At 39.8% G+C, this 72,089-nt stretch overlaps 1 protein-coding gene across 3 annotated transcripts; it reads left to right on the plus strand.

Moving 5' to 3' along the window:
- The first annotated feature begins 36,007 nt into the window (after positions 1–36,007).
- LOC131280900 (SLAM family member 9-like) lies at positions 36,008–59,740 on the plus strand. 3 transcript variants are annotated; one of them, XM_058309928.2, is made up of 7 exons: positions 36,008–36,103; positions 45,815–46,168; positions 50,681–50,980; positions 52,696–52,809; positions 53,099–53,244; positions 55,784–55,864; positions 55,965–59,740. In XM_058309928.2, the coding sequence occupies exons 1-7, from the start codon at positions 36,040–36,042 to the stop codon at positions 56,067–56,069; spliced, it is 1,164 nt and encodes a 387-aa protein (XP_058165911.1). In that variant the 5' UTR covers positions 36,008–36,039; the 3' UTR covers positions 56,070–59,740. The 3 variants fall into 3 exon arrangements, with proteins under 3 accessions (XP_058165911.1, XP_058165912.1, XP_071063592.1); XM_058309929.2 differs by having other exon boundaries at positions 36,023–36,103; positions 45,830–46,168; XM_071207491.1 differs by having other exon boundaries at positions 36,030–36,103; positions 45,830–46,173; positions 50,725–50,980.
- The last annotated feature ends 12,349 nt before the right edge of the window (positions 59,741–72,089 follow it).

Here is a 72,089-nt window from a genome sequence, read left to right on the forward strand (position 1 = left end):
AAATGGCAAAAAAAAACCAAAAACAACCCACACCACATGAAAAATGTTCAACATCACTAATGATTAGGGAAATGCAAATCAAAACTAAATGAGATATCATTTCATACCTACCAGAATGGCCACTATTAAAAAGACAGAGAAATACAAATGTTGGAGAGGATTTGGAGAGATAGGAACACTTATTCACTGTTGGTGGGAATGCAGAATGGTATGACTACTGTGGAGGACTGCTTGGCAATTCCTAAAGAAGTTGACTATAGATTTGCCATGTGACCCTACAATACCTCTACTGGGTACCCAGGAGAACTGAGAGTAGTGACATGAATAGACATCTGCACACCAATTTTCACTGTGGCATTATTCACAATTGCACCAAAAGTTGGAAACAACCCTAGTGTCCATCAACCAATGAATGGATAAACAAACTGTGGTGTATTCACACAATGAACTACTATGCAGGTGTAAGAAGAAATGAAGTAATAAAGCATAAGAACATGGGTGAGCCTGGAAGACATTATGCTGAGTGAAGCAAGCCAGACACAAAAGGACTAATATTGTATGACTGCATTACTGTGAATTAAATATATTGTGTAACATATTGTATGATTCCATTTATATAAAATGTAAATATAAATCAATTTATAAAGATGAAATATCAGTAGTGGATATGTAGGGCAAGGGAAGGCATACAAGGGGGTGTGGAGTTTTTCTTTTCTGCAGTAATGAAATAATTCCAAAATTTGTTATGATGAGTGTGCAACATTGTGATTTGGGTCCCCTGCCCTCCCACATAAATTTGATGATTGGCTTTTCCATTTCTGCAAAGTAGGCTGTTGGAATTTTGATTGGGATTACATTGAATCTGTAAATTGCTTTGGGTAGAATTGATATCTTAACACTATTTAGTCTTCGAATCCATGAACATGGAGTGTCCTTCCATTTATTTAAGTTTTATTTGTTTCTTTCAGCAATGTTTTTTTGTTTTCTATTTATAAGTCCTTTTCTTCCTTGGTTAGATATTTGATCATTGTTGTTATTGTAAATGGAAGTATTTTCTTAATTTCCTCTTCAAATGGTCCATTACTGGTGTTTTGGTGTTCATTTATTTTGTAACCTGTCACTTTGTTGAATTCACTTATCAGCTTTAGTAGGTTTGTTGTGGATTTTTCAGGATTTTCTCCATATAGGATCATATCATCTGAAAATTGGGAAAGTTTTACTTCCTATTTTCCAATTTGAATGCCTTTTATTTCTTTTTCTTGCTTAATTGCACTAGCTAGAACTTCTAGCACAATGCTGAATAACAGTGGTGACAGTGGGTATACTTGTCTTGTTCCTGATCTTAGAGGGAAAGCTTTCAATCTCTCCCAATTGAGTATGATGTTGGCAGTGGGATTTTCTTATATGCCCTTTATTATGTTGAGGAACTTCCCTTTTATATCTATCTTTTGAAGTGTTTTCATCAAGAAAGGATGCTGGATTTTGTCAAATGCCTTTTCTACATCAATTCAGATGATCTTGTGTTTTTCCCATTGGATTTGTTAATGTGGTTTAGGTTAACTAATTTTCTTATGGTGAACCACCATGGCATACCAGGAATGATATCCACTAGATTGTGATGTATAATTCCTTTAATATGCTTTTGGATTCAATTTGCAACTAAGTCTCTCCTTCTCAGACTTCCATAATGTGTGTATTGGATGTTTGATGGTATCCCAAAGATCTCTCAGGCTATTGTCACTTTTTCTAATTCTTTTTTCTTTCTGGTCTTCAGGGTAACTCATTTTAATTGCCTTATCTTTGAGTCCACTGAGTCTTTCTTGAGCTAGCTACAATTTGCTGTTGAAACCCTCCTGGGATTTAAAAAAAAAATTATTTCAGTTATTGTAGGCTTCAACTCCAGTAGTTCTGTTTGGTTCCCTTAAAATTTTTAATCTCTTTATTTAGATTCCCATATTGCTCATTCGTTTTTTCCTTTTGTTCTTTCTCTGTATTTTTCTTCATCTCCTTGAGCATATTGAAGATCATTTTTTAAAGCCCTTGTCCTGTAGGTCATCAGTCTTGTCTTCTTCATTGGTGCTTTCTGGATTTTTATCCTCTTCATTTGGCTGGGCCATCATTTTCTGTTTCTTTGTCTTCTATTTTTTTCAAAATGTTTTAAAATGTTAACTCTGGAATTTAATCTTTGAGCTACCTGTTGCATGTCATGTAATGATATGACAAGAGATTTTCTTGTGTACCAGGAGCTAACAAAACCAATGCAAAAAGCATCCTTCTCAGTCTCTACAAATTGGCTTTTCATTGACTGGTGCTATCATTCAGAGTCCTTCCTTCCTATCCAGGAGATCAGCCCAAGACAAATACAAAGTGCAGGGTCCTCCCTGACTTTTCCAGGCCTGTGCCTTGTCCTGAGGTTGTGCTTGTAAGTGGCCTAAGGATTTCCTCTGTGTGTGTACGTTTCAGTCTGCTATGTGGACCCCAGAAATTATGTTTTTAAGATGGCCCATTCCTGTGGGTATGGGACCCTTTGACTGGATTGAATTCAGTTGGATGTCTTTGATTGGAATGCTTCAGTGAGGGGTCACCCAGGGTGGGTCTCAGCCTCCTTGTTAGAGTCCTTTATACATGGGAGAAACATGCAGAGACACAGAGAAAAAGATCTACCCCTTTACTGTTCTATGTGGGAGAGACTCCAGGATCCTCTGCAGCCACAGAAAGAAAGGAAACCCTGAGAGGCTGAAAGATGAGTCCTGGAGGAGAGAGGAGAGAGCAGCCATATACCTGATCACACACAGCTGAGCCTGGAGAGAAAGTGAGCCTGGAGGAGAAGACAGAGATTGGCGGCCATTTTCCCTTTTCACATGGCAGGAGTCCAGGATCATCAGCAGCTGACCTTTGGTGAGATAACATCTCTGATGATGCCTTGATTTGGACATTTTCACAGCCTCAGAACTGTAAGGTTTAACATAATAAATTCCCATTATAAAAGCCAACACATTTCTGGTATTTTGTATCGGCAGCCTTTTGCAAACTAAAATACTCTGTTTTCAGGAATTTGAATGCCACTTCTTCTCCCCAGAAAACAAACCATCACCCTCTCCCAGGTGTTCCACCACAGCATTTAAAGCAGGTAAGCCTGTGCCCCAGTTACCATCTGATGCAGTTGTTTCTTACACTGCTTTGCTGTCTGGGGCAGCTGTTGCCTGGAGGGCAAATTCTTGTTGGGGTGGGTGAACAGGAGAGGAGTTTCCTAGGTCACTCTTTCCTAGTTAAAGAAGGCCAGCGACCCACAAAGGGAGCTCTAGCCAGCCCCACACTGCCCCGGGGAGGGACAGGGTGGAAGCTGTCAGGAAGGGTGGCACTAGCTTCTCCTATAGTGCTTTGAAGCTGTGTTTTCTTGATTTGACACTCATTCAGTAAGCGCAGACTTTTAACTGTTTGCAGTTGTTTTGAAGAAGCATATTGTCCTTACATCTTCTGCCACTTTTGTTTGCAGGGGGTTGGAACAATGGTCACTCTCAGAGCCCCACTCCCAGTGATATGCAGTAGCTAATCAAAAGCAGTGATGAGTGATTGGGTCACACACTACCACATCTTGAGGAAGTAGGTCTTTATATCCCACCCTGGAACGAGCAAGTTGTGCCAGGGGCCAGGGTTAAGTGCCTGCCTGGAGTGGGGGATTGGCAATATAGCCACTGTGCAGAAGGTGCAAGTCATGTGTATTTACTGCAGTGTATCAGCTTCTTCCTCCCACTTTTCCCTGGATGCTGCACAGGACTCTACTAGACCTTGGAGTTTCAAAATAGATCATTCAGACAGTTCCTTCCTGTTTAATATTTGTTCTGGTAGAAGGACTGATTTGTGGAATTTCCTATTCTGCTATTTTCCCACAGTCCTCTTGCTAAATACTTTTTAAAAATTAATTAATTAATTATATTTTAGGAGGTACTGGGGATTGAACCCAGAACTTTGCTCATGCAAAGGAGGTGCTCATCCACTGAACCACATCAGCTTCCCTAAATACTTTTTAACAGTTAAAAATGAAAACCAATAGTAAAGTGGAGTGTAAAATCTGCAATCAATTTTAAGATAAACCTGAGACTTTCAAGCAACCTCTTGTTTGTGACGATCTGTTTGGGACTGAGCGTCAAACCCTGGAAGGGAGTGTGCGTTCCCTCCACTTTTCAATGGAGAAGCTCAAGGAGCCTAGAGGAGCTTTGTTTAGCTGTGCCACCAGCATTCTAGGTCAGCTTCCTATTCCACATGACAGGAGCAGAGGCTGTCAGGTCTGCTCTGAGTTCCAGGCCAGGCACACAAGTCCCTACCACCCTTTGTCCCCACAAACCAGCTTTTTTGTCTATCTCCACCCCTCTTCCCAGTCAGCTCCAGGTTCTCTCCGATTCTCTGCAAACGTGGCAGAAGCAGCTTCACCTCCCTGGTAGCAGCTTCCCTTAATGCAACCAAGACAACCCAAGGCTGGGTTTCCAGCCCTGTTGTCCACAGACTATCCTTTTGTTCTCTGTGGTCTCCCACAGAGACCAAATGTACTCCATAGGCTAATTATAGCAGTTATTTTCTCTTTTTGTTCACCAAGGACATCAGTCTGTCCCCAGCATTTTACTAAGTACTGCTGGCCCAAAACACAGACACTGGACAGTTTCACCATCTTGAGCAGTCTAATTGCAGGTTTCTCTTCTGGGATAGGGAGGGCTCATTGCTCTCCTAAATCTTAGATTCCAAGGAAGTCCAGAATCCTGAATATAGACCCACTGTAGTTGTTTTGGAACAAAATTATCAGAAGTAATTAGTAACATACAGTTGATCCAGAGCTTTGTGTATAGAAAAATCTTTGTTCCCCAAAGGCAGAAAGAAAATGGAGTTGCTCTTCCATCTGCTCAGGCCCTGGCTGCTTAAACACCCCTCGGGAGTCAGGGGGTGCTGCTATCCAGGCGCCATCTGATTGCCATCCTATCTCGGGGAGCCCGGGACACTTACCCAGGAGGAGGCTAATGTAGCCCACAAACCAGGAGACCCAGCAGAAGCTCGATCCTCTGAGCAGGGACCCCATGCCACGCTGGCTGCTCAGCTGTGGATGACACAGAGAATAGGAACAACGCTGTAAAACAAGTAACACCCACCCCTGGGTCCCAGCTCAGACTGAAGATGAAGAGACCATGACCACATTTGCTGACCACCGGCTAGCAGTTTAGTTCTGAGGATACAGCCCCACCAGACAGCCAGGGGCTAAGATGAAGCCTAAACCCTCCCTCAGGAAAGCCAAGGCCCTTCGTGATTTCTGGCAACAAGGCTTCCTAGGCATCCTCCGTGTCTTTCTCTACACATGCTGTTTCCTACCAGGAACACTTCCAAAACAGGTTCTCCGAAGCAAACTTCTAGTATCTGACAACTGCTCTTACATTCTTTGTCTCTGAAATTTTCTCTAACTTGGCCCAGTGGTTAGGGTGTCTGCCTACTACATGGGAGGTCCGCAGTTCAAACCCCGGGCCTCCTTGACCCATGTGGAGCTGGCCCACACGCAGTGCTGATTGCGCGCAAGGAGTGCCATGCCATGCAGGGGTGTCCCCTGCGCAGGGGAGCCCCATGCACAAGGAGTGCGCCCCATAAGGAGAACCGCCTAGTGCAAAAGAAAGTGCAACCTGCCCAGGAATGGTGCTGCACACAAGGAGAGCTGACACAGCAAGATGATGCAACAAGAAGAGACACAGATTCCTGTGCCGCTGACAACAACAGAAGCGGACAAAGAAGAACACACAGCAAATAGACACAGAGAACAGACAACTGGGGTGGGGAGGGAAAGGGGAGAGAAAGAAATAAATAAATCTTTTTTAAAAAAGCTTCTCTGAGTTTTCAGGTCAAGGGGCAATTCTTCTAAGGTCACAACTGCATTTTGTATAGACACCATTACAGCATTTTTCTTTTTCTGTTATGGTTTGTGGGTGTCTCCCTGCACGTTGAAAGCCTTTGAGGGGAGGAATTGAACTTTTTCATTTCTCTGTCCCCATATATCTTTTGTGCTGCGACAGATAAGCACTGAATCCCCAGCACCCACCATAGGCACTCGATAAAAAATCTTAGGATGAATGTGTAGGTGACCTCGGTTTAGGACATGCCTGACAGGGTTGGACTGCAGCATTCTGTGTGGTCCCCGCCAGCTTGGTTTTCATACACACCCTCCTGCCCTTTCCCTTAGCTGCTTTCTTGACTTAACATCTTGGCACCAGGTGCCATGCTCATTAATACCAGCTTACGGCCAGGCACGGAAGTCATGCTTTTAGAGCAAACTGAGCGAGGCCTCTCCTGGGTTTGGTGGCTGTCTCCTGTCCCTAACTCACGTAATGAGTCAAATTTCCTTTCTCATTTTCTATAAACATCAACTGTCAGTTGCCTGAGTAAGACACTTGGAGCAAAAGAACAAAGCTCTTTGTGGGAAGTGTTAACTTCCTACATCCACAATGCAAATATTGGCATTTATCTTTTGGGGAGATCTGGTATTCAAGGCCCTCAGAATCTGCAGTTGGCCCCACTCTCACACAACCAACTCAGTCATATCACTGCTTATTAAACCCACTTTATGGATGTGAAATCTGAGACCTAGATGGGTTGTTTAACCTGTAAAAGGTCACAGCTAATCAAGGGGCAGGGTCTGAATGTTGATAAGGTCAGAAGTTATCCTCTGACATCATAGTCACCTCTCCCAGTATGAGCAAGTCACCTGGAGTCTAGTCTGTCCTCCCACCCAAAACTCCTCTGCAGCATCCCAGGTCAGAGATAATTCTAATTGGCTTGATTTCCCACCCCCACCTAGTAATGTGGAAATTACCTTTAAAGGTAGTCCATGCATCCTACAAATCCAGGCAGTTCATCCACTGGTCACACCCTGGCCACAAAGAATGAGTCCCCCAGCTCTTCCCTGCAATGACTCTATACTTCTCGTGGAGGACGCCTTATATGGGAACTGTTTGATTATGAAACCATTTGGGTGAAGGGGGCAGGGAGGAGGACTCTATAGGGAGGGAACCAGCAGTAGGGTTAGAGTCAGAGACGGTGGGAGAGTCAGCCAGTTCACACTCCATGCTGGCAGGAAAAACAGGGACTTTTTAAAAAAGTCTAATCTTAGTCTAACCTCAGTTTCAACTTGCCTTCCATCCTGAGTAAGTCATAGTTTAGGCACACACAAACCAACCACAGAACCTGAGCTAAGACTTTACTGCTCATAACTGTCTGGTGCCAGGAATGTTTCGGGGAATTAAAGGAGGGCAGACCTTGATCTGCAGCAGCTCAGCAGCAGCAGTGTGTGTGTGTGTGTGTGTGTGTACAGGCACAGGATAGCAGTGAAATGGAGAGTCCAGTAAATGGATAGTCCTGGAAAACGAGATCTGGGAAGTGACCATGGGAATTTTGGCCTCTAGGAATTCACAGAATTGAAGGGAATGTTCTGGATCTCTCTGGACATGGGGTGTGTGGGTATACTTTATTTGAATCCCAAAGACGGTGCACTTCAGCTGAGAATTGGGTAAAATGAAGAATATATTTATTGGATATTTACCAAATCCAGTGGTTTTACATGCATTATTTCAATTAATCCACATTATATATTGATTTGAATTGAATCCTCAGATTAACCCTATTACCTAAGCATTACAATTGCCTTGTAGACGAGCACCCTGGGTGTCCAGAGATATTAAGTAACTCATCCAAGATCACACTGATAGTAAGTGGCAAGGTGCTCATAAGCTCTCAATATTAATCCAGCCACGGGCATGTCACAGAAGGGAAAAGAGAGTGAAGTAACTGAGAAACTCAAGCCAGGGCTGAAAGAAACAATAGGGAAAGAGAGGATGGATGTTTTCTGGTGTGCGGAATAGACAGGTTAGGTACATGGGTGGAGGAAAGGTTGGGGTAGAAGCTCTGAGTTGTGCTCTTCTCTAGATCACTCTGCCTGGAGACAGAGATGAGTCACCAGCGCAGCCTTGAGGGTTTGCTGCAGAGCAGGAGGGCAGGCCCAGAGCTGGGCTGAGGAGAGGAGAGAGCCGCAGGTGCAGGCTGATGGTCAGTTAGCCTTTGAGGGCCCTTTCTTCCTTCCCTCCTCTATACTCCAACTAAGCATTTGTTGGTTTTTGTAAAACTTAACGATTAATCTTTTAATTTAAAAATATAGAACTAAAACTTTAGGAAATAACAGGAGAATGGTTAACTTCAGTAGATCATTATGGGAGGAGTGAACAAACACTGAACAACTTTAGCCATTATTTAGAAAAATTTTATAGTTCAACATGTTTTTGAAAATGATGTTAAGAATAGAAAATGGTAGAGTAAGGGCCTTCAAATAATTTTCTCCTCCATAAAAGCAATGTGAAATCTGGCTAACTTTTTAGAGAACTTTCTCAGAATTCTGGAAAGTAACTGAAGGCTTGCAACAAACTGAGGGACATTGATTCAAGAAAAATGGCCAAATCTCAAAAAAAAATAGTGTGCTTTTTTTTTTTTGCGATATTTTAAGTTGCCATCATCCGATTCCCTGCTTTCAGATCCATTGTAGCTGTGAATAATAGCATGAAATCATGTGAAAATTCCTCCAACAGCCACTAGAGGGAGCTGAACAGGGCTGGCACTCTTTTGAAAGGCTTTTATCCAATGAACTGTTATTGTTTGACCTGTTTGGAAGTTCACTGTCTGTATTTGATCTGGCTAACTGTGAAAAGCCATTTGGGATTGGGGTAGAGACCATTACAGGAAATTAACTTCCTTGCTGCCAAAGCCAGTGGATAACAGTTGATGCAAACAATAGATTCACCAAAAATGCTGAAAAGGATAGGTTGGGGAGTGAAATGGTCATAGGGGCTTTGAAAAGCTCTGATAAAGGGCTGAGTGAGCATACCTGATAATATCTCCTGCAAAGAAGCAGCTGGGCAGCATTGGAGATTCTTCGGGACCAGGCTGTTTCCGGATTTTTGCAGGGCAGGAGGTGTCTGGACATCGATTTGGTGGGAAGGTAACAGAGAAAACTCGTCTATAAAATATAATTGAGACTCTATTACACGGAGGTCGGGGCTGCGTGAGGGGCACTCCCTCCTGGGGTGGGCGGAGCCACGGAACCAGCGCTGCGGTGGCAATATCTGGAGGCTCTGCAGTACTGGGGAATTCATAAGCCCTGAGTGGCCTATTGGGGGGTTAAAAGGACAGGAGGCCTTTGCAGACCGATTTGGGGAGACAAACGGGAGTTTTATTGCAAAGCGGTGGAATTTTTGATTGCAGACACAAATAATAGTTCTTCCACCTAAAGCCCCGCCACCCCCCCAAGCCCGGCTGCCGATCTGCAGTGGACTTAAATTGATAGCAATAAAGAGACGCCACCAGGGTCTAGCAGGGTGGGAGACGTCTGGAAGCCGATTAGGGGAATATTTTGCGAAGCGTGGGAATTTCGGTTTTGGACTTCGTTATCAGAGTTTCAGGCTGGAGCCCCACCCCCGGGCCTGGCTATTGATCTGCATCATTAAATTGGCTGCAGTGTAGAGGCGCCCCCAGGTGGCCGTTCCGGGGGCTTACAGGGTGGAAGGGGTCCTGAAGTCGAACTGGTGATACATCCATAGAATAGACCCCAGTGAGCGAGTGAATTGTGGGGTTCAGACACACAGGATTGAGTGTGCGGATGTGACCTCACCCATAGGGCTGGCACCCAGCTGCGGGGATCCCTGAAGGCTGTGTTGCACTGCGGTGCTCCCAGGCTCCCTGTTAACCGGACTTGAGGTTGCCAGGTCTGAGTCCCCTTAACCCTGGTGGCCCACACCCCAGAGACTCACACCTCTTGAGTCTTCAGTATCTCAGACTTTCCATCCCTGAATCCATCATGCCCTGAGGTCCATCTGAGGTCCTTGAATGTCCTAGCCCTCAACGTTTGCATTTTTTCTTTTTGTTTTGTTTTGTTTTGTTTTTATTTTTATTTATCTTACTTTTTATTTTTTTAATGTCCTGATTGCTAACATTGCATTATCCCCTAGTCTTTTCTCCCAGCGTATCCCCCAAAGTCTTTTTTTTTTTCAGTTATTTAGGGATTTTTTTGTTGTTGTTGTTGCTGTTGTGGTTGGTGTATATCTTGTTTTTCTTTTCCCTACCTATTCCCCGCCCTTTACCCACCCCCTTTTTCTTTCTTCTTTTCTTCTCTTTTTTCTTTCTCTCTCTCTTGTCCCTCATTTGCTTCTTATTTTATTTTATCTTAATTATACAATAGGTCCTGCAGGGAACGCCTCACATTTGCTGGGTTTCCTCATCCTCCACTACCTCATTTCTGTGTGAATTGATTTTGGCTACCTATACTATCCCCCTTCCCCTACATCTTGATATCCTCCATCATCTACTGTCTCTCCTATATTCCACCTCCCTTTCTTTGATCCCCAAAGTGTCTAACTCTTAATTTCTAATACCTCTGATTTGTTTTCTGTCTGTTATCCACTCTTGAAACTATTGCCTTTCTTTTCTCTTTACCTCTCTCATGAAAACAATAGCTTTTTAATTCATACCATATTCCTCCCATATTCAGTCGACTACCTCATTACAGGTATTATACCTACCGCTATAACTCTACACAACTTACATGAATCTAATATCTATCCTCCCAGATCTCATATTGTTGCTCTGTTAACATTTATCACCAATACTACTTTACCCTTTTTCCTTGCTTACACAATTGCCTTTCCCTGGCCCTAATACTTTCCTTTAAAATGAACTCAACCAGCAATAAGAAATTAGAATAAGAAAAAGTGAAAAAGAGAAGATATAACACTTACCCAAAAACAACAGCTAATTAATCCCCAAGACTAGACAAAGAAGCTAAGGAACTGATTAAACCAGTCAAGAAAAAATGATGACCAGACAGCAACAAAAATCTACAAAGCAAACCAGTAATCAGGAAAACATGGCTGAATCCAATGAACAAACAAAAAATCAGGAAGGGGAGCAGAACTTTGCACAAGTAATGAAAGATCTCAGAACATTTATCACCTACAAATTTAAAGAAGTAAAGGAAGAGGTTAACAACATGAAGACAGCACTTGGAGGGGAAATTGCAGACATACGCAAAAAGATAACAGATATGATGGGAATGAACACCACAGTTCAAGAAATCAAAAATACACTTGCAGCAAATATCAGCAGACTAGAAGAGGCAGAGCAGAGAATTAGTGATGTGGAAGACAGTACATCTTAAATCAAACAGATAGTAGAATTGGTCAATAAAAAGATAGAAAAAATCCAGCTAGGACTTAGGGACCTGAATGATAATGCAAAACACTCAAACATATGTATTATGGGCATTCCAGAAGAAGAAGAGAAGGGAAAGGGATCAGAAGGAGTGTTGCAGGAAATAATGGCTGAAAACTTCCAAATCTACTGAAAGAGACAGATGTACATATCCAAGAAGCACAGTGCACCCCAATCATCATAAACCCCAACAGGCCCACCCCAAGACATATACTTGTCAAATTATCCAACACTCAAGACAAAGAGAAAACTCTAAAAGCAGCAAGAGAAAAGAAAACCATCACATACAAGGGAAGCTCCATAAGATTAAGTGCTGATTTCTCATCTGAAACCATGGAGGCAAGAAGGCAGTGGTATGATATAATCAAGTTACTAAGGGAAAAAAATTTCCAACCAAGAATACTCTATCCAGCTAAACTAGCATTCAAAAATGATGGAGAGTTCAAAATATTCACAGATAAACAGAAACTGAAAGAGTATGCCAACAAGAAACCTCCCCTTCCAGAAATTCTAAAGGGAGTTCTGCAGGAAGAAAGGAAAAAACAGGACAGGCAGAGTTGGAGGAGAGTGTAAGAGCAACAAAAAAGAAAAAAAGAGAAGGGGGGGAAGCAAACAAAATATGACAAACACAAGTCCAATCAAAATATGACTAACAGAAATAATTCCTTGAAAGTAATAACACTGAATGTCAATGGATTAAACTCACCTATCAAAAGATTCAGACTGGGACATTGGATAAGGAAATATGACCCATCTATATGCTGTCTACATGAGACACATCTTACATCCAGAGACTCATGGAGATTGAAAGTGAATGGTTGGAAAACAATCATACAAGCAAACAATAACCAAAAAAAGGCAGGAGTAGCTATATTAATATCAGACAAAATAGACTTTAAATGCGAAACAGTTGTGAGAGACAAAGAAGGATACTACATTTTAGTGAAAGGGACAATCTATCAAGAAGATTGAACAATCATAAATATTTATGCTCCTAACAAGGGCGCCTCTAAATTCGTGAGGCAAACACTGGAAAAACTAAGTGAAAGAATAGATGCATCTACAATTATAATGGGGGATTTTAATACACCACTATCAACTCTGGACAGAACATCTCAAAAGAGAATCACTAAAGAAACAAAACATCTGAACAGTATATTAGAGGAGCTGGATCTAATAGATATATAGATCATTACACCTAAACACAGTAGGATATACATTTTTCTCAAGTACACATGGATCATTCTCCAAGATAGACCATATGCTAGGCCACAAAGAAAGGCTTAATGAATTCAGAAAGATCAAAATTATACAAAATAATATCTCTGACCACAGTGGAGTGAAGCTGGAAATTTGCAAGGGTCAGAGGCCCAGATTTCACACCATGATTTGGAAATTAAACAGCACACTCTTAGAAAAACAGTAGGCCAAAGAGGAAATCTCAAAAGAAATCAACTACCTTGAAACAAATGATAATGATAACACAATATACCAAAATTTATGGGATGCAGCAAAAGCAGTACTGAGAGGGAAATTTATAGCCATAAATTCATATATCAAAAAAGAAGAAAGAGCAAAAATTGAAGAACTAACTGCACATTTGGAGGAATTAGGAAAAAAACAACAAAGTAATCCAACAGGAAGAAGGAAGGAAATAACAAAGATAAGAGCAGAACTAAATGAAATAGAAAATAAGAAAGCACTTGAAAAGATAAACAAGACCAAGAGCTGGTTTTTTGAGAAGATCAACAAAATTGACAAACCTTTAGCAAGACTAACAAAGAAAAAAAGGGAGAAGATGCCAATACACAAAATAAGAAATGAGAAAGGAGTTATCACCACTGACCCCACAGAAATAAAGACTATTATAAGATGATACTTTGAAAAACTATATTCCAACAAAAATGACAATTCAGAGGAAATGGACAAATTCCTAGAAACACATAAGCAGCCCATGTTGATGAAAGAAGAAATTGATGATCTCAACAAACCAATCACAAGTAAAGAGATAGAATCAGTCATTAAAAACCTCCCAACTAAGAAGAGCCCAGGGCCAGACGGCTTCACAGGTGAATTCTACAAAACATTCCGGAAAGAACTAACACCAATCCTGCTGAAACTCTTCCAAAAAATCAAAACAGAAGGAACATTGCCGAACTCCTTCTATGAGGCCAACATTACCCTAGTACCAAAGCCAAACAAAGACACCACAAGAAAGGATAATTACAGACCAATTTCTCTAATGAACCTAGATGCAAAAATACTTAACAAAATACTTGCTAATTGTATTCAACAACACATTAAACGAATTATACACCACAACCAAGTGGGATTCATTTCAGGTATGCAAGGATGTTTCAACGTAAGAAAATCAATCAATATAATACACCATAAAATCAGATAGAAGGAAAAAAATCACATGATTGTATCTATAGATGCAGAAAACGCATTTGACAAAATACAGCACACTTTCTTGATAAAAACACTCCAAAAGATCAGAATACAAGGAAATTTTTTGAGCATGATAAAAAGTATATATGAAAAACCTACAGCCAACATTGTTTACAATGGTGAAATCCTAAAATCCTTCCCTCTAAAGTCAGGAACAAGACAAGGATGCCCATTGTCTCCTCTTCTATTTAACATTGTCTTAGAAGTACTTGCTTGAGCACTGAGGCAAGAACCAGATATAAAAGGCATTCAGATTGGAAAGGAAGAAGTCAAAATTTCATTATTTGCAGATGACATGATCCTATACATAGAAAACCCTGAGAGATCTACAACAAAGCTTCTAGAACTCATAAATGAGTTTAGTAAAGTCGCAGGTTATAAGATCAATGCGCAAAAATCAGTAGCATTTCTGTACACCAATGATGAGCAAGATCAGGAGAAAATCAAGAAACAAAAAACATTTACAATAGTAAATAAAAAAATCAAATACTTAGAAATAAATTTAACTAAAGATGTAAAAAACTTATACACTGAAAACTATACAAGACTGTTCAAGGAAATCAAAGAAGACCTAAATAAATGGAAGAATATTCCCTGTTCATGGATAGGAAGACTAAATATTATTAAGATGCCTATCCTACCAAAACTGATCTACACATTCAATGCAATCCCAATAAAAATCAACACAGCCTTCTTTAAGGAACTAGAAAAACTAACTATGAAATTTATTTGGAAAGGAAAGAGGCCCCGAATAGCCAAAGACATATTGAAAAAGACAAACAAAATTGGAGGAATCACACTACCTGACTTCAAAACATACTTCAAACGACAGTTGTGAAAACAGCATGGTATTGGCACAAGGAGAGACACACAGAGCAATGGAACTGAATTGAGAGTTCTGATATAGATCCTCATATATATAGTTGTATAATATTTGATAAAGCCATCAAACCCTCTCAACTGGGAGAGAGTGGCCTATTCAACAAATGGTGCCTGGAGAACTGTATATCCATATGTAAAAGAATGAAAGAGGATTACCATCTCACACCTTATACAAAAATCAACTCAAGATGGATCAAAGACCTAAATATAAGAGCCAAGACCATAAGGACTTTGGAAGCAGTGTAAGGAAGCATATGCAAGACCTTGTAATAGGAAATGGCTTCATGAACTTCACACCAAAAGCACGAACAGCAAAAGAACAAATAGATAAATGGGACTTCCTCAAAATTAAAGCCTTCTGTACCTCAAAGGAGTTTGTCAAGAAAGTAAAAAGGGAACCCACACAATGGGAGAAAATATTTGGCAACCATATATCTGATAAGAGACTTATAACTTGCATATATAAAGAACTCCTTTATCTTGAAAATAAAAAGATAAACAACCCATTTAAGAAATGGGAAAAAGATTTAAACAGACACTTCTCCAAAGAACAAATACAAATGACTAAAAAGCACATGAAAAAATGCTCCAAATCTCTAGCTATCAGGGAAATGAAATCAAAACTACAATGAGATACCATCTTACGCCCATAAGATTGGCAGCTATGGAAAAACAGAAGAAAACAAATGCTGGAGAGGATGTGAAGAAAGGGGAACACTCATCCACTGCTGGTGGGAATGCAGAAGGATCCAACCATTCTGGAGGACAGTTTGGCGGTTTCTCAAAAAACTAACCATAGATTTGCCATATGACCCAGCAATACCACTGCTGGGTATATACCCAGCAGAGCTGAAAACAAGGACACAAACTGATATATGTACACCAATGTTCATAGCAGCATTGTTTACTATCGCCAAAAGCTGAAATCGACCCAAATACCCATCAATAGATGAGTGGATCAATAAAATGTGGTATATACATACAATGGAATACTACTCAGCTGTAAGAACGAATACACTACAAACATGCGTGATAACATGGATGAATCTTGAGAACCTTATGTTGAGTGAAGCAACCCAGGCATTGAAGGACAAATACTACATGACCTCAATGATATGAAATAAGCAACCTGCCTCAGAGAGCTAGAGACTGGAAGACAGGCTTACAGGAAATCGGGGGGTGGAGGAAGGATGTGAGCCCACGTCTGCAGGGGTGGAATCTGTGATGAGCTGGCAGTAAGTATGAGAACAAAGAAGAGATAAAACGGGGGCAAGGGGTTGCCTTTGGGTGGGGCTTTGCAGGTTTGAGGGGGGCTGGGGCTGGGCGGATGGGTAATATTGCCCAAAAAATTGGGGGGAGGGAGAGGCAACATACGAACATAGGAGAGTGTCAGGTGTTGGTTGAGAGTAAAATGCTGAGAAAACCATATCCAAATATAATTAGGAGGGTTACCTGTTTAGGATGCTCAGAGGGGATGGTCTGACACCGGACGGACTCCTGGGGAATGTATGAAAGCTCATTTTGCCAGGGTGGGTTGTACCATTGGGTAGAGACCCAAGTATGAGAGTGGGGGTGGACCCACATCCTGGGGAGGACTAATGCCATCAAAAAAGAGGGAACTGTATCTCTCAATAGAAAGGGTGGCTCCCAGGGCATTAGGGCAGTTGAGCAAGTCAGGCCCTGAACACTGTTGCAAGTATCTCTGGACGTGGCTCCTCGGGAAATGGAGATTGGCTGTCACTGTGGGCCCCAAGGGGAGGGGAAAATGGATGTTGAATGGATGGAACCAAGGTAAATGTGGGGGTATGAGAGGAGTTTCGTGAGAGTATGCAAGGATGGATATAAAACATGTAATATTACACCAAAAACATATAGGGAACGACAGACTAATAATGTAAACCATAATGTAAAACATAGGATAACTAAAAATTTAGAAAACTGTATATCCTAAAGTATGGACCACAATGTAAGCACAGATGTCGCCTTGTTTGAAAGCTATTGTCTCAGAGTCTGTACATCAGTTTAAGTAAATATGATATGAATAAGTTATAAGAATATTGCTGTGGAAGGGAAAATGTTTTATGGTGGATGTGTGGGAGTACTGTATATTGTATATATGAATTACTCTGATCTAAGGCTCTGGTGAAGAGAAGCTGAATAATTAGGAAAAAAGAAAAGAAAAAGATAGGATGTAGAATTTTTCCAAATCAATATGTATTCTATATCTAACCTTTAAACCCATCGCTATATTCCATTTTACTAGTAAGGGATTCTGACATTATATTGGGCTTCACTTTTCAGGAAGTTTTGGATCACAGAGTGGTTCAACAATGGCAGCAGAGGAATACTGGTATGGGATGTTATTGACAGGTGATATATGGTTGACAGGGAGTTATACAGGGCATATGTCCAGGGTGCATGGTAATGTTTGGATATACTCATAGTGGCAACAATAAAAAACAACAACTGGGGGGGTACTGGGTTCCTGGCCGGGGGTGCTCTGTCATGGTCCCTAGGGGAGCAGCGGCAGTCCCCCAGGTGCAATGGTAAGGACCAGAAAGGAATGAGGGTCCAACAGTGAGCCCCTGATACTAATGACTATGCTTGTGAGCCTATACACCTAAAATAAGAACAAGGCCTAGAGCAGCACTGTGCCTGGGAGTTTCCTCCTGACAGCCTTCATGTTACTCAAATGTGGCCAGTCTCAAAGCCAAACTCAGCATGTAAATGCAATGCATTCCCCCCAGCATGGGACATGACACCCAGGTATGAGCCTCCCTGGCACCGAGGGATCACTACCAAGTACCAGCTGATGATGCAACTAGAAAATGACCTTGAATTAAAGGTTTAACACGGACCAGCAGAATATCCCTGTCTACATATAATAAGAGGCATTTAAAATGCTGTTTGACCTAATGTAAAGCGGAAATGGAAAGGAGAAATGAGTTTATATGGCTACGAGTCTCTAAAAAAGAGTCTGGAGGGTTGTCAGAGGGATTGCCCTTATGCATACCTGAGCAGAGTCTCAGAGACAGATAAAGTAGATACAACCCCAGGTATTGGTTCTTTTGAGGGATAAAGAGACCCACAGGTTCTATGGTCATGGCAGATGGGGTTCACTGCCATGTTAGTTGGCCCTTATTTGGAGCTGGTGTTTCCGCGTGATGGGGCTGGACACAGATGGGATCTCTTTTCACAAGCCTTTCATGCTACTTTACTGGAATTGTAGTTGGTGCTGGGGTTTAAGATATATCTAGGAGATTTGAATCTCTGGACTGACAATATGATAGCCAGGCCCTGAGCCTCAACAGACTTCAACTCCTACACTCTGATTTATTGGACTTACCCCACTCAGCTAACATGGAGTTGAAGAATGTCAACCACCACACCATGGAGCCTAGAGTGCCTACAACTGAAAGCAGGAGGATTGCATCCAGTATCCATGTGGAATCTAAGCCTCCTCTTGATATAGATGTGCAATGGACACAACCAATCCAAGGTCCACAGAGAAAATGTGGCATTGGTGTGGGAAAGTGGCCATGGTAGCTGCTGGGTGCGGGGAATGGAAAGAAGAGATGAGATGGGGAGGCGTTTTCGGGACTTGGAGTTGTCCTGGGTGGTGCTTCAGGGACAATTACCAGACATTGTAGATCCTCCCAGGGCCCACTGGATGGAACGTGGGAGAGTATGGGCTATGATGTGGGCCATTGACCATTAGGTGCAGCGATGCTCAGAGATGTACTTACGAAATGCAATGGATGTGTCATGATGATGGGAGAGAGTGTTGCTGTGGGGGAAGTGGTGGGGTGGGGGCGGTGGGTTTGAATGGGACCTCATATTTTTTGAATGTAATATTTTTTAAAAATGAATAAAAAAAAAAAAAAAAAAAGAAAAGCTCTGATATATCCCTGAGAATCTAGAAGGCCATGTGCATGCATGGGTCTGTGAACATACTCAGGAAAGGCCTGAGTAGACCGTACACTTTCATCTCCAGCTGACCTAGAGGTTCTATACAAGTAGGAAGTGAAGGCATAGGCAGAGTTAAAAACAGCCAGACTGAACGCTGAAGACATGTCCCAACATGCGCACAGAGACACTCAGCAAGGACTGAGAGACCTATTAGTTCCAGGCGTGTGCAAAAAATAATCTAACCCCGCCCAAAGAAAGGTATTGCCTTTGCTTTTGGCTTCTGAGAGAGAATCTCTAAGCCCCTGAAATATCCTGTTAATAGGAGTGTCAAACACTCCCATCAAGCTCACAGTTTGTTTACCTGGGGTCCTTGGGTCATTGGATAGTCTAATAATATGATTTAGGGTGAAGACTAGAACTAGCCAGAAAGACCAACAATTTGATTTAGGGAGGGGGCTTTAGGTCATGTTGTGTTACTTGACCTCCAAAGGGGCTAGAGACTTATCAGCCACATGGGCAACCAGTCATGCCTGCTTGATGGAACCTCAGTAAAAACTGTAAACACAAGGCTCAGTGAGCTTCCCTTGTTGGCAATAAATTCATGTGTACTGCCTTACAATGATGTTAGGAAAGTAGAGCTATTCTGACTCCAGGGAGATAGGACAACTGGGAGATCTGTGTTTGGAAATTTTCCTGGACTCTGCCCTGTGCTTCTTTTTCTTTGGATGATTTTAAACTGTATCCTTTCCCTGTAATAAACTGTAATCATGAGTATAAGCATTTTCCATGAGTCCTTTGAGACTTTCTAGCACATTATCAAAACTGAAGATGATTTTGGGAACCCCTTGAACTTGCAGTTGGGGTTAGAAGTGAGGGTGGTCTTATGTACTCTATTCCTTTTAATTCATTGTTGGCTAAACTAGTGCTGTCAGTGTCAGAAGTGAGAGTGATCTTGGGGGACTGTGTTCCCTCTTCGTAGTTGACTAAACCATGTTTAAGGAAATCTCTGTCCAATTATTAAATGAATACTAAGCCAACTTAGCAGACACTTTAGTGGCTACATGCAAGAAAGAATACAAACTTACAGAATTAGTCACTGAATAAGCAAACAAAAAAAACTACAATAAACAGCAACAACAATAAATCCTGGGGAGGAGAGAATGTCCAGTTTTCAACAAAAAAGTAGAGGACATGCAAAGAAACAAGAATGTATGATCCATACACAAGCAAAAAACAAAACAAAACAATAAATAACAAATTTCCCTCAGGAAGTGAAGATGCTGGATTTATTAGACAAAGCCTTTGTATCAGCTATTTTAAATATATTCATATATTTAAGATAAACCATGTCTGAAGAACTAAAAAAAATATGAGGGCAATGTCTCATTAAATTCAAGACTATCAACAGAGATAAAGAATTATAACAAAAAAACAAGGAAACTCTGGAGTTGAAAAATACAATAACTGAAGTGAAAAATGCACTAGAGGGCTCAACAGCAGATTTGAGCAGGCAGAAAATAGAGTCAGTGAACTTCAAGATAGGTCATTTGAGACTATCCAGTCTGAGAAATAGAAAGAAAATAGAATTATAAAAAAACAAATAATAAACTAATTGAAAATATGGGCAAAGAATTCAAATAGACATTTCTGCAAAGAAGATATGTAAATGGCCAATAAACACATGAAAAGATGATCAACATTATTAGTTATTATGAAAATGCAAATCAAAACCACAATGAAATACCACTTCAAACCCACGAGGATGGTTATATTAAAAAAGGCAGGCAATAAGTGTTGGCAAGGATGTGGAGAAATCAGAACCCCCATACATATTTAAAACATATGTGCACACAAAATTTGGCATTATTCATAATAGCCCCCAAATGGAAACAATCCCATAGAAAACTTTATCAACTCAGCAGAAGACAGAAACAAAAGAAGCAAAAATAAGTATAGGAGACAGAAAATACAAAATAAGATGGTAGAAAAAAGTCCAAGTTTACCAGCAATCCCAATAAACATAAAGATATTAAACTCATCAATTAAAGGAAAGGGATTATCAAATTATACTTAAATGACAATAAAACTATATAAACAATAAAAAATACAGATATATAAAATGAAATCATGGTATAAAGATATATGGATAAATAAAAAGTAGAGATTATAGTAGTAATATTAATACCTAAAAATAGAATTTAAGAAATGGATCATTATAGGGTTTAAAATATTTAACAATAAAATAAACAATCTCATCCAATAAATAGGGCAAACATGAACTTTTCTGTAACTAACATTGGTATTTTGAACTATATAAAGCAATTTGATAGAATTTAAAAGAAAATGTGACAAGTTATTAATATTATAACATTAGAAGAGTTCAACAAATGTTTGTAGTAAACTAATAGATGAAGGAAAATAATTTAGAAAATTTAATAAAAACATCAAGAGAACTGAACTAATAGATATAAAGACACTCATTTACAACGAATAGGGAATATAATAAACCTGAAATATAAAGAAAAATTAACTGTATTCTAGATTTTAGAGGAAGTCTAACTTTTTTCCCAAAGGATAGAAAATTATGCTGACCATGTCTTTTGACTGACACTAATAAATTAGAATTTGGCAAAAAAAGTCAAAACAATTAAAAAACAAACAAACAAAAAACCCTGTATATTTGGAAACTTTGAATGCATTTCAAAAAATTCCTGGGTTAAACAAAAATCAGAATGGAAAAGTATATTTACAACTGAATGACAGCTACAGGTATGACAGAGTAGACATTGCTTAAAAAATTTGTAGCTTTTGTTAAAAGCATTTAACAAAATGCTTTTGTTAAAAAAACAAGATGGTAAGCAGATGTGGCTCAACCAGTTGGGCACCTGCTTACCACACGGGAGGTCCCAGCTTTAGGTCCCAGTACCTCCTAAAAGAAGATAAGATATTTCCCCCACTGCATACTAGCTAGACACCACCAACAAGCAGATGCCAAAGCCAGCTGATGCCGCAGCCAGACAGGAGGGGATGTAGCATGGGCCATTGGTCACTCCCCTCTCATGTGGGAGGTCCCGGTTCAGTTTTCAGTTCCTCCTGGATAAGGCTAACAAACAATGAGCATACAGACAAGAGAACTACCTGGGGCAGGGGAAGTATAAGTTTAAGAAAAATAAAGTAAATAAATAAATCTTTAAAAATAAACAAAAACAAGAAATTTTTAAAATAAATCAGTTAAACATTCCACTCATGAAGCTAGGTAAAATACTGAGTAAATCTAAAGAAAGGCAAAGAATAGGGGAAGAGAGGACAGAAATGAGTGAAAAAGAAAATTTAAAAAAAAATTGAGGAAATTAACAAAACCAAAACTGATTCTTTGGGAAAAGAAAACAACAACATAGACAACCGCATACTTTATATGATGAAGAAGGTAAACGGAGAAAGGCGCAAGAACAACATTAGAAAAGAAAAGAGAGGCAACTGCACATACAGTAGAGGTATTAAAAAATAAAGATGTATACCACTGCTAAACCTCATGTAAATTCAGTTGCGATATATCAGGCCATAAGCAATTTACTGAGTTCAAATAATCATTTGGCAGTTGAACTGCCAGTCACTTAATAATTTTACTCTGATGTTTGAACTAAAAAAACCCCACAAAAACTAAAGAGATTGCTATGAATGACTTCATGCCAAAATGCAAAATGTATAACACAGATAAATTTCTAGAAAAACACTATTTATGAGTATCAAGTTGAGAAATAAATTAATAGCCATAAAGAAACTGAATCATCATTAGTAAAAAATCAGCACTCTCCTTTCTCACTCCTTAAAAAAGAAGACATTTGGCTTGATGATTGACAGCTGAGTTTGGCCAAAATTATAAATAAACAACCTAAACCTACAAACTGTTTAAGAGAAAGAAAAAAGAGGATAATCTACTTCAGTTATAGAGAGAAGTATAAAGTTGATACTAAAATCAAAAAAGGGTAGACTAGAAAAGAAAATCACAGATGAATCACATTTAGGAACATAGATGCAAAAGTACAAATGACATTTTGAACATATTTATTATGAGAGCAGTTGTAGGTTTACAGAAAAGTCATGCAGGAAATGCAGAGTTCCCATAACCCCCTCATTCACACACAGTTTTCTCTATTATTAACACTTTTCACTAGTGTGATGCCTTTGTTACAATTGATTAAATAATATTATTGTAATTGTACAATTAATTAGAGTACATATTTTATATTGGGGATAACTGTTGCACATTATTATGTTTTTAAAAAAATTATTCTAGTAACATATATACAACCTTAAATTTCCTCTTTTAATCACATTCAAATATATAATCCAGTGGTGCTAATTACATTCAAAATGTTTTGCTACTATCAGCACAATCCACCATCAAAACTTTTCTGTCACCCAAAGAGAAACTCTATACCAATTAAGCATTGAATCTCCATTCCCAACCTCCACCCTGGCCCTTGGTAAACTGTGTTCTAGTTCATGACTCTCTGAATTTCCTTACTTGAATTATTTCATATCAGTGAGTTCATACAATATTTGTCCTTACATGTTTTTTTTATTAGAGAAGTTGTGGGTTTACAGAACAATCATGCATAAAATACAGGATTCCCACACATCACTCCACCAATAACTTGCACTGGTATGGAACATTTGTTATAATTGATGATAGCACTTTACAAAATAATTGCACTATTTTTTAATAGTAGTTACCTTTGCTAAAATTGATAAAAGATTATTAAAATAGTACTATTAACTATTGTCCATAATTTACCTTACATGTATTTTTTCCCATATACCACCCTATTATTAATACTTTATATTAGTGTCACTTATTTGCTATAATTCATGAAAGAACATTCTTATATTGTACTATCAACTATAGTCCATCATTTACAATAAGGTTTACTGTATTGTATAGTCCTATGTTTTATCTTTTAATTTTTATTCTAGCAATATTTACAACCTAAAGTTTCCCCTTTAAACCATATTAACCTATATAATTTAGGGTTTAATTACACTCATAAGAATTTGCTACCATCACCATCATCCATTTTCAAAACTTTTAAAATTATTTTTTCTTAATTTTTTAATAAAAACTTTATTTCAAATGTACAAAAATAAAAGAACAGAAAAAGGCAGCTCAACAAGTTATGGAAACATTACTGATAAAAAGTTCTTTTTTAGACATTTTATCTCATCTAATTCCAACTGCTAATTCAGTTGTTCTGCTAGTGTTCAGAAAGCTACACAGTTGAACACAGATTAGTTAAATGACATAGTCAAGGTCTCCTTATAATGAAAAAAATAAAGGGAAAAATTGCTTAATGGTATTTATATCTCACAAAACCAAACCCCATATTCTTTTTTTTTTTTTTACCTTTAGAATTAATATAGTACCAAAACTTTACAATCCACCTAAATAGAAATTCTGTACAGATTAAGTATCAACTCTCCATTCTCTAATAACTCTCTATCACTGGTAACCTCTACTCTAGATTTAAATCTATCAGTTTATTTGATGTAATTAGTTAATAACAGTGAGATAATACAATAGTTGTCCTTTTGTGTCTGGCTTATTTCACTCAACATAATGTCCTCAAGTTTCACCCATGTTGTCTCAGGTATCAGATCTTCATTCCTTTTTAATGATGCATAATATTCCATTGCATGTCTATAACACATTTGTTTTTCCATTCATCAGCTGATGGACACTTGGGTTGCTCCCACCTTTTGACAAGTTTGAGCAATGTCACTATGAACATTGGTGTGCAAATATGCTTGATTCCTTGCTTTTAATTCTTTTGGGTATATATCTATGAGCTGGATTGCCAGGTTGTATGGTAATGCTATACATAATTTTTTGAGGGACTGCCAAAGTGTTTTCCACAGCAACTACATTACTTTACATTACCCCTCAAAATGTGTGAGCATTCCTGTTTCTCCACATTCTCTTCAACAATTGTTAATTTCTCTTTTTAAAATAGTAGCTATTCTAATGGTTGTGGAATGGTATCTTGTTGTGGTTTCCATTTGCATTGCCCTAATGGGTAATGATTTTGAGAATCTTTATACATGCTTTTTTGGCTATTTATATATAATTTTTGGAGAAATGTCTATTCAAGTCTTTTGCCCATATTTTAGTTGGGTTGTTTGTCTTTTTGTTGTTGAATATATTCTTGATATTAAACCCTTCTTGCAGACGTTATTCCCAAATGTTTTCTCCTATTCAGTAGATTATCTTTTTAAAAAAAGATTTATTTATTTGTTTATTTATTTATCAGGTGATACCAGGGATTAAACCTGGGACCTCGTACATGGGAAGCAGATGCTCAACCACTGAGCTACACCTGCTTTCCTCCAGGGATTTTCTTTTAAAATTTACTCTGTTATCCTATATGCAACCTAACATTTCCCCTTTTAGACACACACACACACACACACACACACATATATATATATATCAATGTTATTAAACATTCAAAGTGTTGGACTACCATTAACATCACCCATTACCAAAACATTTCCATTGTTCCAAATAGGACATGGAATGTCCTTCCATTTAGTTTAGCAATGTTTTTTAGTTTTCTGTATACATACTTGTCCTTTACATACTTGATTGTATTTATTCTTAGATATTTGATTTTTTAGTTGTTATTTTAAATGGAATTTTTTTCTTCATTTCTTCTTCTGATAGTTCATTGTTTGTGTAGTGTTTCTACAAATACACCACCACTTTGCAGAATTCATTTATTAGCTGTAGTAGGTTTATTGGAGATTTTTCAGGATTTTCTATATATAGAATCATGTTATGTGCAAATAGGGAAAATTTTACTTCTTCCTTCCTAATTTGAGTGTCCTTTATTTCTTTTCCTTCCCTAATTGCTAAGGCTAGAACTTCTAGTACATTGCAGAACAACAGTAGTGACAGTGGATTCCTTGTCTTATTACTGACCTTAGAGGGAAAGCTTTCAGTCTTTGACATTGAGTTTGCTAGCTGTTAATTTTTCATATATGCCTTTTATCTTGTTGAGGAATTTTCCTTCTATTACTAGTTGTATTAGTCAGCCAAAGGGGTGCTGATGCAAAATATCAGAAATTGGTTGGTTTTTATAAAGGTTATTTATTTGGGGTAGGAGCTTACAGAAACCTGGCTGTATGCATAAGTTACTTCCCTCGCCAAAGTCTATTTCCTCATGTTAGAGAAAGATGGCTGCTGACTTCTGTGTGGGTTCAGGCTTCCTGGGTTCCTCTGGGTTCAGTGCCTCTGTTTTCTTCACAAGGTCAGCTGTAGACTATCAGGTGAACAGCTAACTCTGTCTCTCTGCCTGGGGTTTCTGCTGTGTCTAAGGAAACATCTCTATTCCTCTGTGTTTTCCTGGCTCAGTTTCTCTCTTCCTGGAGCTTGCTTTCTTTTTTCCCTCTGTGTACTTACTTCCTGGGACTCCAGCTTGAGACTTCAGCATCAGACTCCAGCATCAAAACTCCAACATCAAAGAACCCTGAGACTCTGTCCTTTGCTATGCCTTTTATCAATGCCCTAATGATGTGGCCCAATCAAAGCCCTAATCATAACTTAATCATGCCCAGGTTCAGACCGGTTTACAAACATAATCCAATATCTATTTTTGGAATTCATAACTATGTAAAATTGCTATGCTATTGTTCCAAAATTTTTTCTTTATTAAGAAGTGGTGCTGGATTTTGTCAAATGCCTTTTCTACATCAATTGTGATGATCATGTGATTTTTCTACCTTCATTCTGCTAATGTGATATATTAAATTAATTGACCCACTTATGTTGAATCCCCCTTGCATAATTGGTATAAATCCCACTTGATCATGGTGTATAATTCTTTTAATATGCTGTTGGATCCAATTTACTAGTATTTTGCTGAGGATTTTTACATCTATGTTGATGAGATATTGGTCTGTAATTTTCTTTTCTTTTGGTATCATTTTCTAGCTTTGGTATTAGGGTGACGCTGACCTCCTAGAATGAATTAGGGGGTGTTTGCTTCTCTTTAATGTTTTGGAAGTATTTGAGCAAGATTGGTATTAATTCTTCTTGGAATGTTTGGTAGAATTCAACTGTGAATTCATCTGGTCCTGGGCTTTTCTTTGCTGGGAGGTTTTTGATTACTGATTCAATCTCTTTACTAGTAATTGGTTTGTTGGGATTTTCTAGGTCTTCTTGAGTCAGTGTAGGTATTTCGTGTGTTTCTAATAATTTTTTTCATTTCAGCAAGGTTATCTAATTTATTGTTGTATAGCACTCATAGTATCCTCTTACAGTCCTTTTAATTTCAGTGGGTCAGTGCTAATATCTCCCTTTTCATTTCTAATTTTTATAATTTGTATGTCTTCTATTTTTTCTTTTTTAGGTTGACATTTTATTGATGTTTTCAAAGAACCAAATTTGTGGGGGTTTTTGTCTCTATTGTTTGTTTTTGTTCTATATTTCATTTATGTCTTCTCTATTCTTTTTAATTTTCTTCCTTATTCTCATCTTGGGTTTGTTTGCTCTTCTTTTTCTAGTTCTTCCAGCTTTGACATTGAGTCTCTGGTTTGAAGTCTTTCTTCTTTTTTAATGTAAGCATTTGATGCTATAAGTTTGCCTCTCAGCACAGCCTTTGCTGCTTCCCCTGTTTTGGTATGTTGTATTTTCATTTTCATTCACCTTAAGATATTTCCTAATTTCCCTTGTGATTTCCTCTTTAATCTATAGGTTCTCTAAGAATATGTTCAATTTCCACACATAGTGTGAATTTTCCATTTCTCTCTCTTATTAATTTCTAGCTTCATTCTGTTGTGGCCAGAGAAGATACACTGTATTATTACAATATTTTTTAATTTATTGAGACTTGTTTTGTGACCTAAGATATAGTCTATCTTGGAGAATTATCCATGTGCCCTTGAGAAGAATGCTTATTCTGTTGTTGAGTGAAGTGTTCTATAAATGTCTGTTAGGTTTGGTTGGTTTAGAGTATCAATCAAGCCTTATAGTTCCTTTTTGATCTTCTGACTAGATGTTCTATCTGTTTTTGGAACTGGTGCATTAAAGTCTCCTACTATTAATGTAGAATTGTCAATTTGTCCCTTCAAATATTCAGTGTTTGGCTCGTCTATTTTGGGGATCTGCTGTTAGGTGCATATATATTTATAATTGTTACATCTTCCTATTTAATTGATCCTTTAATAGTTTATAATGACTGTCTTTGTCCCTCATAACTTTTTTAAATTTAAACTCTATTTTATCTGATGTTACTATAGTTACCCCAGATCTCTTTTGGTTTCTTGTTGCCTGGTATATTTTCCCCATCATTTTACTTTCAACCTACTTGAATCTTTGAATGAATTTAAGGTGAATCTCTTGCAGATAGCATGTAATTGGGTAATGCTTTTTTTCCATTCTGCCAATCACTAACTTAAAATTTTCTTTTTATTCTAGTAACTTACACACAACATAAAATTTTCCCTTTAACCCAAATTCACATATATAATTCAGTGCTATTAGTAACATTCACAATGTTTTGCTACTATCACCACCATCCATTATGAAAACTTTGCAATCATGGAGAAAATCTTTGGAAACCACATATCAGAAAAGGGCTTGATTTCCACGTTATATAAAGAGATCTCACAACTCAATGACAAAATGACAAGCAATCCAATTTAAAAAATGGATAAAAGACTTAGACATTTTTCCAAAGAGGAAGTACAAATGGCCAAAAAGCACATTAAAAGATGCTAAACATTACTAGCTAGTAGGGAAATGCAGATCAAAACTACAATGAGTTATCATTTCATTTATTACAGAATGGCCATTATTAAAAAAACAGAAAACTAGAAATGTTGGAGAGGATGTGGAAAAATAGGAGCACTCCTTTACTGTTGGTGAGAGTGTAAAATGGTGCAGCTTCTGTGGAAAATGGTTCAGCAGTGTCTCAAGACACTAAATATAGAACTGCCATTGTGGTTGAAAGGGATAGTCTAGAGAGGTTAATGTTAATTGAAAGTCAGCTAGAGGATAATTAGGGACTGTATAATATAGTGATTTTGGTGGTAGATGAGGATTGTTGTTAATAATATAAATACAAGAATGTTCTACTACAAGGTGTTAACATGGTGCTACATGGGAAAAGTACAACTAATGTAATTTATAGAATATTGTAATATTTTTGTAGCAAAGGCAAAGAAGGTAATTTATCAGTGCTTAAGGTAAAAAAGAATATGTGGTTTAGTTTTATGAGATATGAATATATTTAAGAATTTTTTTCTTCATTAGCAAGGAGACCCTGGTCATTTAACCAGCCTATGCTCATTTATGTGTCTTTCTGAACACTGGAGAAACAATTGAGTTCGGTTTTGGGGTTAAATGATATAAATGTGTCTGGACCAAATTTTTAAAGCTGCTTCCATACTTTGTTAAGCTGCCTTTTGTGTGTTATTTTATTTTTGAAGTTGAAATACAGTTTACTTTTACAAAAATAAAAATAATTCCACTTTCTTTACATACACAGACACACATGTTTTACAGTCATCCCAAACAGAAATTCTCTGCAATTTAAGCATTAACTCCCAATTCTCTACCCCCAACTCAGCCCCTGGTAACCTATATTCTAGATTCTGACTCTATAAGTTTGCTTATTCTAATTATTTTTTATCAATGAGATCATACAATATTTGTTCTTTTGTGTCTGGCTTATTTCACTTAACATGGTTCATCCATGTTGTTTCATGAATTAGGGCTTCATTCCTTTTTAATTCTGAACAATATTCCATTGTATGTATAATTGTACATTTGTTTATCCATTCATTGGTTGATGGAACTTGGGTTGCTTCCATTTTTTGGCAATTGTGAATAATGCTGCTATGAAGATCAGTTTGCAAATATCTTTTTGAGTTCTGGCTTTTAATTCTTTGAGGTATATACCTAGGAACGGCATTGCCAGGTCATGAGGTGTTCCTATTCCTCCACACTCTCTCTAGCACCTGTAATTTTGTCTTTTTAAAAAAATAGTAGCCATTCTATTGAGTGTGAAATGGTACCTCATTGTGGTTTTGATATGCATCTTCCTAATAATAAATCATGTGGTTTTTAAACATTTGTTTATCCTCTTTGGAGAAATGTTTATTCAACAGTTTTGCCTGTTTTTAAAAATTGGATTGTCTTTTTATGGTTAAGTTCGAAGATTTCTCTGTGTATTCTAGATATTAATCCCTTATCAGATATGAGGTTTCCAAGTATTTTCTCCCATTGAGTAGGTTGTCTTTTCAGTTTCATGATGAAGTCCTTTGATGTAGAAAAGTTTTAAATTTTGATGAGGTCCCATTTCCTATTTATTTAGATCTTCTTTGATTTCGTTTAGTCAAGTTCGTAGTTGTATAAGCCCTTTATATCTTTGTTTAAATGTATTCTTAGATATTTGATTCTTTTAGTTGTGATTGTAAATGGAATTTTTTTCTTGATTTCCTCCTCAGATTGCTCATTACTAGTGAATATAAACTCTACTTTTTTTTAATCCTCCACCCCCTTGTGGCTTTTTTTTTTTTGCTTGCTGTCTGCTCTCTGTATCCATTTGCTGTGTATTCTTCTTGTTCTGTATTTATTTATTTATCCCCCACCCCCCACAGCTTGCTTGTTGCCTGCTTTCTGTGTCCATTCGCTGCACACTCTTCTGTGTTTTTTTTTGTTTGTCTCCCTTTTTTTGTTGTTGTTTTTGTGTCACCTTTCTGAGTTGGCTTTCCATGGTGCTGGCAGGCCGCTGGCACTCCAGGCACCCCGGCCGGTGGCTCTCCGCAATGTGCATGTGAGCCTGCCTTCACAAAGAGGCCCTGGGTCATGAACCCAGGACCTCCCATATGGTAGATGGGAACCCAACTAATTGAGCCACAGCTGCTTCCCTGAAACTCTACTGAATTTTGCATGTTGATCTTGTACCTTGTCAATTTGTTGAATTTATTAGCTCTTGTAGCTTTATTGTAGATTTTTCAGAACTTTCTACGTACAGTATTTTGTCATGTGCAAATAGTGAAAGTTTGACTTCTTCCTTTCCAATTTGGATGCCTTTTATTTCTTTTTGTGCCCTAATTGATCTAAAGCTTCCAGTACAATGTTAAACAGTGGTAGCATAGGCAACCTTGTCAATTTTACTGATCATTTTAAGGAACCAACTTTGGTTTTGTCAATGCTCTCAATTTTTTAGTCTTTATTTCATCTTAGAGGGAAAGCTTTTAGTCTTTTACCATTAAGTAGAATTTGGCTGTGGGGTTTTCATATATGCCCTTTATCATGTTGAGGGATTTTCCTTCTATTTCTACTTTTCTAAGTGTTTTTTTAATCATGAAAGGATGCTGGATTTTGTCAAATGCCTTTTCTACATCTTGAGATGATTATGTGATTTTTCCCTGTTTTGTTAATGTGGTGTATTACATTAGTTGATTTTCTTATGTTGAACTACAATTGAATACCTGGGATAAATCCCACTTGATCATAGTGTATAATTCTTTTAATGTGCTGTTGGATTTGAATTGCTGGTGCTTTGTTGAGGAGCCCGCTTTGAATCTCAGTTCTGGCCAGACTAAAACAAAGAAAAACGGAGAGAGATACACATTGGTGGAAAGGTGTGTCAATGTGTGCCATCTGCTGGTCTGGTAATTGCACGGACAAAACTGCACTTGGGTCCTGTTCTCTAACTTCTGGGGGAAAATCTGTGCCCCATCAGTGAGTCCCTGGAATGATTTTGATAACTTAAGCGGGGCAATTTTAAAGACTTAGGATAAGTTGAAACAAATATCAAAGAAGAGTTGTTAAAAAAGAGTAACAATAGGCAAAAGAGAGAAACTGACCATCAGAGTAAGTTCACAACATAGTCAGATACCTAGACATCAGCAAAATTTTACAAACCATATTTGGAAACAGGGAGAGATGGCCCAGCCAAAGGAACAAACCAAACATCCTGAAGAGATAAAGGATTTAAGACGATTAATTAATGATACTCATACAACTCTCCTAAATCAATTTCAAAAATTGAAAGAAAATATGACTAAAGAGATAAAGGACATTAAGAAGACACTGGGTGAGCAAAACGAACAATTTGAAAGTCTGCAAAGAAAGTAAAGACCTTATGGAAATGAAAGACACGATGGATGAGATTAAAATTACAATAGACACACATAAGAGCAGATTTGAATTGATGCAAATCAAAACTACAATAAGATATCTTTTCACAATTATTAGACTGGCTGCTATTAAAAAGTCAGAAAACTAAATGCTGGAGAGAATATGCAGAGACAGGAACACTTATTCACTGTTGGTGGGAATGCTGAATCATGTATCCACTGTGGAGGACTGTTTGGCACTTACTAAGGAAGTTGAATATAGACTTGACATGGGACCTGGCAATACCACTGGTAGGTATATACCCAGGAAAAGTGAGAGCAGTGACACACAGAGATATCTGTGCACTGATGTTCATAGCTGCATTATTTGTGATAGCCAAAAGTTGGAAACAAACCAGGTGTCCATCAACTGATGAATGGATTAAAAAATGTGGTGTATACTCTCAATGGAAAATTATGCAGCAGTAAGAAGAAATGAAGTTGTGAAACATATGACAACATGGGTGAACCTGGAGGACATTATGTTGACTGAAGCAAGCCAGACATGAAAGGACAAATACTGTATAATTTCCCTATTATGAACTAAATATATTATGTGAAATATGAATATGGGTAAAATTGCATACAAAAGACCATTTTTCTTTGAAGTTGAACAAATGTAGATTAATACTACAAAATGTTAATATCACACTAAAAGGAAACATTATATTGAGTGGAGATCAGACACAGAGTGCTACATATTGTATGATTCCATTTGTGTAGAGTGTAAGTATAGATCAATTTATAGAGATGAAATTAGATTGGTGGTTGTTTAGGGCTGGGGAATGAAGGGGGTGTGGAGCCTTTCTTTTCAGAGTAATGAAATTGTTCTGAAATTTTTGAGGTGATCAATGTACAACATTGTGATTATGCTAAAGGTCAATGATTGTACACTTTGGATAGATCATCTGGTATATGAATATATCTCAATAAAACTGCTTAGTAAACAAATAAATAAATAATTTGGCAAGGATAGCCAGAAATAGCAGCTATGTACAATGAGGAACATAAAGAGATTGAAAGGTAAGAGATTTTCTGGTATGTTTATTTGTCTTTTTTTTGTTTATTATTACTATTGAAATAATGAAAATGCTCTAACAATGATTCAAATGATGAATACACAACTATGTGATTATACCAAATACCACTGATTGTATACTTTTGATGAATTGTATACTTTATTAATGTATCAATAAAATTGATTTGTTTAAAAATATTATTTGTAGCTGGAAATCATCTCTACAACCTAATGCTTTGAGATTTAATCCAATAAAAGTTGTATATTTCCCATTTTGAATCCCCTAGCACCTTCTGGTAATGCAGGGATTTGCCTGCCTGGCAGCGTTTGGTGGGTAAAGACAGATTTGATGAGTTGCTGCCCTCTAGGAGAGGTTCAGAGACAAGGGTCCCATAAAGTAAGGAGACTTAAAAAGTACCCCCAAAGAACAGTTCTGCCCTTACCATTAGAAAATGGAGGGAGAGTGATGTTGCATAGGACAGAGAAGGCCAAGGGCCACAAGTACATATTGTGGTTTGTCTTCTCCTTTCCCATGTGTTAGAGATATATTTGTAAGGGGGTATGAATATTTTTCTGATAGGATATAATGAGATGGAGAAAATTTTATTCACCCAATTTTCAGGACTGAGGAAGAAAGACTAGCCTGGCTGGGCTTCTTTTCATTAGACAAGCAGTTGCAATGAAAACCCTGTGCTTTGAGAGGAGACAAAGGGCAAGATGTGTTACAACAAGATGCAGAGGCAATACAATGTAATTCCTCCTGTGACAATCTCCAGATGTTTAGGAAAGTTACTAAACTGACGAGATGATTAGCTCAAGTGGCTCATTTTAACTGAACCTACACAGGGCTGACCTGAACATCAGGAGGGATTTGGTAATGGAGAAAAGTACAGCCAGAGAATATAGGGCTGAATAATTACTGAGGACAGAGAGTGGCTTTTGACCATCCTAGGCTATGAAAGTAAGGCTCAGACCAAGTTTAATCAAGGTGATATCTGAGTTACACCCAAGAGATGCTGGACCAGATTATCTCCCTGTCATTGGGGATGTCTAGTGAAAAGGGCACCACTAGTGAGTGGTGCACAGGGCTATCTGTGCTGGGTAGCACAGACGGTCCCTCCCTTTTGAGGAACTCTTAGGATTACTCTCTGTGAGTCCATAATGCCGAATCAGTCAAGCCTTAGCGGAGACTGAGAAGATATTTCTCCTCTTCTCAGTCATTGCTGCCCTGGCCTCCCAGGGCAGCCATCCCAAACAAAACCCCTCATTATGTTCCATGCATGGAAATAGAATCAACAATTTCCCAGAACATCCTAAACAACCACTTCTCTGTTTCTCTCGTCACGCAGCCCCCATGACTCTGATTAGCAAACATCTTCCTTGTCCTTTTCCACCTAGTTTGAATTTCCAGAAGAAAACTCCATTTCTTCCTCAAATTTGTTGCCACAGACCCTATCTGTATCAGCTCAATCACCTTTTTATACCCTCTCCAGATCTGAACACTCTCCATAACCAAGTCTGGTCTTGAAGCTGTTGAGAAGTGCAGCAGGATGTGGATAAAAGAGAAGAGTCTTTTCCTTTGAGAAATCCCTGTTTGGCCTTAAAGTCAAATCCAACAGATTAACTTGTAAGAAGATGCTAGAATACACTAGTCATCAGGAGAATAAAAAATGAAACAACTTGAAAAACAGGTTTATAATAGCTGGTATTGACAAGGCTGTGGAAGAAAGGGCACTTTCTTAAAGCATTATGGCTGAGAACACCAGCTGCTTACGCACTATCTATCCCCCACTTCCTATGTATTTGGGGATATTGGTGTGGTTAACTAAAAACTGACATTTCCTAGGCTCTCTTGGATGCAGTAGGGTCAAGGAAATGTTAGCAGATGATGTTGGGTGGGACTTGAGGGAAATCCTCTTTTTTCCTTCCTGGTGTCTGGAATATGTACATGATTGCTAGAATTATTTTGTGACTTCGAAGATGGGAAACACACACTAAGGAAGAGAACAGTATAGGAACCTGGGACCCTGATGCTTCATAGAGGCATCATTCCTCCACTCTGGATTTTTTTTTTCTTTTTGACACAAGAAAAAACCAGCTTATATTTGTTTAGTTCACCATGATTAGGTCTTTGTCACTAGAAGCCAAAGGTAATTTCTAACTGACATAAATGTTTGTTGTACCATTGCTCCAAAACAGAGGAAACATGTTAGCAGTCTACATATTCCTAGCTTCCACCTTTCTGAGATTTTTCCAGATCCAGTTCCAGTTCCAGGACATATGAATCCTTTCTTTGAGGCTCTTTTTATTTATTTTTTCTTAAGGAAACTAGAGCTTGGCTGTAGTTCAGCTCATTCCTCACTCCTCTTAAGCTTCTGGAGAGTCAAACTTGTAACGCAAATATTTTTAAACTTCTGAAAGAGAAGACATAAAGTAAACAAGATTCAGCAATCATAAACTGTTTATTAAGCTCCAAAGTATATCAACAAAACCCAAGAAATGGTAGAGAGAGAGAAAACATGTGCAATCTCATCTAACATGGGGACAAAATAGATCTCATTCTATTTATAGTATTGATAATTAGAGGGACAATAGACTCAAGCTCTTTTTTCATTTGAAGGAAATTTTATTAGTGAAGAAATTGAAAAAAGGGAATTTACATTCAAAATCATTGCATTACCTTCAATCTTTAAATGTTGGGAGGAAAACTTTTTAAATAATTCAATCCCATTTACATGTTAGTCCAGTGATATCTATATCCCTTACAGAGCAGGCATCGGGAAGTGATCTCTTGGGGGTAGTTCCCACATGCGCTACTGCCTGACAAACTGACCAGGTCAGGGTGCCAGAAAAAATCCAAATATTAAATATTAGGAAGGGTTTCTTTCTACTTGTAAATAAAAATATAGACATTCTTCTATTTCTTCTTTCCTACCACAATGGATCTTCTCACTTAGCCCACTTTGGAGACTACTACTTGATAGAGAAAAACTATTTTATTTTAAAATGCACAGAGAAACAAATATATCCAAGAGAACTATATGAGAAGATATATCGTGGTTACCTTTCTGTGGAGCAATTACAAGTGATTTTATTTTTCTGTACAATTTTGAGCTTTCCAAATTTTTTATGTATATATATATAATGGGTTATTTTTATCATCAGAAAAAAATCAATTTCTTTTTTATTTGTGTTTCATTTGGGTAAAGGCAGGAAATTGCTTCTAGCGTAGGAGGAGACTTCAGGGGAGGAGATTGGAGCTGAAGGGTGGGTTGAGGGATGGGTGGAGCCAGTTTTCATACTCACAGGCAGTAATGGAGTCTTTTAGCAGCTGGTTGTTCCCCCAGCTTTTGATGCTTCAAATCAGCCTTCTTCTTGGTGAGTAGTGGGGCAGATGGGGCTGCTCCAGGGAGGGCCCGGCCGGAGGCTGAGGAGTCAGGTGAGAGGGAGACAGGCGGCAGCTGGAGCTTCCGTGGTATCAGCATCCTGATACTTCAAGTGCCTCTAAGCGTTGAGGGAGAGGAAAAAGGGACTAAGGCTTTTCAGAGATGGCTGCAAGTTACCAGTCCCCAGCAGAGGAAAATGACCATCAAACCTCTCTTGGAAAGGAAAGTGTACTTGTTCTGCGTGGCTACTACAGCTGTGAACTCACAGGGTTGAACTCTGCCCCCAAGTTCCCTGTTGCTTTGGCAGAGAGAATCTCAGGAGGATCTTCTCTCCATCCCCTACCCAACCCTCCCGCCTTCTTTCTTCCTTCACTGCCAGGCTGAGGGAGGGGTCAGGACAGCTTTCCCTCCCGTGCTTCACTCAGCCCAGGTGAACTGTGTGCCAGCAGTAGTGTGGGTGAGGGGATGAGGGTTGAGTTGGCTGGGGTGGGGGTGGGGGTTATCGGACTGTCCCTCTCCTATCTGAGGGTGCCCTTCCTGTGTGGTTAGAAGCTGCTTCCAAGGACACTAGGTGGGGGATATATATTGAGAACACTGCCTCCTGTGAACCAGGCTGCTACTCTGCCCTTGTCCACAGCTCCCTGCCCTTGTCCACAAAATCCCATGTCAGGAAGGAAAGGTTGAGCTGTGCAGTCTGACCCACTGGGTCTCAAATTCCAGTTCTGCCACTTTCTGCCCTTAAACTCTTGTTTGGGCAAGTCACCCTGGGGCATATACTTTTCTGATCCTCAGTTTCCTCAACTGTAAAATGGATACAATTTTTAGGTCTCAGTGTTATTCGGAGGATTAAATGAAATAGTGCATACTCCTAGCAGTGTTTGACACTGGGACATTGTAGGGATGTAATGTATTACTTTTCTACCTTGAAAAATTTGCATGTTAAATACTGTAAAAGAAAAGAGCAGCATGGCTCCTTGTGTCATAATTCAGTTTCATATGGTCCAACAATTTAAAAAGAAAAATAAACAAAAGGTTTCTCTTCAAGGGGGTTGTGGAAACACAGGGATGGAGTATTTTCCCATGCTCCCTACCCCACCCCCTACACAACAGCAGCCAGTGTAGGCACTCTTGAAAAAGTTAGGTCCCTCTTACAAATCAATAAGAGAACTACCACTGTTGATGAATGTGCAAATGACATGATCAGCATAAAGAAAAAAATACATAAGATAAGCCTGAAAGATAGTCACCCTCACAGGTAAGCAAATAGATGCAAATTAAGAAACCTGGATATCATGTTTTGCCTATCAAATTAACTTTTTTTCCTTTTTAGTGAAAACTCTGTATTGGCAATGGGGTAATGAGACAGGCACTTTCTTATGTAATAGGCAGTTTTTAAGTGAGTAAAAAACTCCTTGGCAATCCATTTGATGTGACAAAACATGTAAAATCCTCATACCTTTTTCCTTGATAATTCCACTTTTGGGATCCTACCCTAAGGAAAGCATTCACCATGCAAATAGGCTTATGCACAAAGACATTCATTTTGGTCTAGTTATAATAATGAATAAATTAGAGGTTAAATTAAATGTGAACTAGTTGCAACATTATGGGGGTGACAATGACTGCTCTAGGTAAACAATGTTAGTTGGGTGGCTGAGAAAGTTTTCTTGAGCTGAGAAGATGGAAAAGACTTGGTTGGAAAGAACATCAGGAACAAATGTGTTTGAGCGTCTGCCATATGCAGGAGCTGTACTAATATGTTACATATATTATCTCATATATTACATGTGGAGTTGGGAAGGGTAATGAGGTGGGAAGTGCCAAGAAAATGAAGACGCTGCCCCTCCCCAAGTACTCATGCACTGTAATGTATGTTGTGAATTTCACTTTACACATAAGCCTTGCTAAGTAGATGGGACTACTCTTTGTTTTGCATTTGAGGAAACCCAGGCTCAGAGAGGCCAGTTAACTTGTCTGAGATACCAGGGCTAATACGAAAACAGCTGAGATTCCATCAGTCTCCAAGAAAAAGTTCTGCCTCAGATTTCAGAGAGATGGAGACTCAGGCTGTGAGGACAGATCTTTCTGAGCACTACATTGTCCTCGCCCTCCTAATCCTCTCCTGCTCCCACACTGACCGCTGAGCCTCCTAATCAAGGAGGGGAGGGGGGTGTGGAGCAAGCTTCCCCAATGCAGCTATTTAAAAGAAACTAGTCTTCTCTCGTAACTTCTGTCAGTCCCTTTCTATTCTATCCTCGAGGAAAATTATTCCCCTGACTTTTCTTAATAGGGAAACAGTTGTGCCTTAGCGCTTCCCCTGTCTTTCCTTTCCTTTCCCTATTCAAAATGCTGTCATGTCGTGGTCTGAGTCCTGGAGTTTTAGGGGTCAGTGATTAGTTCAGGAAGCACAGCTGTTTTTCCCTTAAGACGTGGCTGGCTCCTCCAGGATCCCAGACCCACTCTTCTGCCATTATAGCATTCGTGATCAACCTCTGATAAGAAAAAGCCTTCCCTGTGGCTGGGGAAGGGGTAAACAGGAAGCGACTCAGCCTCTAGCTTTAGGTTGCCCAACAACCACTGAGAGCCGGAAGCCCTTCAGAAGGGGAGATGCAGCTGTCTCTGCCTTAGCAAAGCTGGCATCAGCCTTCCTCTATTTCAGGGCCTCTTGACCTTTATTTGTTCCATGGACTGGTTTCCCAGTCAGGTGAAAACCATAAATCCCTAACTAAGTCCACACTATACTGTGTATTATTTGATAAATATATCGCACCTGCACCAACACGTTCCCACAAGAATAATGTTTTTTAAAAATTACAATTCAAGCTCACAGACCCCTTCTTAAGAACCTCTGCAATCCTTAGCAGATTTACAACAGCCAGACCCTGGCTGCCTGGAGTTCCACGTGATGGGGCCTGTGGGGAGGCGGGAGGTGGCTGGGTGCTCCTACCCACAGGGTCCTTTTTATCCCTAAAACATTGACATAACAAATCCTGAAAAAAAATTTTTTTTTTTTAATCTAAAGCAGTTGGCATCTGTATTAGTCAGCCAAAGGGGTGCTAATGCAAAATACCAGAAATAGGTTGGTTTTTAAAGGGGTATTTATTTGGGGTAGGAGCTTACAGGTACCAAGCCATAAAGCATAAGTTACTGCCCTCACCAGAGTCTATTTCCACGTGTTGGAGTAAGACGGCTGGGAACATCTGCCTGCTCTTCCCAGGCCTTGCTTCTCTCTGGGTTCAGCTCCTCTGTTTTCTCCACAGGGTCAGCTGTAGACTATCAGGCGAATGGCTCTGTCTCCCTGGGGTTTCTGCCTTGTCTAAGGACCCATCTCTAATCCTCTGTGCTCTTTTCCTGACTCAGGTCCTCTCTTCCCCAGGCTTCAGCTCAAGATTCCAGCATCAAACTCTAAAGCAAAACTCCAACATCAAAAATCCTTTACTCTGTCCTTTTTCATGCCTTTTACTGGTGAATTCCCACCCACCAAAGGGTAGGGACTCAATGCCCTACTGGCACAAGAGGTTTACATAATTATTTAATCAAGTAAACCTATAAATCCAACATAATCGAATATGCTCAGAGGAAAAGATCAGTTTACAAAATAATTCAATATTTCTTTTTGGAATTCATCAGTAATATCAAACTGCTACAGCATCCTATCATCATATTTAATCTTAAAAGTTTGCAAGGGAAAATTTCATAGATGTGTATTTGCATGTGTCCTCAAGGCAGGGCACACAGGATGTGTTAGTGTATGATGGGCTGCATAAGGCAGCACGGCTATAATTCCACAACTTTAGTCTAGTGTTTGAGTCATTACTGGATTTGTTCCTTTTCTTTTATGATTTACAGGCACCAGAAGTACAGGTGGAACAGAACTGGAAACCAGAATTCTGGATCTTATAAGGATTGTGGTGCCAACTTCATTCTATTGACTTTTCTAAATTTTGCTGTAAATTGGGAACTCTATCTCCCTGTTCATGGGAATCTTTTCTGTAGCCTGTGAGAAATATCTTAATACATTTCTTTAAATATCAAAGACAGTGAGAGAGATGAGAGAGAGAACAGGAGGGAGCCAGTGCTTAGATATATTCCAGACCATGTAGAGTTTCACTGATGTGTAAAGCTCTTGCCTTCCTCTTAATAGCAGTTTTCAGTTTCTGGAAATTTCTTTATTCCCTCCTTTTTGTGAACCCTGGTCACTTGCTTTCTCTTTCATTAGTTTCCCATTCAAAAGACCAAACATTATTTTGAGAGGAACAACTGCCCCCTTCTTTAAGTGTTTTGTCAGAAAGAAATAAAACCCTTAAATCATTCCCACCTACAAACAAGCATGATTTAGTGTCTCTAATCGTTCAAAAATCCTTCCTTGAAAGCATAAATACCCAAAAGAAGAAATTAAAAAGTGGAAACAAAACCACAGATACAATAGAAGTTAAACAAATATAAAGACTATTTTGTTCAACGTTGTACAAATATATTTGAAAAACTGTATGAAATGGCTAATTTTCTAGGAAAATATAATTTACCACAAGAGACTCCACAGGAAAGAAAATCTGAACAGATCGATTTCCTTATTAAAAAAACAAAACAAAACAGATTAAATGGTCAAAGAGCTGTTCTTAAAAAAGTACCTGGTCCAGGAAATTTCACAGATTAATTCTAACCAATGTTTATAATACAGATAATTCCACCTTCACAACTATAATTTAACATTATTAAGAGATACTAGTTTACAAAGTAAGACCCAAGAAAGAGATGAAGCATAAAAATTTGAATGGAGAAGTTTATGTTATCATAAAGATAATTTCTTTACTTGGAAACCCCGACAGAGTATATGAAAATATTTACAGGAAGCAGATGTGACTCAAGCAGTAGAGTGCCCACCTCCCACTTGGTTCCTGGTGCCTTCCGAAAAAACAAAAACAAACAACAAGCAAAACAAATGAAAAAAACAACCCAGGGAAGCCGATGTGGCTCAGTGGTTGAGGGCCAGCTTCCCACGCATGAGGTCCTTGGTTTAATCCCTGGCCCCCAGAGGATTCCCTAAAAATAAACAAAACAGGAAATGTATGAAAGATACATTAAAAATGCTACTGAAGAACAAAGAGTAATTCATGAAACAAAAGAAAACATAGCATGTTCTCCAATAGGAAAACTAAATCATAAAGAAATCAAATCTCCTGATGTTAATCTATAGATTTAATGTGATCTCTGTAAATACTACCAACAGGATTTTTTGTTGCTGTTGTTTTGTTTTGTTCTAGACAAGCTGATTCTTTCCATGGAAAAATAAGAAACAAGAACATCCAAAACATTCTGAAAAGATAAGCATAATACAGGGGAGTAACTATACCGAAATTAAAATACATCATGAAACTGTAATTATGAAAGTAGCATAGAATGAGTTTCTGTGAATTGACATAGAAAGTCCAGAAATAGATACAGTAAGTGGCTTTGAGACAACTGGTTAACCATCAGGAAAAAATAAAGTTAGATTTACACCACATATAATACCAAAATAAATTACACATGTACTAAAGATTTAAATGTGAAAAAGGAAAAAAATCATGAGATAATTTTTCAATAACCAAGAGTAGGAGCAGCTTAAGTTTTACAAAAACAAACAATAAAAAAACCCTCTGAAACCAGAAAAGATTGATAGATTTGACAACATAAAAATAAAAATTTTCTACGTGGCAAAAATGACTATACACAGTCATTGTATTTTCCTATACAAATTAGCAAAAATATTTGCAACTTGTATATTTAAAGGGGAAAAAAAGTTGGAAAGTACTTACAAGTTCATCAATTGGAAACTGTTCCAGACTTTTTTAAACCAAAAGGCATGATTTTAAGATTTTTAAAAGTCTGCAGACATACTTAAAAAAAAAATAGTGATACTGTCAATAGTATAGTGGCCTGGGATATCAAGAGAAAAAAATATCTCAAAAACAGACTCAGAACTCAAAGAAATGGAAAAAGAAGGGGGCTATTAGAAACTTAGAAGACAAAGCCAGGACATCTGATATGGGAATAATGGAAATTCCAAAAGGATAACAAAGAACAGAAGGAGGACTGATGTTACAGAACTAGCAGGAGATTTCCCTGAGTTCTGAGAGAATGCTAAAAGGACTCCTCAAGTTCCAAGTAGATATTTTTTTAAATTGAGAAAACACATACTTAAGCATATCCAGCTATAATTACAACAAAAAGAAAAACAAAACTTAAAAAGCTTCCAAAGGAAACATATTTTGAAAGGAAAAATGATCAGATCATGCTTCTAAACTGTAATACTGGAGCCTGAAGACAATGAAATGGCATCTATATATTATCAGGTATGTTGGTTTGAAACTAAATGTACCCCAGGAAAGCAATTTTTAAAAAAGTAAACTTTATTTCAATTTAAAAAAAAGCAAAGCATTTTCTTAAAGTTAATCCATTTCTGTGGGTGTGAGCCTATTTAAATAGGATCTTAAGATGAGGCAACTTTTGTTAAGATACGACTGACCTCTTCAGGATGGGTCTTAATCCTCTTACTGGAGAGAAGGGGGAGGCCAGGAGATGCCACTGTGTGCCTTTGGGAAGGAAAGTATAGCCTTGATGAGGCCTAGATTTGGACATTTTTATCAGCCTCAAAAGTCTAAGTTAGTAAATTATCATTGTTAAGAGCTAACCCATTTTGTAGTATCCACTTTCAGCAGTCTAGCAAACTAAACATTGTTTTAGTTTGCTAGGACAGCAACCCACAAATCCTTGCAAATCAGCCAAATATCACTGTCAGGGTAAGAGGAAGATATTAGCAGCTAAGTAAGGAATCAGAGAATAGATGACCCATGGAGCCCATTAGAGAAAATCCTCTAGAAATTGCTCCATCAAACAACAATTTAACCATATCAGAGATCTCAAGAGAAGTGAAAAACAAAGAGCAAATGGCGGTAAGCAGTGAACCACACAATGAATGTCATTAAACCACAATGGATGATGGTAATGGGACTAGAAGCTTCTAATTTAAGTGATAAATTTGAAATAAGGGGTCATATTTTTAGGGAAAGTGTAACAAAGGTCTGGAATCACAAGTCTTAACTACCTCAGCAAAACCTCCTAGTTGGAAGGACGTTGCAGGACAAGGGGTGAGAGTTCATAAGAGACTCTGGGATGGGCAGAGAAAGTGGGCTAGTATGCTTTATCCTACCTGGGTGGTGGTGAGTGGTGGAAAATTGAAGATGGGGGACTGTGGGGTATCATTTGAATCTTTTAATGTGACAGTAGAAAAATATGTGTTAGAAAGGTCAGTATTATTGGAATGGAGAAGCACAAAAGAATTTTCAAACTGCCAAAGAGTAAAATGAAAATGGAAGGTAGCCTGCCCTCACCACTCAGCAGTACTGCCACAGTTGACCACCCTTCCTTCTGGAAACACTCTCCTTGGTGTCTGCAATATCATACTTGCCTGGTTTCCCTCTCTATTAGTCAGCCAAAGGGGTGCTGATGCAAAATACCAGAAATGGGTTGGTTTTTATAAAGGGTATTTATTTGGGGTAGGAGCTTACAGATACCAGGCCATAAAGCATAAGTTACTTCCCTCACCAGTCTATTTGGAGCAAGATGGCTGCCGACGTCTGTGAGGGTTCAGGCTTCCTGGGTTCCTACGTTCCTGGGGCTTGCTTTTCTCTGGGTTCAATGTTCCTTCCTTCCTGGTGCTGGCTTCTCTTTCCTCTGGATGCTGACTTCCCAGGTCTTCAGCATCAAACTCTATCATCAGAAATCCCCAACTCTGTTCTTCACCATGTCTTTTATCTGTGTGCCCCACCCACCAAGGGGTGGGGATGCAACGTTCTTAATCATAACTCAATCATGCCCAGGTGCAGATCAGATTACAAGCATAATCCAATATTTCTTTTTGGAATTCATCAATTATATCAAACTGCTACACCCTCCTATGCCTTTGGCTGCTCCTTCTCATTTCATCTTTAGAGAACCCTACTCTTCTAATGGTTTGTGCCAGCCGGCTTCTTTTCTCAAACTGAAATCTCCCCCCGAGATGATTTTTAGCTGATCCCATGGCTTTGAATAGCATGTCTGTGCTGATGGTCACTTCTCTAGCCCAGACCTTTCCTCTGAGCTTCAGACCCCTACTTTATTGCCTATTTCACTTTTGCTTTGGGAAGGCAGAGTTTAATACATCTAAAATTGAATTCTTGATTTACACATATGCTCACCTCAAACCTGATCCTTCCCCAGGCTTTACCAATTCAATAAATGTTGCCAGCTTCCACCCTAGAAGTTATCCTTGGTTCCCTTTTCTTCTCTCTGACGTCTCCTTACCAGACATCCCTGTCAGCTCTACCTCTAAAATTTATCCTGAATCTCTCCACTTGTCCTCATCCCCTGCCACCATCCTTCTCTTACTTACCATAGTGCAAGGGACTCCTAACTGGAATCCTTTTCCACCCTTGCCCTCTATAAACCATTCTCTACAAGGTATCTAAAGTGATCATTACAAATGTAAATCCTCTGATATTACTCCACTGCTTACAGCCATACAGTGGCTTCCTGATGCATGCAGAGTAAACCCAAACTCCCTACACATCCTACAAACCTTCCCTGTCTTTCCGTCTTCTGTTGACAAATCTCTTCTCTTATTCTGCTCCAACTGCAGAACTCCAGAAATGAGAAAGCTTATTTCTGCATCAGAACCTTTGTTCTGTCACAATTCGGACTCAACCTAATTGTTACAACTCTTAGGATCCTTTCTTAATGACCCTTCTCCATCCCGCATGTCCACCAAACCACCACTGTTCCATCTCATTGGCCTAGGTGTCAGTCAGGGCTCTTGGTTAGAAGGTATAGTGTGAGATTGGCTCTGACTTATAAAGGAGAAAATTCCACAAATATGAGAAGGAAGTTCAGATGCCAGTCAACAGAAATGAAATTTGTGACATTCTTTTTCATTTTCTTCATAGCAGTTAAATTATCTGAAACCATTTGTTTTGACTTGTTTCTTTTTAAGACTCTCACTTACTGGGATAGAAGCTCCAGGAGAGCAGAGACCTTGTCTGCTTGTTCACTACTGTATTCCCAGCAACCTCAACAGTGCCTAGCTCATGAAATAGTTATTGAAAGAAGGTGGGCTGAGGGCCTAGAGCAGTAAAATTTGTATCAAAGGGGTAGGGTAGAGTGTCAAGAAAGAAAAAATAGTCAATGGTGTCCAATGCCACAAGATGCTCCTGTAAGAATTGGATTGAATGGTGATAATTATATTTGATAATTAGGAGATTATTAGTGTCCTAAGCAAAAGCATTTTCAGAGGAGTGATGGGACAGAAGCCATATTGCTGAGGGTTGAGGAAAAATAGTGCAGCAGAGAAAACTAGATGATATTCTCCCAGTGTGTACAGTGGGAAAACTGAATTATCATATGTCAACTTTAATATTTTCAGTTTCTTTTTCCTGAAATTGAATTAAGGGTCATGTTGGGTGCAAGTTTTAAGGGAAGGAAAGAGCATAAATCTGGGAGGGTGACAGACATGGCTTTGAATCAGAACGCCATATTCTACATCAGTACATCAAATTATTTCTGAAGTTCTATTTCCTTGTCTGAAAAAATGGAGATAATTCTCTTTTATAAATATCAAATTAATGTGATGTGAAAATATATAATAGATATGACATGAATGTTTTCTCAGTGCTTTCTCCAATTTTAGCTCTTCCTTTCCCAGGTGTCCAGAATGTCAAACATCCCAGTTCCCCCTGCACATTTAACAGCACTGTGGGGCAATCTGTCCAGCTGCAGCTGAACTCCTCCTTGGACCCTAACATCCGAGAGATTGAGTGGAAATGGGATTCCAAGATACAACAGTTACTGGTGACGTGGAAGCCTGATGTTAAACCTGATTGGTATAGCTTTTCAGACAAATACAAGCACAAATTCAACCTGACAAAGACTGCTTTTTTGAACATCAGTAATCTCACTATGGAAATGAGTGGACTATACACAGCGAAAATCAAATTCCATTCAGGAATATCCCGGGAGGAAGCCTTCATGCTCTGCGTGTATGGTAAGGTATGGGATCATGCCCTAAGCAGGTGTCTGACTCCCAGTTTACCTTAAGTAAGTTAGCCTAAAACCAGGTAAATCAAACAATCCTGTTCAAGGAGTTTTTACATCTCTTCTGATGTCCTAAAAATTGTAAAGAAATATAAAGTTCAGGGGATCTAAGCTCAGGAAATGAGTTCCTTTGGAATTGTTCATAGGAGAAGAGAAGCTGTTGGGCATTCTCTGTCAGGGTCACAAAGTCTCTTCACTTTATGTCTGCTTCTATCTCTCTTTCTCTTTCTCTTCTGTCAGATTTATCTCAAGATTCTCCATAAGGAAAAGAAGATGGCCTTGAGCAGTTATGGGTCCCACCAATGTGAGAAGAAAGGGACTTTCTTGCCCCACTCCACATAGAAAATTTCAGGGAAAGACTCTAATTGGCTAGGTTTGGGTCACATGCCCACACCTAGAATGACCACTGTCCAGGGAAATAGCCCACTCTGATTGGCTCGGTTTGGGTTGCATGCCCACCCCTAGATTGGCCACTGTACAGGGGAATGGCCTACTCTGATTGGCTAGGACTAGTACTTTTACTCCCTCCTGTAACCAGCGTCAGGGTGTTGTGATTGACAATCATATCAAAAACACAAAATTGGAACAGAAGAGAAATTAACAGAAAAGTAGAGGTGCTATTAGCTTTTCCTTTCTCCTTCATTCTATACCCTGGCACTCTGCCAGTGCTCAGATTAAATCTCCCAACAACACTTGCTTACTCCCATCACCTGTGGAATCAAGTTCTAACTTGACATTGGAAGCCCTCCACCAGCTGATGCTGTGCCATCTTTTCAGACTTCTCTCCAGCCCAGTACATTGTTCCTCAAGTATTATCTCTCTCTCTTCCTTACCTCTTGGCTTCTTGCCTTTCAGAACCCAGCTCAACTGTGACAAACTAAGTGAAGCCTTTTCTGGTCGGTCCCCATCAAATGAGCCTTCTCAAAGTTGTTTTCTTCTCTTTAATGAAACTAGTTTCGTTCTGCCTTGTGCTAGAGTTATTTGGGTGTGATCTACTCACTACTTGAGAACAAGGCACCCACCACAGTGTCTTGTTCAGCAAATTAGTGTTCAGGAAATTTTTCTTTAACTTAATAGTATTAAACTTAATAGAATTTAGCAATATTTAAAGAATACTTGCAGAAACATGCTTTTTTTTCAGGATTTTTGGTCATTTAAGTCTGATAATATTCCTTTATCCATTGAAAAGGGTTATATATAATAAAAATTCATATAGACCAAAAGCTGAGTGAATACTTTAAATGCCTAAGAGAATAAACTTTCTAACCACCCATCTGTGCTTCAGAACACTTCTTAATAGACATTGCATTTGGCATTATAGTTCAATTATTATCTATTCCCTAAATCAGGTCCTTTAAAGAAGCTGCTTAAAAATACCAATTTCCCCAAGCACTGGTTCAGTGAGTCCTGGGAACTGGTAAGAATTTGTATTTTCAATAACTACTCTAGATCAGGACTTGGCAAACTATGATCTCAGGTCAAATTGAGCCCATAGCCTGTGTTAGAGGTTTGCAATAATTAACAAGCTGTAGCTGTTTCCCCTGATATGCACTGGGGAAAAGCTAACCTCATCCCGCATAAGCCTACGTGCCTAAGGGCATGGCACTTCCCCACAGGTTAAATAAAGATGGGAGTATCAGCAGGAGATAAAATTCCTGCAGAACAAAGAAACATCTGCTCCTGCAGCATTCTAGGAAACCATAACTCCCTAACCCACTATCTTCTAGTCACTATCTGGAAAAAGTTACACCTCTGGGGGCTTCCAATTGGCCCCTACACTTCACTCGGACCTTCAACTCCCTCCCACCAACTATCATTTCCCCACCTAGGAAAGTTCTGTATAAATTCAGGTCCCCCCCTTCCAGGACTGGGCTGAAGTCTCTCTTCAGACCCCACCATGCTGGTGGGGGAGCTGAAGTCTGTTCTTCAGACCCCCTCTGTTGGGAAAGTTTCTTAATAAATTCTTTCTTTATCTATAGGCACATCAGTCTCCATGTCCCAGTAACTGAAATATTTTTCTCCAATAGCCTGTTTCTGTAAATAAAGTTGTATTGAATGCAGCTGTTTGTTTACATGTTGTCTTTGGCTGTTTTGTACCAGAATGTTAAAGTTGTGTAGATGGACAGGGACCAAGTGGACTTCAAACCCTAAAACATTTATTTTCTGGCCCTTTACAGAAAAAGTTTTGCCACCCCTGTCCTGGCTCATTTTGCTGACACAGCTGATGATCTATGTAACTTCCTTCGGTTATTATGAGGATTAAAGGAGTTCATGTAAAGCCCTTGGGCAGTGCCTGAAAAACTATACCTGCCTAATAAATGCTAGCTACTTCTCTCTTTTTATCTACTAATGGAGTAAATTTTACACTAGGAACTTTCCTATTTATACCATCCTTGCATTCCTCTACTATCCAACATGATCAATATGTTTTGTTAGATTATATTTACTAATATTTAACTTAGGAATTTAAGATTCTGTGTTGATTACAGGTATTAACCCGTGGATTTGTGAGTTGTGTTTTGTCTTGTTTTAGGTACTCTCCTTGTTTGGTATGAGTATTAAAGTTAAATTATCCCTTCAGAATGAGCTTTTTCTAAGAATAGAACAGTTTATATAATATGGGAATTTTATTTTCCTAACCATTTGATCATACCCCTAAAAGCACATGTGCTCCGTGCCCTTTATAAGATCTTTCCAATGTCTACTAAGGCTATGGGTGCATTCAGTTTTTCTACCTTTTCTTAAGGGAATTTGGATCATTTGCATTGTCCTAGAAAAACAGTATTTCATTTACATTTTCAAATACATTGATATATATTAGTACATAGTATTTCCTTACACATTAACAATTGTTAAAAATTTTTATTGTTCTGAAAATACATCACAAAAAATATTACGTTAAAAAATATAAGAGGTTCCCATATACCCCACACCCCACACTCCCCACTCCTCCTACAATCAACAACCTCTTACATCATTGTGGCACATTCATTGCATTTGGTGAATACATTTTGGAGCACTGCTGCACTGCATGGATTATAGTTTACATTGTAGTTTACATTCTCCCAGTCCATTCAGTGGGTTACGGCAGGATATATAATGTCCAGCATCTGTCCCTGCAACATCATCAAGGAAAACTCCAAGTCCCAAAAGTACCCCCACATCACATCTCTTCTTCCCTCTCCCTGTCCTCAGCAACTACTGTGGCTACTGTCTCCACATCAATGCTATAGTTTCTTCCATTACTAGTCACAATAGTTCTATAGCAGAATACCAGTAAGTCCACTCTAATCTATATTTTATTCTTCCATCCTGTGGACCCTGGGATGGTGATGTACACTCCACCTCTATATTGAGAGCGGGCTTAGATTCCACATGGTTGACGGATGCTATTCTCCTGCTTGCAGTTGTAGGCACTCTCGGTTCCCTGGTGTGGTGGTTGACCCATCTTTACCTCCTTGTTAGCTGACCTGGGTAAGTCCAATGAACCAGAGAATAGGAGTTGCTACTCTGCTGAGGCTCAGGGCCCAGCTGGCACATGGCCAGCCCAGAGATTCAAGTTTCCTGAGTATACACCAACCCCAGCGCTAACCACTTCAGTAAAAGTGAGAGAAGAAGCATGTGTAGAAAGGCCGCATCTGAGTCCAACTCCATCACACTCAGGAACACAAATACAAAGTAGGGCCTACTGACATGGCACTGAACTCCAGAGCCATTTGCCATGACCACAGAACCTGTCTGTCTCTGTAGCCCTCAGGAGCACCAGTACCTGGGGTTGCATCTACTTTGGCTGTCTTTGGGATTCTGCTGAGACGTGTGTAAGCACGACCCCTCTGATGACCTCCCAACTCTTTTTCGAAGACTCTTAGCCATATAAACTCATTTGTCTTTACCATTTCCCCCTTTTTCATTTTAATACCTTTTTTATAGTTATTCCTTAATTCTCATTCCTAATATATAGCTTTACATATGCCTTCTATTTTGAAATTTTCAGACCTAACATTGTCCTCTTTTTTAATTGGCCTTTTTGTTTTAAATGTACTATTGATTTTGCTGATTGAGCTCTCCTTTTTCATTGTTTTCCATGCGTTATCAGTTCGAACTATGTTTGGCTGCAATTAACATAAAACTTGATTTTCAAAGGCTTAAGCAAGTCAAGTTTATTTTTCTCACATCACAAGAAGTTAAGAGCCCCTGGGCTGAGTTAGAAACCCTTATGGCAGAGTGAGCAGGTTCTTCCTGAAGCAGTTTTTTTCTTTCCTTTCCTAGGAGGTAAGGGAATTGAACCTGGGACCCCATATGTGTGAGGCAGGTGCACAACACTGACTGTACCTTCTCCACGCCTTTGTTTACAAAATAGGTTCCCTCTGGCTGCTTCATCCCATGGGTGAGAGAGGCTGATCTACTTGGGTGGGCTTCCGATCCTGAACCTCAGTTTCTCTTTTGTCCCATCTTACTTTAGAGCCTATCCCCCACCCCCAGATTCTGATTCATTCTTCATCCAAGGCATCAGGCTGGTGCAACGTCTCGCTGGAGTGTGCAACCCCAGAGGCTACAGAGAATGTGACAGTGACCTGGCTGAGCAATGGGCTTCTTGAGGAGCTGGAGCAAAGAGGGATCCTGGGGCCAACCTCCAACTCCTGGAAGCTGAATCTAAGCCTGCCCCTGAGCCAGGTGAACATCCACCTCACCTGTGTGGCCAGCAACCCAGCGGACCAGAAGAATGCTACCTTCGACCTGGGGACAACCTGTGCATGGAGGGGTGAGTGTGATCTACTTGGAAGGGCAATGAAAATGAGCTGGAGTGAGTAGAACAGGGCCAAGCCTGGGAGAATTTGGGCAAAGGGATGGGCCTGAGGAACATTTTAAGGCAGTTTACACAGGGCAACTGAAAGTGAATGGACATAGTCTTTGTGCCAATCCTCAAACCTGCAGGTCCAGACATTGGACCAGATCAGTATACGGAGATTGCTGCATCACTCAGGACACAAATACTGTTTTACAGTGGAGCTGGCGTGTGGGTGTCCCCTACCTGGCCACCCCTTTTCCCAGCATCATGGAGACTTGAAAACTGAATTAGTCACCAGAATCCAAGCAGCAGGGAGGAGGACTTGAGGAGTAAAGCCTGATGATCCCCGGAGCACCTACCCCAGCACCTCCCCAGACTCTGGTGCCCTTCCTGGATGTGCTAGGCATGCCGGGGTTCAGGTTCTAGATGCCCCGTTTCCTCGCTGCGTGCCAGACATCCCCTTTCTGGGGATGGTTACCACCCTGAGGAAGTGAGCCCTAGTTCAGCCCTCCTGAGTGGGGGGAAGCACCTGAGGCCACCAGGACCAGTCCCCACCCTTCCCATTTAGCCTAAGGGGTCACCCCGGGTGGGCTAGGGGGTGGGAACTCATACAAAGGAGCCATATCCTCAAGGGTCTTGGTTTCATAAAATCTGAAACCTCCCACCTTCCCTTGGACTCCACAGAAAGAACAACTGATGCAAAAGAGGAAGTGTAGGAATGAGCTCAGCTACTGTCTCCAGTTTCATGTGAGCTCTTTTTATGCTTGCTCACTTAGGGCTGTCATCTGAACAGTCTCTTGCTGTCATTTCCTTACTCACTCATCCACTCAGCTTTTAACCCATAAACCTCGAGTGCATACCTATATGTGCTGGGGTCGGGGACAAGGTGAGGTGGAAACTAAGAAAAGTGCCTGCCTTCAAGGACCTCACAGCTAAGTGCCATGCCACACATTCTGGCTCTGTGACCTTGGATAAGTTACTTAATTTCCATCTGGAAAATGGGGTAATAATTTTGCCTACTTCTTTGGGTTTTTTTTTTTTTTTTAATTGAAGAGTTAATCAATGTAAAGCTACTGGCACAGTATCTGGCACATAGTAAATGTCAATGATTATTAGCTAGTGGCAGCTAAGAAATTTATAAATATGTGGTCAGTTGTTAAATGCTGAAATTGAGGCAAATAACCAAGTGTGGTTCAAGCATATAAAAAAGAAATTGAGTACCCGCCTGCAGGAGTTGGGAAAGGTGTCATAGAGAAAGGAACAACTGTTCGGCCTTGAAGGATGAATAGGAGTTTTCTTCTGACAGTGTGAAAAAGACATCCCAGCAGAGAGGACAACATGCTCTGAGGTCTGGTAACCCTAGATCCTTTCATCCCCCCTTCCCCTTGGAATGAAGTTCTCATCTGGGGGGCTGGGGAGAGAAAGGAGGAGCAAGCTGAGGAGTTAAGCACTGGCACACCTGGCCAGGGGAGCCTCCATGCTTCTAGGTAGAGCTGGTGCGGGGGCCCTGGTGGAGGAGGAGTTAAAAGGGCAGTGGCCTTTGTGCAGAAAGACTAGAGAAGAGGAAACCCATCAAGGCTGCAGCAAGCAGGCACACTTGGGAGACGGGCCTGTGCCAGGGCTTCCCATCCCCATCCCTGCCCACCAGGCCTGACTGAGGCAGCTCTGACACCAGGCTTTGACCCTAGGCTCGCCATGGAGCAAATGGCTTTGGAGAGGAGGCATCCTCGTCACGGTTCTGATACCGATCCTGGCAGCTGGAGTGTGCATCTGGAAGAGGCGAAAGAGAGCGACTGAGAGAGGCAGGTGTTGGGGAGACCCTGGGGGGAGGGGCAGCGGATGGAGGAGACCCCAGGGAGAAGGGACAGCCCTGGAGGGGACAATGAGGCAGACAGGCTCACTGAGCTTTCCTGTGAGTCATGGCTGGGAGCACGTTGAAGACAACAATGCCAAGAGTGATGGGTATGTGAATGGTCAGAAAAGAAAGGTGGTGGATGGGAGCAGTGGGGCAGGGGTTGGGAGCTGCTCCGACAGCGAGGCAGTGAGGGCGGTCCTCACCCTGTTTCACTCTGATTCTACTCACCCCCCAAGGTGGGCCTGCTCTCCTGCCAGTGGTGCGGGGCTCAGCAGTGGCTGCGCAGGTGCTCCCCACAGAGGACTATGCTCACTTGCAGGCATGTGGGATTGACTGCCAGGATCCTCCCTACACGGATGTCAGTTTCCTGAGACACCAACAGGTGGGTCTAAGGGAATCAAAGCAGGTCAGTCGTCATGCACAGAGGCCACGGATTCCAGTATATCCAGGGTATTCTGTTCCCTGGCAGTCCCTGGGTCGTTTTGAGTTGCAACAATATGGTTGCTTAGCCTGGGTAATCCCAGCATGTTAAGGACTGAGGTACAAAGGAAGGAACCTACCGATGGTGAAGGTGCCTCACATGTCCATCTTCACACTCACAATCTTGCCAGTTCCTTGCTACCACCAGTGAGCAGGACAGAGGAGGGCTGGAGACCCAGTGAAGCAAGGGACTGATCCAAGGTCACACACCTTGGCAGTGGCAGATGAAGGACTAGAACCCAGGTCTCCCTGAAGGAGCTCATGATCCACAGGCTGACACAGGCCACGGTGAGACAAGACTGCAAGGGACTCCGTGTCTGGAGGGAGACCCACAGGACGTACGAGTAGGGCATACCAGCAGATCTGCAGGCAGGGCAGACACAGGTTCTGAGGAGCACCAGGGAAGCACCCTGCACCCCCACCCTGCCTCACACTAGTGCCTCCCTTCTACCTGCCTGTGAGCCTACCACTAATGTCACCCCTTTGTGGAAAGGTTTTTTCACCTCCACTGATCCAAATGTCCCAGAGACAGCTGTGGCTACTGGCTCTTAGTGAAAAGTGGTGCTCTGGTCCCAGGAGAAATGATTCTGCTGAGAAGGAGCAGGGAGAGGACTAGTTGGCGGAGAGGGCACTCAGGGTCTTCTCCAGAAACAATGGTTCTCAAACTGTAGTTCACATCAGAATCATCTGGAGGGCTTGTTAAAATAAACATTGCGGGGCCCAAACCTCAGTTTCTGATTCAGTAGGTCTGGGACTACCTGAGAATTTGCATTTCTAACAAGTTCCCAGGTGATGCTGACACTGCTGGTCCCACATGTTGAGAATTGCCAGCTGAAGAGTGATAGAAGCAGATAAAGCTGCTGTCTAGACTCCCAAGAGTTGCCAGTGTCTGGGTCTCTACTCTTTCCATGGTTTGATTTCTTTAAAAATGGGGCAACTCTAGATCATTGAGCCAGAGGATATTAGGACCTTTCCCCTGGTGTGATCCCAACAGTTTATAGTGGGGGAAAAGACCTTTGGGACTTACCCAGAGAACCATGGCAAACACACGGCAGAGCAGGAGTGTCCTTGCTCCCAGTCCAGGGCTCTGTCCACTCTCCTCACCTGCCCTAGTGCCTGCTACATTGCGGCTTCCCATTTCAGCCCTTCTGAGCTATGTTCTTCTCTGACCTGGGTCCCAGGAGACTGAAGAAATAGCTCCTTGAGACCCAAGCCTCAATACCCACCTACTAGAGAAGCCCAAAAGTGAAGGAAGGATAGAAAAACAAATCAGGTGACATCTTCACCAAGAAACTCAGCTCTGCCATCAGTCCCTTCCTTGGGGAGATCCAACCTGATGAAGAAAATGGATACTCTTCCAGGACAGAGGGAGACAAGCACAGGGAAGAGATTGGGGAGGGCAGATGGCATGATAGAGCAGCATCAGGCGAACTAGGTTTGAGACACAGATCTGATATCAACTTCTTGTTTGAGCTAGAAAAGACATTTTACCTCCCCGGGCCTCAATTTCTTCTTTTATAAAATGTGGATTATAGTAATGATACCATATATTTACCTGACGTTTTGAAGATTTATAAAGCACTTTTCTATGAGGTCAGCCAAGGCAATTTACAAATTTGTTCAACAAATATTTATTGAGTGCCTTCATATTCCCAGCAACAAAATTCCTGCACTTGGAGAATATACACTCATACATAAAATAAATAAGCAAATTGATGATGATAAATGCTAAGATGAAAATAAAACAGGGAAGGAGGTTAGGGAGATTGGGGCATGCAATTTTAACTAAGGCTGACAGTGAAGACTTTACTGAGATGTTGACTGAGAACCTGAAGGAGATGAGGGACTGAGTGATATGATGTCTTGGGTGGGGAGCAAGGGGAGGGGGAAGGATGGAGTCTGGCCAAGGACAGAGCAAATGCAAAGGTCCTGTGGAATTCAAAAGAGAGCGATAAGAGATAGAGATAGAAATAGAGAGATATCCAGACTGAAGTTTCATATTGGGGAGATTTTGGGGTTGAGATGTTATTTAAAGCCATGAGACTGGGTGGTCCCTCTAAGGAAGTGAGTATAACTAGAAAAAATAAAAGTTAGGGGACAAAGTCTTGAAGCATTCCAGTTTAGAGAAAAGAAGGAACCAGCAAAGGAGACAAGGTGTGGATGTAGTTGCAGATCCAGTCTTATTGATAGCAGAAGGGGAGGAGTGAGGTATATAGAAATAATGCCTGAAGGAAGGGGTGAACCCCTAAGAAAAGAAGGTTGTAGGAAGAGCTGAGAAAGTGGAAAGAGAAAATTAGAAGACAAGATAGAAAATATTTACCTGAATCAGAACCTTCTGGGTGAAAACAAGAAGCACATGGGGGGAAGTAGAGCTGACTGACCCTTCTACCTAATTCCTGGTAGTTGACCAAGAGAACTCCTGAACCTTGTTTCAATTGTAGAGCAACACTGAGAAGGGCAGCTGCAATGCACGGATCCCTGAACAGACCTTGGCAATCCACACCATCTATGAGAAGGTCAACGTAAGTCCAGAGTCCATGGAGGGAAGTAAAACTTGACTGACCCTTCTACCTAATTCCTGGTACTTGACCAAGAGAACTCTGAACCTTGTTTCAATTGTAGAGCAACACTGAGAAGGGCAGCTGTCATGCACGGATCCCTGAGCAGACCTTGGCAGTCCACAACATCTATGAGAAGATCCAGGAAAGTCCAGAGACCATGGGGTAGTAAGGGTCCTTGGAGAACTCAGCTATATACCATCCTTCACCCCAGGGATCCTCCTTAAGGTGGAGATGGGACTAGACTCCAAGTCTACTTGACCCATCCTACTGCCAGAGCTCGCCCTGGGTTACTCATCCACAGGTTGTGAGCAAGTGACTTGCTACATGAACATCAAGAATGGGAGGTGAACCCTTCAGTTTTCAGCCAGACTTCTAAACTCTGATCTACTGTCTTAGTGTGCCAGGACTGCTATGGCAAATACCACATAATGGTTGGCTTAAACAGAATTTATTGGCTCATAGTTTTGGAGGCTTGAAGTCGCAAATCGAGGTGTCAGCAAGGCCTTACTTTCTCTCAGTCTGTAGTGTTCTGGGATAGCCTGCTGCAATCCATAGGGTTCCTTAACTTGCATCTCTGCTTCCACTATGTGGTGACATCTTTGATGTCCTCCTGACTTGTAGCTTCTCCATCTTCTGGTTTCTATGGACTGTGTCTAATTTTCCTTTCTTTATAAGGTCTCCAGTAATATAGATTAAGACCAACACTGATTCAATTTGGCCAAATGGTAACTAATAATAACATCCTCAAAAGGTCCTATTTACAAATGGGTTCATATCCATGGGAATGTGGCTAAGATTAAGAACTTATCTTTTGTTTTAGTACATGATTTAATCGTCCTTTCCTTCTAGCCCTCATTAGGGAATGCCCATGGTGAGGCAGGACCTGTGCAGGATGGTCAGGGGAGAGACATGCTTTCCTAAAATACAGTTCAGTGATGCCTGAGAAAGTAGAGCCTTGTGTAGAGGACTTTCAGGAAGTCACAGCCCAGCTGGCTACCCAAGAACTGAGAGGGGTTGGTCTTTGGCTAGGGAAAATGCAAGAGGCCAGCAGATGTAAGATTCAGGGTGAGGACTCCCCAGCTGCACCATGGTGGAAGCAGAGGAGCAGGTAAAGATTGCTACCTCTAGTTTAGGGCACTAGGGAAGGGGAGATGAGGGTAAGGGGTTGGAGGGCTTGGAGTGGAGCATGAGGAGGCGCGGAGCTGCTGGGGCGCAGAGAAAGAGGCAGGGTAGGATCCCTGCTTTTGGGAGAGCACCTGGGGAAGGCCCTTAGACAGGACCCCAGAGTTCAGGAGGCCGCCTATCCTTAGCTGGGTCCCTGTGGCCTGTGCACAGTGATTTTGGCAAGAAGGGAAGCAGGGACACACCGGGGACCCACCTTGGGGTTGGGAAGCATGAGAGATGACTTTGAGTTTTGAGGCTAGGTGACTGAAATTTAAGTTGTTTTCCATTCTTAGCAGGACAGTGACAGCTGATAGGCGGGAGGGCTAGGAGAGAGTAGATGTGACTTTGTTTTGCATCTCGGTAACAAGCTCACTAACTGTTGTGGTGCAGCAGTGTTGAAGTGCATAGGTTCTGGAGCAAAAAAAAAAAAAAAGTGTCTAGGCTCCACTGTTGGTTTCCCTTCTTACTAAACATTTGACTTTGAGCTAGTTATTTAACTTTTATATGTAAAATAGAGACAATAATAATACCATCCTTAGTGGTGGTTTTAAGATTGAACGAGTTTCATACAAGTAAAATTAAAGTGCTTAGACCTGGTGGGCTCAATCAAAATTAGGAAAAGTTATTTATTGCTGGCACGATGTCATACAGCAATGTTCAGGCAACAACTGGTATTGTACCTGGGAGTTTGGAGTGAGTGGGTGTTAGTGATAGGCAAATGAAATATTTTCATATACGCAGTAGTGGTAGCCACAGACCAGATGAAATGACTAAGTAAAATCAAGAAGACGGAAAAGAGAAGCAGACCAAGAAGTTGGGGAAATACCTTAATCTTGCATTTCCAGAGTCTTCATTTCATGTTGAACTCTAATTGTTTTGTGGTTTAATTTTAAAGGAAAAAAAGTTTCCCTACATCCTTATATACAGTATAATAGCAATGGAAAGTATTATTTTTGGTATTTACAACCATTTTGTGCTGAAGAAGAGTTTGATAAAGCTGTCTGATAGAAAAAGAAAGTTTATGATCTGATAAAAATGGTTCACTATAGCACAGCACTTTGCAATCTAAAATCCTTTCCCTTCATATTTGGTGCTTACAAAAGAACCCTGTGAGGTGAATATTTATCTTAGGTCAAGCACCTTCTAAGTTCCAACTTTCCAATGACTTCCCATCTCTGAGGAAAAGCCACTGTTCTTTCAAAGCTCAGTTGCCCACAGGACTTTGTCCCAACTGTCCCCGTCTCTTTTCTCTAGCCTGTTATTCTCTCCTTCTCCCTCTGTCATTCTGCATCAGTGGCACTGACTTTCTTCCTGCTTCTTCAGCATACCAGGCATGTTCCTACCTCAGGGCCATTGTTCATCGTGTTCTCTCTTTTTACTCCAGAAAACTACAGGACTCCCTCCCTTTTCTCCTTCATGTCCTTTTCCAAGTGTTACCTTTTTGAGTGAGGTCTTCCCTGAGCATTATTTGGAAAAAAAAAAAAAAGATTAAGGGCGAGCTGGTAGTAGAGAAGGGAGTGGTGGAAAAAGAAGGAAGTATTTCTTGAGCACCATCATATTCCAGGCTTAGTACAAAGCACAGTAAATGTACTATCTCAAGGTTTCTCAAAATTCAAGTAATACACAGAATCTTTATTTTTATTGTATAAGATATGCATGTAGACCAAAAGTCAAAAGGCATGTCTTGTTAAAATTATTACATGTTATCATTTGTATTGCTATTGTAAATGGGGTCTTTATTTTAACTGGTTGCTTAAAATAAAACATATATAATGCATATTAAGCCACATTATTACATTTTCCTACAGTTTGTAATGGTTTTTCAGTTGATCCCCTTGAATTTCCAGGTAAATAATCATATTATCATCAAATAATTCTAGTTTTTGTCTTCTTTCCAATTTTTTATGCTTTCATTTCTTTCTCTTGTCTAATTGCATTGGATATTACCTCCAGAACCATGTTAAATAATGGTGATGATAAAATATATCCTTATTTTTTTCTAATTTTAATACAGATGTTCTAGAATTTCCTCATTAGCTTGACGTTACCTTTGGGTTGAAGCATATATATTTTATCATGTTAAAAATTATGTACCTATCCTATTTTATCAAGAGTTTTTCCAAGAATGAATGTTAAATTTTAGCACTTGACTTTTAGCACTTGTATAATCATATGATTTTTCTCTTTTCATGTATTAATAATACATTAATAGATTTCTTAATATTGAAACATTCTTGCCCTACTGTAATAAACCCCAGTTGATATATTAATATTTTAATGTATAATGGTTTGATAATTTTATTTAGGATTTTTACAAAACATTCATAAATGAAACTGATGCGTGGCTTTTCTGCTGTAATTTGTTAGTTTTGTAATTGTGTTATGCTTGTTAGAGATCTCTTTGAAAGAAAAGAGGTCTCATTATCCAATGCTGGTTTAAATTATTTTTATTACAATTTACTTAAAGATGTACAAACACAAAACTTTGTATACATTTCTTATCCTCATGCAACTTTTATATTATAAATTGAAAAAATATATAAAATAACTAAAATCAAAACATAAAATGAATAATATTCAAACTAAACATTTTGATGTAAATTGATGAGTGTTTTTGTTTTGCTGAAACTAAATCATTGATGTTGGGAGTCAGAATAAAAATCTGTAGCCGTACATCAGGTTCTATATTTAATATATATATTTTAAAAATTAATACAAATAATGCTGGTTCACAGACAGTTTTCATACAGCACTTGATTAAAGTCTTTGTTTACTAGTTCAAGATAGTCAACCTCATGCTTAACCAAAACTCTGCCAGGTGACAATTGATATATTTGTAAAATTATTTTATTCTCTGTTTTATACTTAGCATTATATCATTATTGAAATCTCTAGTCAATGTATTATCTATCTATTTATTATTGCAATCATAGAACAAAAAAGTTCTTCACTGGATATTTACTACCATCCTTACTGCTAATGAACTTTTCCAAGTTGATCCATCAGAGACAGAATCCCATACATTACATAATTAATGCAAAGAATTGTCTTTTCTGTGAAGAGATTTCTATAGACATTAAATTAAAGGACCTGCTACATTTAGGGCCACTAATCAAAGGTATCCTCTGGAGGAGTATTCTGTCCCCTGGAAAAAGTTGGCAATATTTAAATGACATTTTCTGAATGATTACTTAGATTCTACACTATCGAGCTTGGTGTGTCTGAAAGGTGATGTGGTATGGAGGTGGCTCCATTAGCCAGATGTCAATTCAGCAAATAACCAAGTCACCAAAATTATCAAGTAAATCCACTTACTAGAACTTTTTTCTTTTAATTATGCATAAAGTTTAAGACAATTCATATTGGATAGAGTGTTTTAACAGTTTTGAAGACTTCCATGTCATTTTAATTGTTTTCATTATTTCTTCCTGGAAGCACCTTAAGGAATGCTTACCTTTTCTCTACCCAGCTCCCTGCTAGGAGGAAAAGAAATCAGTGCATTGGAAAGCCTGAATTGCTAATTCCTGAAAGGCGAGACGGAGATGGAGGGGCAAAAAGAGGGAGAAATAGAGGGATAAAGAAGGGAGGAGATGGAAGTGGCTAAGGCAGGAACTGAGGGGCAGAGAGAGGGGGAGACAGAGTGACAGGAAGGAAATCTGAATCCCCAGAGCACTGGAGTCTTTACTCTCCAAAGTACTCATAGACCCTGTTAATCCATCCAATTCAAATTGTTATAAACCTTACAAATAATTGATATAAATACATATTTTATAAATTGAGCAAATTCAGCAGGTTACTCATTCTGGGACTTGATCATTTAGGAAATGGACTCTTCTGTAACCTGTCTTTCAGCAAATGGGCTTTAAATGAAATGACCTTTGGGCAAATTGACCTAAGCCTTACAACTTAATGGGTAAGAAATTTGACTTTGGAGACAGGCTGCATCACAGCCCTTATTTCACTTAGTGCTGTGTGCTCTTGAGCAGGGACTTAACCTCTACATGCCTTAGTATCCTCATCTATGAAATGGGCATAGCCAAAGTCCCTTCCCTCATAGAGTTGTTGAAAAGTTCAATGAATGAAAACACTTAAAGCACTTTGAGTGGATGGTGTCAACCACAGTATTTTTTTCTTTTCCATTCCTTCTCTCTCTTCTTGGAGAAATTCGTTATCCACATGTTTGATTTCTTTTGTTCATTCATATTGCTCTTCTTTATTCTAATTGCTTTTCTCTTGTTTTCTATATTATTTTTCATCCTGTTTTCCACATCATTGATATGGTTTCCAGTTTTATTAATTCTGTCATTTGCATTTTTCATTCTACAAAGGAATTACTTTTCCTCTCAATTATTTTCTCAGCCCCTCCCCCACTCCATTAAGCATGTTCTGTTATCAGTTTATCTTCCATCTCTGGTTTTATATGTCTTTTGTAAACTTATAAAATTCTTTCCTTTATTTTAGTGGCCCAAATATTTGTATATGCCTCATGCTGTTTTTTTCCTGCTTTTCCATCTTTGATTGGAGTCTTTCTCTTTGGTTCTATTTGCCTCAAAATAGTGTAGTTATATTCCTTCTGACTTTGCTATTTGCCAGGGCACTGTTTGAACCCTTGTCTTAACACTTTAGTAAGATTTGCTTGCTTTCTTTGTTTGGTTTCTTAGCTGCCTGGTTTGCAAAGTAGGTGGAGAGCATGACCTTGGGCAGCTGTGGTTAGGAATTTAGGTCCATCTCTCCGATTCTGTGAACATGACATCACAAATCGTCTGCAGTGAGTGGGGTATGCCATGTTCTATGAGAGATGCCCTTTTGAATCCCCTTTCCCTCTCCCATTCAGAGGGGGCCAGCCACATGGTGTGATTGAGTTGATGTGTAGGTTATAATTAGGCTTTGGACTTCTTAAAGATGTTCATGAACTACGCACATGCACCTGTCTCTTCTTCCCGAAGCCCCTTAAAACCATAAATAAATTAATTTTATTTAAGTGTATAAATTCACAACATCAAAGAGAGACTGGAAAGCAGCTAATTAACAGATCAGTGTGCCTGGAAGACAGAAACAGATGGAAGGAGAGCGAGCCAGACCCCAGACCAATTACATCAGAATCTCTGGGGGTAATGCCCAGGAAACAGTATTTTTTTTTATTACCCACGTGGGTACACTGTTCAGCAAGGTTTGAGAACCACTGCCCTAGGAAACACACACAGGCATGCAGCAGAGGATGGCGGCATCTGCCCAGAAGAACCCACAGGAACTCTGAACTCAGTCCAGGTAGGAGGGAGGGTGGGTGAGAGAAAGCCTTAGACTAATGAGGTCTGGGTAAGAAATAGCCAACCCCCAACCCCCTCCCCAACTCCAGGCACTGAGCGTCCAAGAGCCAGGGATTTTTCTCTTCGTAGGTCAATGAAAGAGCAGTCTTTTGAAACAAAAGCAAACTCAAACCCCGGAGGTACTGTTTGGCAAGAACTCAGGTACCTACAGTTGGTAATGGAGCCTCAGAGGAAAGTCCTCATTCTGACATTTTGGGGTTTCCCAGCATAAATGCCAGCTCGCTGCCCTCTCCCTGGGGTGGGACCTGAGTACCCAGAGAGTTCCCTGGCTCTTTTTAAAAATAATGAGGACCACCAAGGATTACCAGACATGAGAGGAAAGTCAGCAGTGTGAGGGAACAATTCCATCCACAGGAACACAGGGAGAAGGGGACAGTGGAAGGAGAGGCAGGAGTGGCGGCATGAAGGAGCAAATTTGCCACCTAGAGTAGCAGGAAGTCATGGATGATGTCTCAGTTTGAGCAATCCAGAAACATCCCTACAAGCATTACCTAGAAATTTTGGGGTAACCACAGAAGAACTAAAAGCAGAAATAATAATAAAAGTGGTTGCCTCTGGGGAGAGACTCTGGGGCCAGGTGGGGCCTAAGCCTTTTCAGTACATTTTTAAAAAACCATATGCACGTATGGCTGATTATATATATAATATATTTGTTTTACATTATGTTAAAGAAATCAAGCACTTCTTAAACTTGAATGCATACGATTCACACAGCAATCTTGTTATAAGGGAGATTTTGAGCAGTAGGCCCGGTGGGGAGCTGCAATTCTGCAATTATTACGAGCTCCTGGCATGTATGGGGGGGTGGTGGCAATGCTACTAGTCTGGGACCACACTCTGAGCAGATGGGCTGTAGCTGACCCTGAACCCCAGGCTGAGGCATCTGAAATAAATTCTGTGGATAATCAGAAATCATGAAGCTTTTCTTTTTCCCTTCCCAAGATGACTCCCTTGCTGTTTGCAATCGTTTTGCTCACTGGTTTTCCTTTTTCTCATTGTCTGCTCGTTGTCTGTTTTTCCTTTGGGAGGCATGGGGAACCGAACATGGTGCCTCCCATGTGGTAGGTGGATGCTCAACTTCTTGAGCCACATCCACTCTCTCATGAACCTTTGTGAACACAGAAAGTCACATTAGGAAGATTAATCCTGGCTTGCTGGAAGGCACTCGAGGCTGGCAGGCCAGTCGGGAGGTGTAATAATCCAGGCAAGAGATGAAGGGCCAAATCGGGGTGGTGATGGAGGCCAGAGGTGACAGGACAGAGACAGACTTTGCTGCAGTGGAATCACTGGGCAAAGGATGAGACTTAAGGGTGAAGGCAAGAAGGACACCAGCTCTCAGCAGGAGGGTGCGGGGCCATCGGTGAGCCACAGGCTGGGCGGGCTGAGTGTGAGGGGTGGCAATGCAGATCATAAACATATATATTTAAGCACCTTACTTTTTAAAAGGTGAAAGAACAAATTCTTTTGTAACAGTTTGCAATTAAAGATATTCCCAAGGGTTTATTAGCATATTAAAAGTTATCAGGTCTGAACATTATTTTTAAACAGGGCTCTATTTATCACAGTGACAAGTTAGTAAAAGAGTTTGGCAAAGACTTAACTTCCAAAATAGCAGTGGCTCTGTATTTCTTTTTTTTACCATTAAAGATATGATGAAGCCATATATAATACGCAGATTCTTTATTTTTTATATAGATTTTGCTTATTTCCAAAGGATTTTTATGTCCTACTACTCAAAGCAGACCAACCATTTAAGAAAACTGTGTTATTTTAAAAGAGAGAGAAGTCAAATTTTAGTTTTGTGTTAGTACAGCATTTGGTAAACAAATCTTAGCATGGATCATAACAGATTGAGATGGCAGCTGACAGGTTTTTCTACTATAAAATTACTTTTTGTTATCGATATCAATTTATAGATTTTTACTTACAGTTTGACAATTGGATTATTAATTACTCTCATCTCAAGGATGTTAAAAAGGTTTAAATTGGGGAATTCCAGGACAAGCTATGCAAACTAAGGTTTATTCTGTAACATTTGCTCTGTCCCATCATTCTTAATTCTCATGCCTAGTAGAAAGAGTTTGAATCTAAACTTAAAATTCCCTATCTTATCACACGGCCCCACGGCTTTCTCAGAGAAAAGGCCCTGAGTGGGGACAGGGTAGGTCAAGGAGCCTAGAAAAACCTTTTTTTTCCCCTACAGTTTCTACATTCAGATTTCTATATGACCTTTTCATCCTGTTTGGCTTTCTAGAAGGGTATGAGCATAACATAAATGGCAGGTCCCTCCAAGGTCAGGGTTTTGATATAACGCCATGAAGGACTTAAAATTAGGCACCTCACTCCATTTTTCCTGTTGCTTACAGAAAAGGTCTAATTGGAGTATCATATTGTAATTAGGCATACCATTTTTGGGTTATGTTTCTCTATCCTCTGATCTGTATTGGGCTGATGTGGTATTACAGAAAAAGATTAGGCTTTCCACTTTAGGCTGCCTAGCTGGAAAACCCTTCAATGTTTCAAGAGGTACCCAAGGTTGGAGTCTGTGGGTAAAGAGGGAGAATTACCCATGTCCTATTCTTCTGCTAAGCCCATATAGACCTATGAAAGAGGAAGTTAAGAAAGGAGAGATATAGGGGGTCCTCACACAGTGTTCCCTAATGAGCGTGGGGTCCCTACAAGGGCTCCCCTTCATATCTTGGGTTCCAGTTTGAGACCTAGTGTCCTAGGTCTTTACTGGCAAGGGGGGCCCCACAGGTCCCTGGAGCCCAATGACTGCTCCAGCATGACGTTTGAGAGGACAGGAAAGTCTGAGGCAGAACTGGTGGGCACTCAAAGACTGTCCAGTTGCCCCTGATGAAGATAGATGCAGGTCAGAAGGGTTTCTAGCATGAAGAAGAGGACATGTCCCTGGAGGGTGCTTCTAAGGGTGTCTGAACAATCTTTAGGGTGGTACATAAGGGTTTGGAGAATGTGCTTTGGAAGGAGTTGGTAATTTCTCATGACCATCACCATGTCTGCTCTCCCAGCAAACTAGTGAAGTCTGAGATCGTGATGACAAAGGAGCACATGGCAAGAAAAAGGTAGCTAATTAGGATTAACAGGTCACAAGGGGTGGTTAAATGAGATAGCAAGCTTCAGAACCAAAGGACATATCTAAGCTGTGGTAAAAGTAAGGTTGCGAGTAGTTAAAAAAATTTAAAAAGAGAGTTTTTGCATGGCTGTGGGACAGGAAAAGCAGCTGGTGAACTTCTTGACTTGGGTAATTTCTCAGTCAGTCCCCTATGGATGGCATTGGCTGGCACCCACGTGGCTCTTGACTTTGTAGGGTGTGAGGAACAAGTCTTCCACCACTCACAAGGGAGGGGAGCAACGGTCAGATGAGTGGGTCAAGATTATGTTCTGTGGCTGAAAGGACAGAGCTTGAAGGAGTAGATAGGAAAACTGGGGCAAGTAGATAAGGCAGGCTGATATTTACTTTTCCTGTCCCTTCATTGGTCACCAAAATCTAATATCTGAGAGGCCCTGAGAGGTATTGGAGAAAAAAACCTCAACTTAGGGTAGGAGGGTTCTCAACACAGTCATGAGAAAGAATTCAAGAACTAGTCACATAGTGGTAGGAGAATTTAATGTAAAGCAAAAGTACACACTCAAGGTGGGAGTGTGGGTGTGCTCCTGTGAGCTGCATGAGTCGCTTCCTTCCTCCAATCTTAACACCACATTTGCAAGCCCATCACCTAAGGCTGACCAGAAGAGCCAGGACAACTCTGGTCTCATGAAGATAGACCTCATGAAGAAGAGACCTCATTCTCTAGGAAACACTGATCTCCCTATGGCCAGGAGCCTCACCTCACATGTCCCTGCATGGGTCAGGGAGAGGCAGGGTAGCAGAGAAGATGGGGACTCTCCCTTGGGGTAATTTTTTTTTTATTGGGAAATTTAAATATTTTTATGCATTTTCTTAAATAAAAATAATGCATGTGCTTGGTAAGCTAATGTACAAGTATTACAACAGTTTTAAAGTTTAAATTCTTTCCTACTTCACTCTGATTATCTTCAAAAGTAAGCATCATCCATAGATTCTCACCATCTGGCTTTTACAATTTTCTATAATTTCTTTTATAACTTTTCATAGATTGTTTTATGTGATTAAAAAAAATTATCCTGATACCATATATACAACCTAACATTTCCCCTTTAAACCACAATCAGATATATGTTTCAGTGCTGTTAATTACAGCTACCATCACCACCATCCATTACCAAAAGATTTCCATTATTCCGTATAGAAACTCTGTACATTTTTAGCCTTAACTTCCTATTCCCTATCCCCACCCCATCCCCTGGTAACCTATATTCTAGATTCTGACTCTATGAATTTGCTATTCTGGTTATTTGTTATCAGTGAGATTATACAATACTTGCACTTTTGTAACTGACTTATTTCACTCAGTTTGATGTCTTCAAGGTTCATTCATGTTGCATGTATCAGAACTTCTTTCCCTCTTATGACTGAATAAGATTCCATTGTTTGTTTGTACCACACTTTTTCTATCCATTCATTGGCTGGTAGACACTTGGGTTGTTTCCATCTTTTGGCAATTGTATGGTGGTGTTGGGTGAAGTGTTCTACATATTTCTGTTTGGTCTAGTTGGTTTAGAATATTCAAGTCTTCTATTTCTTTATTAATCTTCTGTCTTGATGTTCTATCCATTATTGAAAGTGGCATATTGAAGTCTCCTGCTATTAATGTAGAATTGTCAATTTCTCCTTCCAAACCTGTCAGTATTTGTTTCATATATTTTGGACTCTGCTATTAGGTGTATATATTTATTTATAATTATGTCTTCTTGTTGAATAGATCTCTTTATCAGTATATAATGACTGTCTTTGTCCCTTATAACTGTTTTTGACTTAAGTTGATTTTATCTGATATTAGTATAGCTACCCCAGCTCTCTTTTGGATACTACTTGCATAGAAGATATATATACACACATATATATATGTATGTGTGTGTGTGTGTGCATGTATATTCCCATCTTTTTGAAGCTGGATTCCTCTAGGTTCTTGGCTGTGTTACATAAAATAATTTAAGAACATGCTGGTTTAGTTAGGCCAGTAGTTTATTGAGGAAGATGGGAGAAGAGAATAGAAATGGGAGAAAATAACAGATTATGGATCTGTAGGTATGGGGTGCTCCAGGCAGAGAGAGAGAGAGATTTGGCTTGTGTGGTTACTTTTTAAACCATTAATTATTCTTCACCTTGCTAATGTTTGGGGGAGGGGTCCCAACTCTTTGCTGTTTTGATTGATTGCCCCACCAGTCAGTTCCTCAGGGGGAGCCAGTGACAAGGTTCCTTGAGAGTATCTAGGGCTTTTCCCTGATCCCGGATGAAATCTCATCCCATATGGAGTTCTCATGGCCAGATTCTCATGGGGTTCTTCCAGCTGGCTTCTGGTGGGGTCCTTCCTTCAGGGGGTTTCTAGATGGGTTCCATGGGCATATGGTTAATGGCCATGTTTTTAAGATTTTAGACTAATCTTCCCATTCCCTAAATTAGCCTGCCTCAACTCCCTCCTCAGAGGGTTAACACCCTTATTCTTAAGGGATTGCTGAAGGATGATGATCATTCTTCTGTAATTACTTCCTGCTGGTTAGGGGCAATAGGCCCTACCTCACAAGGTGTGAAACCCTCTTGCTACTCTATCATGGTTGGTGGAAGAGAAGTCTGGCACCATGGGTAGAGCTGAATAAAATCCCTGCATGGCTAAAAAGGCATTGATTCTGGAAGAAATAAACTTATTTAGAATTTTGAAGATATGTAGTCCCACTAGAAGGATACTGGACCACAAGAATAGGAAAGACCAGATGCCTCCACAGGCTACATCTTCCTGAAGTTGGTGGGCTTCACCTTGCAGGTTTTGAATGCTATTTAGGACTATTTCAGAGTGATTTACTTAGAAATAGCATTTCTCCTTAAGGAATAGACATGTTCCTACTTGTGTTGCTATTATAAGTAGCATGTTAAGTGCCCTGCAATTTTGCTTCACCACAGTGGCAAGAAAGTCTATTTGCTGTCTTAGAACTTCTAAGGCATGGTTAGTTTCTTATCTGCTGTTACTTAGCTCCAGGAAGAGACTATAGTAGACTAGTGGGGTTTGGTATAAACTGCTAACCCCAGTTTCCACAGTAGTGGTTATGCCTAAGACAGTTAAGAGGGGTATAAGAAGAGGCATTGCCCTTTTAGTTACTGTATAAGGAGAAAATACAGGAAATGGAAACAGACACGATTTCTTAAGTGGTGTCTGGCTTTCCCTCCCCCTATCAATAGGCATTTAGAGTTAGAGGGAAAAACTGCTTTGACACAGACAATACTTAGCTTTGTCTCTTGAAGAGGTATTTCACACTGTCCAATGGCTGACAAGAGTATGTCCTGTCAGGTGCTTCTCGTGAGTTGGCACTTCCTTGGGCAGCTGACTTCACTTGGGATAAGTGAACCGAGCTGACAATTCCTTTAACTTTAACAGCTATGGGGGTGATCAGAACCACAGAGTAAGGTCCCTTCCACTTTGGCTCTAACTGAGAGTGAGGTCTGTTCTCCTGCCAGGCTTTGATCAGAACCTGGTTTCCAGGTTCTGGGTGAGGAAAGGTTGCCCATAGACCATCTCAAAGGGGTTAAGCTTAGTCACCTTGTTCACTGTTTCCCTTCTGGTGGGAAAACTCTTAGCCCTGTAGGGTGGCATGTGGGTCTGCCAGTCCTCCCCAGGGTACGAGTGGGACAGGTTCTGGAATAATGGCTAGGGGGGAGTCCTGGGATTGAACTGTGGCTCATCTTTTAAATCTGGCCTGCTTGAGTAATTTTGGTTAAGAGTCTCAAGGCAGGAAAGGAGAAGGACCACCTCAGGATCTGACCTTGCATCCTCTGCCAGTAGCAGGGTGGCTGGGTTGAGGGTTTGACATACCCTTAGCTGCACCTCAGGAGTCTCTAGTAATTGATCCTGGTATTTAATCAGTCACTTACCTATAAGCCATTGGTGGCCTCTGGGGTGGGGTGAAGACTGTGAGAGTTTGTCCCCAAGTTAATTTAGTGATTTTATCAATTAAAAGAGCTGTTGCCCCCACTACTGTCTGGCAAGGTGGCCATCCCTGCACTGTGTTATCCAGAGGTTTGGAGAAATAACATACCGGTTGAGAAATTTCACCCAGTTTCTGGACTAACACTCCTAGAGCCCCTTCCTTCTTCTCAGTTACATTTAGAAAGAAGGCTTGTTTAAGTTAAAAATTTTTAAGGCTGAAGGGCTAACTAAAGCCTGTTTTAAGGCATGGAAGGCAATTTCCTTGTTTGTTCCCCATTCTAAGGGATGGTTATCAACCCCTGCAATAGCACTGTACAGTAGCTAGGCTATTTTGCTAACCTCGGTATCCACAGTCTACAGTAAGGAGCCATTCCTAGGAAAAGCCTGCAGTTGTTTTTTGAGGCTGGGGATTACTAGTGATAGCTTGAACTCTTTCTGAGAAGAGAGACCTTTCCCCTGGGATGAGAAGAAACCCTAAATAGGATACTTCCTGCTGAAAAATTTGTGCCTTGGATGCTGATACTCTGTCACCTTTAGGGGCTAGGAAATTAAGGACTAAAATGGTTTTGGCATCAGAAACTTTCTTTGTTGGACTGCAAAGCAACATATCATTCCACATATTGTAGGAGGAAGCTCTGAGGCAAGTGAAGAGCAGCTAGGTTCCGAGCTAAGGCAGCATTCCCAAAAATATGGCATTGTCCCAGAACCCTTGTAGCAACATGGTCCACATAAGCTAGACTGAAGGTTTAAAGTTGTACACCTGTCATTCAAAGGCAAAAAGGAATTGGGAGTTTGGGTGAAATGGAATGCAGAAAAAGGCATCCTTTAAGTTAAGAACAGGAAACCAACCTGTGGTTAATAGATCTAAACTCCAGATTTGCAGTACCATACATCTTATCTCTCCATGGGTGCAGGCCATAATGCCAATTGTGTTGGTTTAAGTACTACTCACAGTATTCTAGTAACTGTTGCTCCATTTGGTATGCCCTTCACATAGGCAGCATGCTGCAGCACAGTAAATCCCAGAGAGAAGTAATGGAGAAGGTAAGACCTGGGGCATAGCACCCTTCAGCACTATGAAACAGAGCCAGTTTGGAGGCAATGCCATTGTACATCTGGCCATATTGAGCCATTGCTGGCTGCTGCAGGAGTCTGAAACTGCAAGGTACCCTCCACCCACTTCAGGAGCATAATCAAAGATGTAGTAGATATCTTCATTGTTTTAAGGGTCAGTGAGCAACCTAGTCAATAACTCAAGTGGAGAGGCAACATGAAGGGTATTTGGGCCTGGTTTGAATGCACAAGAGAATTTGACAATACTGAAGTCTATCTTTTTAAATTTTCATACACTTTCTAAATACTTCCAATGCAATTTATAGCATATCAAATGAATTCAACTTTTTTAGTACTTTGCTTTTTACTTCTATACCTTTATGATGATGATGTCAATTAACAGGTATTTTACTTTAGTAGTACAGGAAAAAACTACTTGCTCAATTATTTTATGAAAATGGAAGATTTCCAATGGAATAAAGATTATCTTTCCTTACCACCACTTTAACATGCAGATTGAGGTGGCCTCTGATAGTTTTCCCTGTTACGAAGTTACTTTTTGTTATTAATATCAGTTTAGGTTTCTAATTAATAATTCCTTCCTGGAATTAGCAATTCAAATGCTTCAGTTTAGAAGATGCTTTTACAAACTCTTTATAATTAACCATAACCACATAGACTGGTTACTTTACCTTAAAATAAGCTTATTAAATTACAATTAGTAACAAATGAATTTGACTTTATCCATTTAAGAGTATTTCTTAACTTAATTTCACTGGACATGGACTTACAAATTTCACCATCTCAAAGATTTAATACATATAATGTTGATTTATTTTATTAGTATTCTATAAACCTAGGGAGACAACACCCAAGCTAAGCAAAATTGAAACCCTTATAGTTCAAGCAAGGAATGTTCTTTTTTCTTCCTTTATAGGTAAACATTTTCTCTTTAATACAATTCTAAAACTGAATAATCTTAAAATCATACTGATTGCTAGGTTCTGGAATATATATTATAATTGTTTAATTCGTTTTAATTATAATTCAGAAAAGAATTTTCCATAGCTTTAATGGACTTTTCCTATACTTATTTTGTAGTTTGGTAATGGAATTATTAACCACTCTTATTTTAAGGCTGTTAAAAGGTTTAAATTGGGGAATTACAAGGCACTTATGATTCTTATTTCCTCAGCCTAGAAGACAGAGTTTTAATCTGTCACACCTCACCCATCCCCCTATAGTGCTTGCAAAGAGAAAGCCCTAGGGGTTGGGTAGGTTAAAGAGCTTAGGAAAAAGTTTTTCCTTTTCCCAATAGTTTTTATATCCAGATTTCTGTATGATCTTTCTATTCTGCTTAGCTTAATTTGGGCTTCAGGAATACTTATTCACATATATAAGCACATATTTAATTTTATAATTTGAATAGAGCTCTTTAAGAATTTTCATTTGTTAATTTGATGTTACCATCCTGATGCATAAAGATATATACTGAACAAACAGGCAGAAACAAATAGAGTTAGACACTGAAACACTCAACTCACCGTTGCTTATAATTTTCAT

This window comes from Dasypus novemcinctus, chromosome 13 (assembly GCF_030445035.2).
Source record: "Dasypus novemcinctus isolate mDasNov1 chromosome 13, mDasNov1.1.hap2, whole genome shotgun sequence".
NCBI classification, from domain to species: domain Eukaryota; kingdom Metazoa; phylum Chordata; class Mammalia; order Cingulata; family Dasypodidae; genus Dasypus; species Dasypus novemcinctus.

What these genes read in the sequence shown, in the direction of transcription:
- LOC131280900 (XM_058309928.2), top strand. Translation starts at nt 36,040, where the DNA reads ATGGAGTCTTTTAGCAGCTGGTTGTTCCCCCAGCTTTTGATGCTTCAA. An exon ending in CTTCATGCTCTGCGTGTATG is followed by an intron (nt 46,169 to 50,680) that starts GTAAGGTATGGG and finishes ATCTTACTTTAG; the next exon opens with AGCCTATCCCCCACCCCCAG. An exon ending in GACAACCTGTGCATGGAGGG is followed by an intron (nt 50,981 to 52,695) that starts GTGAGTGTGATC and finishes CTTTGACCCTAG; the next exon opens with GCTCGCCATGGAGCAAATGG.